Source organism: Natrix helvetica (genome assembly GCF_964273705.1).
Source record: "Natrix helvetica genome assembly, chromosome: 2".
NCBI classification, from domain to species: domain Eukaryota; kingdom Metazoa; phylum Chordata; class Lepidosauria; order Squamata; family Natricidae; genus Natrix; species Natrix helvetica.
The window spans coordinates 9,500,632-9,572,720 of record NC_138552.1 but is presented as its reverse complement, the minus strand read 5'-3'; the positions used below and the strand labels follow the sequence as shown (position 1 = coordinate 9,572,720).

At 45.5% G+C, this 72,089-nt stretch overlaps 1 protein-coding gene across 1 annotated transcript; it reads left to right on the top strand.

Moving 5' to 3' along the window:
- Nucleotides 1–27,579: 27,579 nt before the first annotated feature.
- SKOR2 (SKI family transcriptional corepressor 2) lies at nt 27,580–71,074 on the top strand (the record flags this gene model as incomplete). The annotated part of the gene is made up of 8 exons (XM_081942533.1): nt 27,580–29,910; nt 42,955–43,018; nt 44,821–44,892; nt 55,298–55,363; nt 55,797–55,895; nt 61,817–61,884; nt 67,567–67,632; nt 70,229–71,074. 7 exons carry the CDS (start codon nt 27,580–27,582, stop codon nt 67,627–67,629), a joined length of 2,763 nt encoding a protein of 920 aa, XP_081798659.1. The 3' UTR covers nt 67,630–67,632; nt 70,229–71,074.
- Between the last annotated feature and the right edge of the window lie 1,015 nt (nt 71,075–72,089).

Sequence of the window (72,089 nt, the reverse complement as noted above, 5' to 3'; positions counted from 1 at the left end):
TAAATAAATATATTTTCCATTTATATTTAGAGCAAACAAGATTAGTCAGGCACATCACTACATCATGAGGTAAATTTTTCACAGAAGAAGCATACGGAGCACACGGGGAAAAAATTAGGCGGGAAAAAAGGGAAACTCCCCCTTTATGCCCAGCAACCAATCCTCACGCAGAAGCCCACTCTCTCCAACCAATCAACCACAACTACATCTTCTGGCCCATTGTACCCTTTACTCTTCCAGTGATTAAATTAAATATCTTAATCCAGGGGTGTCCAAAGTTGAGGACTTTAGGACTTGTGGACTTCAACTCCCAGAATTCCCCAGCCAGCATGGCTGGTTGGGGAATTCTGGGAAGTTGAAGTCCACAAGTCTTAAAGTTCCCAAGTTTGGACACCCCTGTCTTAACCTTTCTGAACTGGATTTCATGAGACAGATTACAATTTACTGCAAGCACACACAGCATGGCCAGATAATTGAAAGGGGTGGAAAATGGAGTACAAAAGTTTCTGGAAGCACATCAGTTTGCGAGAGTTTTGAGAAATTGGAGGAAGCTAAACTGGGATGCGCAATACCCATATATGCCATTGCACATATGAGCGTTGACATCGTGGCGTAGTTGACATCATTCCCTCCTGGCGAATGTGCCTGTCCATTGTTTCTTTAGCTCCCAATGTCCATAGCCGAGGAGAATATTGTGAGTTGGTTGTGACACGTTCTGAGCTGATTGTGACATGCATTACTTTACTTGGAGTTGATAGCAGTTGTAATACTATCTTCAGTCTACTGCAGTCTTTTCTCCACCTGAACAACTTTAAAATGGTAGAGTTGTGGACTTGTGTGGACTTGTCCAGTTGTGCGGATTTCAACTCCTAGAATTCCCCGGACAGTCTTCTGGGTGAAGTCCATAGATCTAAATAGTAACTCAGGTTGAGAATGAATCAGTGGAGCCGAGCTTCAAGGAAACATGTCTCAATCAAGCTAGATTGTCCTTCCCTTGCTAAGGAAGATGTACACACTTTTATTTTATTTATTAAATGTATTTGCCACCCATCTCACTGATAAGGTGACTCTTTTCTAAAATGTGCCCATGTCCTGCATTTACACAACCCTCTAAGCCAGGGGTCTCCAACCTTGGCAATTTTAAGACTTGTGGACTTCCATTCTGGGAATTGAAGTCCACGAGTCTTAAAGTTGCCAAGGTTGGAGACCCCTGCTCTAAGCCATCTACTAACCAAAGAGGGTGGATCCATACAACAGGCTAATACGTGCACACATACACATAAAAAGAGGCAGGCTCAACCTTCTCCTAGCTTTGTATATCACAGGGAGGAATCCCGGGATGTCTATAGAGGATTCACTTTTAAAAAATCAAGATGGCAGCCACAGGATGGTGGCTTAGTGGTTTCTTACAGATCCAAGCCAGAGTATTTTGTGAAGAGAACCCTGTAGAACAACCCTGTTGACGAAATGAACTCGGTGGCATTGTGTCAGCCCAAGAATGACTGGAACAAATCAATTGGAGTTCAGTTCTTTATTTACTTACATACGGCAGACAGAATCTTGCCAGACTAAATAATTGTTGCAAGTAGCCCCCATCTTGCAACAGTTCATTAAGTGACTGAAGTTACAATGGCACTAAAAAAAAGTGACCTATGATTGTTTTTCATACTGCATCCCCATGGTCACGTGATCCAAATTCAGCCACTTTGGCAACTGATTCATGTTTATGACGGCTGCAGTGCCCCGGGGTCATGTGATCCCTTTTTGCAAAGCAAAGTCAATGGGGAAGCCAGATTCACTTAACAACCGTGTGACTAAACAGCTGCATTGATTCACTTAACAACTGTGGCAAGAAAGATCATAATATGGGAGAAAAGTAACTTAACTGTCTCACTTAGCAACAGAAATTCTGGGTTCAATTGTGGTCATAAATTGAGGACTCTCATTCTAAGAGTTATTACCTGGGAGATTGTAGGAAGCGGCTATCCAATGTTTCTTTTTGGGTCTCCTATCCAGCTCTGGGCTATGCTGCCCCTTGTCCCACTCCCCTTCCTAGAATGTGCTCCACCCAATATTCATATAGAACACTTGTGTGAAAGATGTAAAAACAAACTGAGCTTTGATCATACTGACACAGCTACCCCTTTGACTTATTTTATCATATGAACGAAGGTAAATAAATATATCTCCAAGGATAATATTGCAAGATCCAATGTGAGTCAGTCACTGGGACCAATCCTTTGTTCTTCTTTTGGGCTAGTCTTGGAGCCCATCATCATTTTATCACCTCATATCATTTTATTGTATTTTATCATACCATGTGGACTCCCTTACCAGCATGCATTCCAGTGGTGGGATTCCAATTTTTTTACTACTGATTCTGTGGGCGTGGCTTGGTGGGTGTGGCAGGGGAAGGATACTGCAAAATTCCCCACTCCTGGGAGAAGGTTATTGCAAAATCCCCATTCCCTCCCCACCCCACTAACCTGCTTTCCAGCTCTGTTCTCCTGTTCAGGGCAATAAAAGAAGATCAGCCGGGAGGCAGCAAGGGCGGGGCCAGCCTTTTTTCCCAGTTCTCTGAAGTACTCAAAATTTCTGCTACCGGTTCTCCAGAACCTGTCAGAACTGGCTGAATACTACCTCTGATGCATTCGTGCCACAGGTTGGATGCTCATGTACTTCCCTGCGTGGAAAAGTCAGAAATACCAAGCAGAAGGAAATATGTTTACTGAAAGATGGTTGAGTGCCCTGCTTTTTGACAAGAAAAACGAACAATAGGAAAGCAAATATTTTTATAGGATGCTAAGGGCTCCAAATGGGAAATCCTAGGTATCTGATTAGCCGGGCCAGTTTGGGGAAGCTAGGCAGGTCCTTGTCAATGGATCTGGTCTTAGTTCTGTTCTTATGCAAAAATGGTCCTTTCTGAAGGGGAACAGAGAATGTGAAAGCCCATTGGTAAAAGAGAAGGAATGTTGAGACAATGGGGGGAAAGGGGGCGTGTCCTTCATTGAGGATGGAATGTTGGTGTTTCTCACCTTGTTACTATGTTGCAATTTCTCTCCTTAGGGCCGTGCCTTGAGCTGTATTGTGAGCAGGTGATGGGGCTACTATTTACCTTAAATCGGATTGCAACAAATTTTGGCCTGGGTCAAAGAGGACTAATTTGGGTCTGAGGGGATTGGGCAAACTGGACTGAAACTGCCCACCTCCAAAAGACAGGAGGGAAAAGATGCCACCTTTCGTTTGTATTTGTAGATCTATTTTTCCCACCCACCTTAGACACCAAGTATCTTTCCTGGGCCCAAATGCTGAGCAGAGTCAGGCTGCTTATTACTTGGGATGGGAGACCACCAAGAGCCCCAGGGGAAGTAAGCCACACCCCAGAAAATGGCAAAGGCCATTTCCATACTGCTCCCAAGACAACCATATAAGCTCAGCAAAAAGGTGACTTCCCTTTATTGCGGTTTATTTATATATTTATATCTTATATCTATAGGAACGGTGGCCAGTGGCTAAGACGCTGAGCTTGTCAATTAGAAAGGTCGGCAGTTTGGTGGTTCGACTCCCTAGCGCCGCGTAACGGAATGAGCTACTTTTCCCAGCTTCTGCCAACCCAGCAGTTCCAAAGCATGTAAAAAACGCAAGTAGAAAAACAGGAACCGCCTTTGATGGGAAGATAACAGCGTTCCGTGCGCCTTCGGTGTTTAGTCATGCCAGCCACATGACCACAGAGAATTCTTCGCTGGCCCTTCGGCTTTGAAACGGAGATGAGCACCGCCCCCTAGAGTCGGGAACGACTAGCACATATGTACTAGGGGAACCTTTACCTTTACCTATATCTTCTCTTGCAAGCATTTCCCTACAACACAGAGAGGGCACCACGAGGTGATCCTTCCCTCTTGCTCTTTTGTTTTTTTTAATCATCACCACAATCTTCTGAAGTAGGCTGGACTGGGCTGGAAAAAAACCCGAAATAGCTACGGGTCAAGTGGGAACTCGGTTCTGGGCCTTTCTTTGGCCCTATCCCAGCATCGGCTCGATTTCTCCGATGAGCCCTCGCAGTCGGCTGGGCTCCCTTCTCGAACCACAAAAAAGCCGGTTGCCTCTTGAACGCGCTTCTCTCCCCGCCTGCCTTTTTACAACTCAAGCAAACGCCGAACTGAGGTGGATTCCCCACCCCACCCACCCACCCACCTCCGCGGGTAGATAAAGCAATTTAAATCAATTAACGGGGGAGAAAGAAGGAGAACCGCTCTGCGAAAGCCGTGTCCGCCTGGCTGGAAGCACCAGTGAAAAACGCCACGGCAACCAAAAGGAAATGAAAGCGCGCCTTTCTCGTTCACAGCAACCAGCGGTTCCTCGGTGTACGGGCGGGAGGCGAGATCCGTTAGCCATCGATCTATCGGATCCCTGGGACTGGAGGCTGCTTTAAGGAGAATCAAGAAGGAATTCATGCCTGTCATCAATTAATTGCTCCAAACTGGCTGATAAAGCTTTTTAAAAGTTGGTCGCAGGGAGGGAGATCCAAGTCCCAGTTAAGCCGGAGCTGTGCCAAGCGCCCAAGCAGCCTCGTTTTTCCTCAAACGCGGCTTCTTCGGGAGTTTGGCAGAAGGAGGCATTCGGCCTGAAGAGACGGCTTGGTGCGCCTTCCGGCTTCGCGCGATCCTCTTCCATCGTGAGCAAAGATGCCTCGGCCGTCGGCCACCGCAGTGCTTTCTACTTAGCTGAATTTGCACTCATTTTACCCGGCGGCGTTGGAGAAGGTCCCAGTTTTAGGGTCACCAGATCTGGGCTGTGACAATCCGGGGAGTCACCAAGCGGCAAGGAAAAGTGTCGCTTTCCCACGACAGCTTTACTCCCTCTTTTGGGACAAGGGGTGAAATCGCCGACTAACCAACAGGCTGGATTTCCGTAAAATACTATTTTAAACAGTATTCCAAGTTAGCACGAACCCCACTTAGCCTGTTGTGAGAATGCAGCCATTGAGCATACGTCTGCTCCTGCTGACTCGGCCAAGCTTGTTGTCTGGATGCTTCCTGGCTGGGCCCCTTCACCCGACGTCTTGCGGGATAAATAGCTTAAAAATAATATTTTTCCCCGCCTACAGAAGAGTTAAAAGTGAAGATGTAGACATGATTCTCCCGGAGAAAGTCCCAACAGACTGGGTTAGAATTTCAGTAGCGTCAGACTTTTTTTTTCTCTTAAGATAAAGGTTCCCCTCACACATATGTGCTAGTGGTTCCCGACTCTAGAGGGAACCCGATCTCCCTTTCAAAGCCGAAGAGCCAGCGCTGTCCGAAGATGTCTCCATTGTGATCATGTGGCGGGCATGACTCAACACAGAAGGCACACGGAACCTGTTACCTTCCCACGAAAGGTGATCCCTATTTTTCTACTTGCATTTTTACATGCTTTCGAACTGCTAGGTTGGCAGAAGCTGGGACAAGTAATAGGAACTCACTCCTTTAAGCGGCGCTAGGGATTCGAACCAGCGAACCAGCGACCTTTCTGATCGACAAGCTCAGCGTCTCAGCCATGGAGCCACCCCGTCCATTTTTTCTTCATACTGGTTAAATTCACACCGCAGTCCAACCAACCCTGCTTTAGCTTATTGTGGTTTGGGAATCAAGACCTTGTCGCCCAAAGTATGGTTTGGCCCCTTTGGGTAATTCAGAACGTGGGGTTAGCCGAGTAAGACCCGAATCCGGTTAAACATCGGAAACTGTACACGTGTCTTGCGAATGGAGCTCCGAGGTTTGGTGGCCGCAACCTCTAAGACAAAACAGGCCAACTCATTCTTTCGAAACTATTTTCTAAAAGCGAAGTACACATTTAGGGGCGTTTCTCGAGTCGTTGAAGGTTTTTGTTTCCATCGAAAACCTGCAGCTCTTTTTAAGAATCCCGCATTCCATCTCTTTAATAATATTCCTGATAAAATCACTCCTCTTGAGAAGAAACGGCTACTTTCAATAAAGTGGAAACAGGCGCGCTGTCGGAGGGACTAAAATCCCGCGTATAAGTGTCTTCTGAATCTGTGAAGGCAGAGACTTTTGTGCCGCAGTCCGGGGGCAGCGTCCCGTGAACCTCAAGGACTACGGGCTGTGACTCGCTTGTTCGCGCCCGGGCCTTCCCCACGTCCGGAAAGGGTTCCCTGTTGCCCAACGAAAGGAAGTGACCTTCGTGCAGCTCCTCGGCTTCAGACGAATTGTCCCGGCTTGTAATTGATTGTGAGGACCTGCCCAGTCGTGACCGCGCTTTAGCTTCTGCGGTTAATTGTTGGTGGAGAGCATAGACCTCAAGCGTTAACTCTCTGGCTTGATTGAATAAACTAGGATTAGGTCCCTTGGATTGCAAGGCGATCAAATCGGTCAATCCTAGAGGAGGTCAACCCTGACTGCTCTTTAGAAGGCCAGATCCTGAAGAGGAAACTCAAATCCTTTGGCCACCTAATGAGAAGGAAGGACTCCCTGGAGAAGAGCCTAATGCTGGGAAAGATTGAGCCCCCCAAAAAAGAATGGGGTGACAGAATGGGGTGACTGGATGGAGTCACGGAAGAGTAAATGGACTCCAGAGGATGGCAGAGGAGAGGAAGGCCTGGAGGAACGTTGTCCATGGGGTCCCGATGGGTCGCACACAACTTCGCAACTTACAAACAAAAGGATTGCTTTGCATTTGGGCGAAAGGCGGTGTCCCCCCGGAAGTTAGTCTGTGTAACAACTCCTTCACCTACACTCCGCTGGAAGAAAGCGAGCTCTAACCGGCGGTGGTGTTAACGCAATGCGTAGGGCTGAGACCAGTTAAAGATCTACCAGATTACAAGTGAGCAGGGGTGGGGGAGCGGGCTGAGGGACGGCTGTTTTTCTTCTGCAGCGTGAACCCACCTGGCTTGTCCGTTTGGTTCCGTGCGAATAAGAAGAGCGAATTAAGCGGGTTGTGTGAAGGTAGACTTCAGGGAACAGAGGACGGCTCACTTGTCCCAACTCCAGTTTAGCTACCTTTACTCAAAAGGAAGCCAGCTGCTTTCTCCTGGGTCGGGACCTCGTCTTCCCACGCACCCTTCCCCTCGTGAAGCGCCGATTTCCGCGGGACGTTCGCGGCGGCCAAAAATACTCATTTGTTTAAAGCAGCCGCAGCAGCCCTCGCCCAGCTGGATTCCTCCAGGGACGGAGTACTACATCTCCCATGCTCCACCACCAACACCAAGGAAACCGGAGGCGGTTTCAAAGCGGAGAAGAGGAAATCAGGAATTTCTCCAGAAAGGCATCCGCCCTTATTGGCCGGGAAATCGACCTCCCCCACCCCCACCCTTCGGATTGGCACCTTAGAAGCAGGGCAGCTGGAATCAGATCCAAGGGTCCCCCTTGGCCTTGGGTGGTTGGGTGCAAAAGTCAGGGAGGCCGCGGGGGAAACTTACCGGGTCCTCTTCCTTTGGAGAGGTGGGTTTATTTCTCCGCTGAAAATACGGCCAAGCTTTTGCCTTCCTTCTGCTCCGCGGGATTGGCAACGCTCGGTGCCTCTAAAAACCTGCAGTGTCCGTTTTCAGAGGTCTGATAAAGTTGCGCCCGATCCACAAGGTTTCCCCCGCGCGCCCGAAGATCGCATTCTGAGTTAATAAAGAGTAGATTACTTAAAAGGGAAGGGGGCGATTAAGTCGGGAACCAGACCCGCTCCGTCCTTGGCTGTGGTCGGTGTGATCTTGTCGATTTAAAAAAAATTAATTTTCAGCGCAGGGTTACTTTTCAGTTTAATTCCAACAGGCTCAAGATGCCTCCCTCACAGGATAGGTCGGAGGGCTTGCAGATGCTCAGATGCGCCAAGGAATCGCTTGCAAGGGCCGGGGCGTTCACACGACGTGCTAAGCCAGGATAAAACCCAGGTTGGATCATTCCGGGGTGCCTTGCGAACCTATTGTTGTGGCTTCTTGCCAGAATACCATCCACGTGTTTTGTGAATTTGGCTTTAGGGTTCTTTATGTCGTGTGCAACCACCAGTTTTGGGGTTTCGTGGAGAATCTGAAAGAAAGGCCATCCTGCCCAAGGATTCCAAGTTTTGAAGAAGGATTGAATTTTCCTGCACACTTTGCCTATGGAGATTCTCAGTCATCCAAAGTCGCGGTTTAACAGTAACAGAGTTGGAAGGGATCTTGGAGGTTATCTAATCCAACCCCCTGCTCACACAGGGGACCTGTACTAGGGACTCGAACCGCTAAACTGCCAACCTTTCTGATCGACAAGCTCAGTGTCTTAGCCACTGAGCCACCTAGTCAGATTTTAAAAGATTTAATTTTTTCTTTGAAGTCATTTCACTTCTCATCCCAGAAGCTTCTTCAGTTCTGACTTCAAATTCAGTCCGAACTGAAGAAGCTTCTCCGATGAGAAGTGAAACGTCTTCAAGGGGGGGGGGGGGGAGACAGTCAAGTTGCCTTCCGGAAAAGCACCTATACGGGACGTCCTGCACCCTTACTTCCCAATACTATCCGATCAGTCTGTAAATGCTTTCACTTATTTCCTCATCCATTGTAATTAAGGATTTTGCGTACTTTTTATATCCCGGGCACCCATCAGCCTCAGCTTCCAGGGCTGGTCCAACCGTACTGGAGGACACCAATGCACATGTTGCTCCTCTCCATGTTCCTAATCCCAGACTTATTTTCGCCAAAGCAGAAATCAAGACCCATTCATAATATTTCCATGCCAGACCTTCGGGAATCGGAGTGCCCGGCTCACCGTGTCGCTGTTTTACTTGTGAATCTTGCTTGTATGGGTATTTTACTGGAGGCTGGAAGTAAACTGGTCCTTGATCTATTTCGTCCTAAGTAAACCTTCTTCTGGATCCAATCTCTGCGATGTATCAGAAAACAAGCTTTGGGCGCCGTTTTCTGGACATTTCTTTGAAAGAAACTCGTGAGCCGCCGGTCTTCTTGGAAGGCAAAGTGGTGAGTTTCGGGAAAAAGTAACAGATTGTATGTGTGGGTCACGATTTCTGGGTTTAAAAAACACCGGGCTCTTCTTATTGACCGATTCTTGGGGAAAGGACTCCATTTGTCCGAATATTCAGATACTGTTCAAGCGAACAGCACCGGCTGCTCTGGTTTAAGTAAAAAAAAAACCACCTAAGGAGAAATGGGTCAGTTACTGAGTTTCTCAACCTTTGCAAATATAAGATAGGTGAGCTTCAACACCCGGAATTCTATGCTGGCTGGGGAATTCTGGGAGTTGAAGTCCACCTATTTTTACAGATTAACAGATTAATAGAGTTGGAAGGGACTTTATAGGTCATCTAGTCCAACACACAGACACACATACACATACCCCTCAAGCAGGAGACCCTACACCATTTCTGACAAATGGCAGTCCAGTCTCTTCTTGAAAGTCTCCAGTGATGAAGCCCCCACAACTTCCGAAGGCAACTTCTGTTCCATGGGTTGATTGTTCTCCCTATCAGAAAGTTCCTCCTTATTTCTAGGTTGAATCTCTCCTTGGCCAGTTTCCATCCATTATTCCTTGTCTGGCCTTCAGGGGCTTTGGAAAAATAGCTTGAACCCCCTCCTCTCTGTGGCAACCCCTCAAATATTGGAACACTGCTATCATGTCTTAAAGTTCACAATTGAGAAGGGCGCCCGGGTGTATTCTCGGATGGGAGACCATCAAAAAAACGCCAACAAGGCGTCTTGAAGGTGGCTTTTACTAGATCGAGAAAGAATCAGGCTTCTACCCTTCTAAGCAACTGAGATGGAATTCAGCCTTTCAACCCGGCAGAGCCAGGGGTTAAAGCGATGGGATGGTAACCCAGCCAAATTTGTGAATCTGAATAATTGCAATACTAAGTGATCAATTGAAATAAGGATAAAAATGGAAGCAGGAACGAAGTCCTTACAAACATTCTACATACTAAAATAAAATTGTTGTGGTTTATTGTTAGTCGTGTCTGAAACATCGACCCCATGGACAACGTTCCTCCAGGCCTTCCTCTCCTCTACCATCCTCTGGAGTCCATTTAAGATCACTGCTTCGGTGACTCCATCCAGCCACCTCATTCTCTGTCGTCCCCTTCTTCTCTTGCCCTCCATCTTTCCCAGCATTAGGCTCTTCTCCAGGGAGTCCTTCCTTCTTATTAGGTGGCCAAAGTCTTTGAGTTTCCTCTTCAGGATCTGGCTTTCTAAAGAGCAGTCTGGGTTGATCTCCTCTAGGACTGACTGGTTGGATCGCTTTGCAGTCCAGGGGACTCGCAGGAGTCCTTCTCCAGCACCAGAGTTTCAAAATAAAATAGACTTCGGGAAAACGGCGACTTGCTAGCCGCGTGCGTTGTACTGCGTGCATATATCGCTACGTGATAAATATACCAATTATATTTGCCACTAGATTTATTTATTTATTTTCCTTTTAATGTACAACCCATGACTCTCTTGCCGAACTGGAAGGGTGGGGGCGGCAGCGAGGGACTCGGAGAGCGAGAGAGAAAGTCAGTTTATACCTCCGTCCAACACGCATCTCCAGGTCACAGAAAGCTTAAGCGGTTTCGTTTCGCACGATACGCCATGCTGGGGTTAAAAGTTAACCTTGGTGAGTTTTGGGCTGCCTTGGCTTGGCGGGACTTTAGGGTTAGTTCCCCGTCCAACAATGGCTTAATTGGGTCAACCCCGAGTTCAGCGTGTTGTGTGAATGCAGTGCCAAGAAACAAAGCAGCCCAGCCGTACTTCGACTAGACCCCATGTGTTAGCCCTCTGGGAGACGCAACTCGCCCTGAAGGAGTCCCCCCCCCTCCCCGCCGCCTTCAGCCCTCACCCTGGATCCATTCTTTTGGGTTCGGGAAGGTTTCTCTTCCTTCGCGCAGGAAGGGCGAACGGGAGCCGGTGACGTCACCGCGGCCACGGGGTGTCGTCCTTTCGGTCCGCCTTAGAGGGGGAGAGAGAGAGAGAGAGAGAGAGAAGGAACGCAGAGCGTGGATATTCCGACTCCTCCCGGTGCAAGCGAGGCGGCGGGCGGGCGCGGCGGTAGCTCGCTTCCACCGGCTGCCAAACGGAGAAGGCCACGTCTGCTTCTGCTCCCTGGGCTCCGGATCCAAGCCTGTGCCGCCAGTTGCGCCCAAAGATCCAAGCGAGCGGGCTGGCGCTCCAAAGCGGTCCGGATGCGTCCTCCTCGGAGACTGACGGACGCCCCGGCGAGCAGCAGCCGAACATAGCAGGTAAAGCAGGTTCCGACCGTCCTTGGGGGTGGGGGGAGAGAGACGTTTCTCAGCCCAGGCCAAAGAACTGCTCAGGGGTCGTTGACTGGAGTTGAGTGGAGCTTCCACGTCTAAAGGCAGTTTATCGTCGAAACTGGACGTGGTGAAAGGAGGATCCATTTACAAAGAAAGGAGGATCCATTTACACCTTTCAAGCCGGTTTGGCAGCTCTCCTCCTTAGGGATCCGGACTCGCCTTCTACCTGGATTGATGGCAAACCTGGATTCAGTGCCTCTTGGTTCTTGTGAAGCCGTGTTTACCCCAGAAGGGAGAGGAAAAGAGCTGGGAAAACTGGGACGGGAAGCGAGTGAATCCTGGAAGGGGACAAACGGGGCCTTTCGGTTTGTCTGGCACAACCACCGCTTCTCTAATCCGCTCCCCTTCCTCTCCTCCCTCGCAATCTTTTAACTTCTCTCTTTTTCTTTCTTTCTTTCTTTCTTTCTTTCCTTCTTTCCTTCTTTCCTTCTTTCCTTCCTTCCTTCCTTCCTTCCTCCTCCTCCTCCTTTTTCCATGAATTCCCCTCCACCTAAACCCTCCAAAAACAACGCCGGGCTTCGGAGAAACGAGCGGAGAAGTGCAAACCTTTCCCGCACTTCGCTCTCTCGGGAGCCGCGCGTCCCATGGAGTCCAAAGGGCCTCCTTTCCCAACCAACCATCCGGCAGAATTCTTCGACTCCCCTGAAAAGAGCCATCGGAGAGTTCCCTCGCGGGGCGGGTGTCGCTTCTGAGACCTGGGATGGGGCGGTGGGCAAACCCGCCACACCGCAGTAAGGTGGAGGCGCGGGTATATGTGGTTTTTTCCCTTTGGGGAGAATATCTAAATGTTGTCCCCTGTTTGGGTGTCGAGCCTTCGAAGTCAGGTGAGTTTCAGGAAAACGCGTTCCGGAGCGATGAAGAGGAGAGGAAAGGGATGATCCGAGCGCCTTTCCTACCCAGCACCCCTCCGACTGAGACTTGGCGGGGGTGGGGGGGGTATTCCCCATCCCACCCACCCACCCCCACCCCCTTTGCCCCAATCCGACGGGGCTGCAAGGAAAAGTGCCAAGAACGGAGAATATTTGTAGCTCAGGATTGAAATGAAGGGTCCTCGCTTGTTTTCTTGCAAAAGTTTCTTGGCCCGAACTCGGCCAGCGCAAGTCACTAGCAGTGATGATGTTACCTAGTTTGGGTCATGAAACGTCAGGATGAGAAAAGGTCGGTCCCATCATCCCCACCTGCGGAGTTCGCTTCTTGCCATCGGTCCGCGATCTAGCATCCCTCAACGGCTTGGCGTTCCCTTCGTCCAATTTCTCTTTTGGAATCCTTTTGTTGCAACGTTCCTCCAGGCCTTCCTGTCCTCTACCGTCCCTCGGAGTCCATTTAAGCTCACGCCTACTGCTTCGGTGACTACATCCAGCCACCTCCTTCTCTGTCGTCCCCTTCTTCTCTTGCCCTCAATCTTTCCCAGCATGAGGCTCTTCTCCAGTGACTCCTTCCTTGTCATTAGGTGGCCAAAGGATTTGAGTTTCATCTTCAGGATCTGGCCTTCTAAAGAGCAGTCAGGGTTGATCTCCTCTAGGACTGACCGGTTGGATCGCCTTGCAGTCCAAGGGACTGGCAGGAGTTTTCTCCAGCACCAGAGTTCAAAATCTAGGCGCCGGCTACCTGGAGTCCGGGATCCGCCACCGCTGAGCCGGCTAAAACTCAACAGAATGCAACGTTTTCCAAGGTTTTCATTATGCCCAGACGGGTCCGGTTGCAGGACGTCTAAATTAAAAGCAAGCAAAAGGAAACAAAAAATTTAAAAAGAAGAAGGCAGTGCCAAAGCCAAAATACACCCCCTTCCCCCAAAAAATAACCTGAGCTGCGTCTTTGCCACTTGGAGCGAACCGCCCCCCCCCCCCGCCGCCCAGTTTAAAGCATCCTCAGTTAAATAGATTGTAATCTGGTGTGGCGAAAAGGCAACCTGCCCGCCCCCCCACAACCGGAGGGTATTTATTGACAAATAGCATTCATTAAATAAGTAAGAATCTTATCTTGGCTGGCTGATGAAACCCAGCGGGATATAGGCTTAAGTATTTGTGGACTGAGCTGCGGTTTCTTTTATTTGTCTGAATCTTGAAAGACTATTGTTATTTTAGACGCAACGGTGATACAATGGTGCAGTCTGCCGTGTGTGTGTGTGTGTGTGTGTGTGTGTGTGTGTGTGTTAGATTCTGTAGAATTACTGACACACTAGTTTGCCTTATTCTTGTGATATTTCTTCCAGTTCCTGCCCTGCCACATTATTCTGTCTTCTCCTCCAATGTTGGTACTTAGCTGTGTGTTTGTGTATTGGTGTTCTTTTCTGGAGAAAAAGTCAAGGTGGAAATCTCAAGCCACTCCATTGCTGGGGGGTTGGATTAGTTGCAAGAATGATCGTTTAGTAAATAATAATTAATAGTTCAGTTATAAAGTCATAAATAATCTGTCATCAATGTCCCAGAATTCTCTAGAATTAAACCCTGGCTATTTGGGGGTTCTTGTTGTCCAAATGATTTCTTCACATTTCCTTTGGAGCTTTGGCTCACTGAGATAAAAGGCACCCCTTAAAAAGGGTATTTTAATATATAATGTGTGGAGGGAGGGGTCGGTTAATGCTTACTGAGTAAACTGGAAAACCTTCCTGTTTTAGTTGCTTTCTTTAATGGGATGGCTGAAGGAGGGGGAAATAGGTATTTCACAAAAAAAGAAAGGAAAAATTCAAGAGCACAAGCAAGATAAGCTTATTTTCTTGGGCATTCTTTTCCCAGAGGAATCGTTTATCCTCACAACACACACACACACACACAACAGACACACACCTTCAGTTTATCAGAAATTTTGAGAGCCACAAATTAGGCAGCTGGAGAAAGATTTTGTGGAATGGCTCGGGGTTGTTGGGTTGTTGTTGTTTTTTGTTTGTTTGTTTGCAGCTTTCCAGTCCTGGATCTGCAATATAAGAGAAACTGGTTTGAACTCTGAAGGGTCCAACAGAACTGTGGGTTTTAGGTAGCTGAAGTGGGAAGGTTGTGTGAATGCAGTCCGGACTCCTGGCAAACGCGCTGGAATGAACTTGGAATCAAGCGGTAGAAGAAGTACAGACTGCAGAACCGAATGGGCAGCAATGCCCTTGATAAGATTGCAATGCCATCCAGACAATTATAGCTACCTGGGACCCTGATCAGCTCTTCCAAAGCACTGAAACCATCTTATATGTTCAGACTTAAGAGTCCATTCCACACCTGGGTCCTGGGGCCTTTAGCTGGGGTGGGAAAGAAATGCCTCGGGCTTTAAAAGATTCACACCCAGAAAGACAGAAAGACAGAGAGAGGAGAGAGAAGGAGAGAGAAGGAGAGAGAGAAGGAGGGAGGGAGATATGTGTGCCTTGTGAAAGAATAGGAAGGGTAGAGAGGAGAGAAAGGGAGGGAGAGGGAGAGGAGGGGGGAGAGGGAGAGGAGAGAAGGAGAGGGAGGAGCGAAGAGAGAGAGAATGAGAGAGGGAGGGAGGGAGAGGAAGAGGAGAGAGAGAGAGAGAGAGAGAGAGAGAGAGAGAGAGAATGTGTGCTTTGTGGAAGAATAGATTCGGGAGCTAAAACTGGCTCCTGAATCTATTCAATGAAATCTATGAAATCCTGCCTAAATAGGGGCCTAGAAGACAGTGATAGCTTATTCTCCTTTTTTCTGTGAGAATCTAAGATAAAATAGAATTTCTCTGAGAATTCTTGCAGGTAAGCTAACAGGAGCTGAGTGTTTGTGGATAAAGGGAGCTGGTGTCAGGAGGAGTATTGCAGGAAATAGAAAGTGCAGGCCTGTACCTATTTGAATAGGCACAATCTAATCTAGGCCAATAAACTAAGGGTTTTTCTTTTCTTTTCTTCCACAAAGACACCTTTTCGGATTGAATTGAATACTTTATTTGGCCAGCTGTCAATAGATATCCTGATACAATGCATTCCATTTGAAAAATGTTTTTTTCTTTGCCTTTTCTTTTCTTCCTTTGCTTGCTCCTTCCTTCCTTCCTTCCTTCCTTCCTTCCTTCCTTCCTTCCTTCCTTCCTTCCACCCTGCGTTCCTTCCTTTTTTTGATGTACTAAAAATGTAGCCGTTCAATTGATCTTACATAATTTCTATTCCCAACGAATGACAGGTTAACTTCCCTATTTCAATTTTCTCAGCCACCGGAGCAGTGAGTCGAGATGTTTAATTGAATTTGCAGAGGGTTTCCTCCCCCCCTTCCTTCTTATCTCCATCATTCTTGTTCTGTTCGTTTCTGGACTGGGATCTTGACAAAACAACAACAGCATAATTCCCATAAGAAAATGCAGTAGGCCTTGAAATGTTTCTTTGGTCCCGCTGTATTTGTTCACTGATTTACTAGAGAGAGAAAATAGTTTTTTGCTTCAAGCCGATACATCAGATTTTGCGAGATACTGAACTGTGGTTTGATTTAATTCTGAAAATGTTCCCTCTTTACAATTATATTGAAATTGCCACAATGTTAAACTTTCTGTCTAATATGCTTGAATTAAGGATCTTTCTTTCTTTTCTCTTTCTTTCTTTTCTCTTTCTTTCTTTTCTCTTTCTTTTTTTCCTTTCCTCTTTTTTCTCTTCTCTCTTTCTCCCTTTCTTCTTTACTCCTTCTTTCTTTCTTTCTTTCTTTTTCTTTCTTTCCTCTTTTTCTCTTTCTTCTCTTCCTTCCCTCTTTCTCCCTTCCTTCCTTTACTCACTCCTTCCTTCCTTTCTTTTTCTTTCTTTCTTTTTCTCTTCTCTTTCTCTCTTTCTGAATTCTCCCTCCCTCCTTCCTTCCTTTCTTTCTTCCTTTCTTCCTTTCCTTCCTTCTCTCTCTCTTTTTCCTTTCCTTTCTCCTTCCTCTCCTTCCTTCCTTCCTTCCTTCCTTCCTTCCATCTTTTTTTTATCTTCAAGTTGCCAATTTTAAGAAACACTAAATTAAAATATTATGATCCATTCTATCATTTCACATGCAGGAAGCCGTGGAAAAGTACATTCTTTACGGCTGACTCTGTTGGGTTGGGAGGTAGCGTCAGTGGGCCATATTAACTGCACTAATGAGCATAACGGGCTGTTATTGGTTGTTTCAGTTTGCCGTGGGAGGGGGGAAAGGGGAGGGTAGAACAGAGTTCCATCTTTCTGTCCTTTGGTTTCCCTTTATTTTCCTTTTATTTTATTTTCCTTTGAGCTAGTTTTGACTCCTGCTGATTGCCTGGATTAGATCCATGCATTTTTCTTGGCAAAGTTTTTGGAAGAGGTTCATCCTAACCAGGGGTGAAATCCAGCAGATTCTGACAGGTTTCAGAGAACCGGTAGCAAACATTTTGAGTAGTTCAGAGAACCGGCAAATGCCACCTCTGGCTGGCCCCAGAGTGGGGTAGATTTTGCAGTATCCTTCCCCTGGAGTGGGGAGGGAATGGGGATTTTGCAGTATCCTTCCCCTGGAGTGGGGAGGGAATGGAGATTTTGCAGTATCCTTCCCCTGGAGTGGGGTGGGAATGGAGATTTTGCAGTATCCTTCCCCTGGAGTGGGGTGGGAATGGAGATTTTACAGTATCCTTCCCCTGGAGTGGGGAGGGAATGGAGATTTTGCAGTATCCTTTCCCTGCCACGCCCACCAAGCCACGCCCTGCCCCCTCCTTTCCCTGCCACAGAACTGGTAGTAAAAAAAAATGAATTTCACCACTGATCCTAGCCTTCTTTGAAGGCCGGAGAGAGGGGGACTGGCTACCCAACTGATGTTGTGCCTAAGGCAGAATTAGAACTCATGGCCTCCTGGTTTTTAGCTCAGTGCTTTTAACTACTAGGCCATACAGATTTTCCTTATCTCCTGAGATTTCAACAAGCGAAGTGCTTTTATTGCCACAAATACGTAAGATTTTAAATGGTGGTCCTAGACCAGGGGTGTCCAAAGTTGGGAACTTTAAGACTTGTGGAATTCAACTCCCAGAATTCCCCAGCCAGCATGGCTGGCTGGGGAATTCTGGGAGTTGAATTCCACAAGTCTTAAAGTTCCCAACTTTGGACACCCCTGTCCTAGACCCAAACATTGTCTATCCCCCATAACAAAAACTGACTCTTTTAACACAACTCCCATGACTTTGACAACTCATTTGTTTATGATTTCATCTCAAGGTGACAAACATACCTAATAATTCCATAACTCCCTCCTCCTCCTATATCCCCCACTACAACAGTCCTATGAGGTGGATCCAACTGAGAGAGGAGGACTGGTCCAAGGTCACCCAGTCAACTTTCATGTCTAAGGTGGGACTAGAACTCACCATCTCCAGGTGATGGGCCCAAAATCACCCAGCTGGGTTTCATGCCTAACCTGGGACTAGAACTCACTGTCCCCTGGTTTCTAGGTGAGCACCTTAACCACTACACCAAAGTGGCTTTCCCCTTTATTTCACTTTCTAACATCCTACTGCATCTTAGGGAATTAGATATTGGGGGGGGGGATGACATTGGAAGCAGGTATTCCTGCTGTGTAGAATTCAGGAACATGATAATAAATATGACTTGTTTGTTTGTTGATTGCAACTGTGCACATACAGGACTAATTGGGGGATATATTTCTGGAGAAATGCATGCTTTTCTTACTTTCACATAAAGGAGGAATGAAGGATTCTCAGAAGAATTGCAAAGACAGAAGAACAGAAAGAGTTTTTTTGCTGGTGTGATTCACCATGAATATTTGGGGAAATAGAAATGTTCTGGTTATACCCCAAATAGAATAGAACAGAGTTGGAAGGGACCTTGGAGATCTTCTAGTCCTCCCTGCCACCACTTTAGACAAATAGTTAGCCAACATCTTCTTAAAAACCTCCAGTATTGAAGCATTCACAACTTCTGGAGGCAAGTTGTTCCACTGATTAATTGTTCTAACTGTCAGGAAAATTCTCCTTAGTTCTAGGTTGCTTCTCTCCTTGATTAGTTTCCACCCATTGCTTCTTGTTCTACCCTCAGGTGTCTTGGAGAATAGTTTGACTCCCTCTTCTTTGTGACAACCCCTGAGATGTTGGAACACTGCTATCATGTCTCCCCTAGTCTTTCTTTCTCTTAAGCTAAACATACCCAGTTCCTGCAACCGTTCTTCATATGTTTTAGTCTCCAGTCCCCTAATCATCTTTGTTGCTCTTCTCTGCACTCTTTCTAGAGTCTCCACATCTTTTCTATATCGTGGTGACCAAAACTGAATGCAGTATTCCAAGTGTGGCCTTACCAAGGCCTTATAAAATGGTATTAACACTTCACGTGATCTTGATTCTATCCCTCTGTTTATGCAGCCTAGAACTGTGTTGGCTTAAACTACTACTGAGTGGGGAGTTCACTATTGAATCAGCATCAACTATATTTTTTTACTGCTGTTGACTTAACAATTTATGCCTTGGAACTGTTGAATTTGGGAATAGGATAGGGTAAAGTAGAGTAGAGTAGAGTAGAGTAGAGTAGAGTAGAGTAAAGTAGAATAGAATAGAATAGAATAGAATAGAATAGAATAGAATAGAATAGATGCAATGGAATGGAATGGAATGGAATGGAATGGAACGGAACGGAACAGAATTCTTTATTGTCCAAGTATGATTGGACACACAAGGAATTTGTCTTTGGTGCATATGCGCTCAGTGTACATGAAGAAAAATAAAATAGAATACATTCATCATCTGTTTATGCAGCCTAGAACTGTGTTGGCTTAAATTACTACTGAGTGGGGAGTTCACTATTGAATCAGCATCAACTATATTTTTTTTACTGCTGTTGACTTAACAATTTATGCCTTGGAACTGCTGAATTTGGGAATAGGATAGAGTAGAGTAGAGTAGAGTAGAGTAGAGTAGAGTAGAGTAGAGTAGAGTGGAATGATGATGAACGTATTCTATTAAATGGAATGGAATGGAACGGAACGGAACGGAACAGAATTCTTTATTGTCCAAGTATGATTGGACACACAAACAATTTGTCTTTGGTGCATATGCGCTCAGTGTACATAAAGAAAAATAAAATAGAATATGGTACATTCATCAAGAATCATAAGATACAACACTTATTGATAGTCATAAGTTACTAACAAGCAATCAAATTATACTAGGGAACAAATGAAACAATATAAATTGTAAACATATAAGCAACATATTATAGTCATAAGTGGGAAGAGATAGTTACTAGGAAGGAAGAGAAGAATAATAGTAATACAGTCTTAGTAGTAACATGACAGTGTTGTAGGAATTAGTTGTTTAGCAGAGTGATTTAGCATTAGTGTTTAGCATTCGGGGGGAAACTGTCCTTGTGTCTAGTTGTTCTGGTGTGCAGTGCCTTACAGCGTCATTTTGAGGGTAGAAGTTGAAACAATTTATGTACAGGATGTGAGGGGTCTGTAGTTATTTTCACAGCCCTCTTTTTGATTCGTACAGTATACAGGTCTTCGATGGAAGGCAGGTTGGTAGCAAATGTTTTTTCTGCAGTCCTAACTATCCGTTGTGTCTTTCTGTGTCTTTCTTGTTTGGTTGCCGAGTCAAACCAGACAGTTATAGAGGTGCAGAAGACAGACTCAATAATTCTTCTATAGAACAGAATCAGCAGCTCTTTAGGATGTGGATGGTGTTATATCTGCACAGATATGAATTTTGATGAGGGAGCTTGGCTGGTGACATTCAAAATATCAACGTTCAGTTTCCTGAAAATTAACAGCCTGTTTGGTATAGTGGTTAAGGTTCTGATCTAAAACCCAGGAGACTGTGAGTTCTAGTCCCACCTTAGGCATAAAGCCAGACTGGTGGCTTTGGGCCAATCACTAGGAGACTGTGAATTCTAGTCCTACCTTAGGCACAAAAGTTGGCTGGGTGACTTTGGGCCAATCACCAGAAAATGGTGAGTTGTAGTCCCGCCGTAGATACAAAAATCAGCTGGGTGATTTTGGGCCAGTCCCCTTCTATCTCTCAATCCAAGCCACCTCACAGGGTTGCTGTTCTGGGGGAAATGGGAGGAGGAAGATGCATTTGGGTATGTTCAACATTATTTATAAAGTAATAAAGGCAGGACAAAAATCTAATCTGAATAGAATAAATAAATGTATGAACAAGTTTGATTGAATATCTAATATCTCCTATCAGACATATCAAGCCAGTCAGGTGTTCCCGGTTTCCCTGCAAATAAGACCTCCCCAATTTTTGAGCGCATGCACTAAAATAAGCCCTCCCCCCCAAAAATAAGCCCTCCCTGAAAATATTGCAACAAAGCAGCAGCCATGAGGTGACCATGCTCGCTGCCTCCTGCACCTTAGAAATAATAAGACCTCCCCGAAAATAAGGCCAAGTGCTTATTTCGGGGGTCAAAAGAAAATAAGACCCTGTCTTATTTTTGGGGAAACGCGGGTAGCAATAAGCGCATTAAGCTTACCGTATTTTTCAGAGTATAAGATGCACCGGAGTATAAGATGCACCAAGATTTTGAAGAGGCAAATTTTTAAAAAGTTTTTACACTCTGCAAACCTCCCCAAAATAGCCTGTTTTTTGCAAAAGCGGGTCTGTTTTTTGTTTTAAAAAATGGCATGCAGAGCCTTTAGGAGGCTTATAGAGTGCTCCTGGGGAGATGGGGGGGGCAAAAACAAGCAAAAAATGGCCCGTTGTTCATTCATTTTTGCCCTCCCCAGCCCCCCAGGAGCACTCTGGAAGCCTCCTAAAGGCTATGAACGGCCATTTTGGTGAAGGGGGGCGAGGTTTCCGGAGGACAAAAATGCTGCATTCAGTGTATAAGACGCACCCAGATTTTCACCCTCTTTTTTGAGGGAAAAAGATGCTTCTTATACTCCAAAAAAAATGGTAAGTCCAATGTATAAATCCTTATTTGACCACGAATTTGAGTTGAATTTGAACTAGTCACCATCTTTAATAATCAACCAGCAAAGGCCGTAGGTGGATGCTGTATTCAGAACCTTGGACAGAGCACACCAAAAGAGAGAATTTCTATTTCACCAAAATGTAGACTTTCTCTAAGTTAACTTTGGTCCTCTTCTACATCCTTCTTCTTTTATATCCCTAAAGAGCTGTTGCACACTTCCCTCCCATCACTTGTTAAGGTAGAGAATGGGGGGCTGTTCCAAGCATAAGGAGTCAGCAAAGGAACTTCCTTGAGCCTCAAAGATTTCCTGGTTGCTCAAAATTGCAATCGGATGGAAGAGAACAGTTGTAACTCAAGAGTTGAATTGTGGGGTCTTATGACCAGTTTTACACACTTACAACCAGTGCAGCATCCCCATGGTCATGTGATCAAAATCTAGATTTGGCTCATCAGAACTGGCTCATATTTATGACAGCTGCAGTGTCCTGGGTTCATGTGATCACCTTTTGCAGCCTTCTGAGAAGACAAGTCAATTTATGGAAGGCAGATTCACTTAGCTTCTGTGTTACTAACTTAATAACAATGGTGATTCACTTAACAACAGTGGCAAGAAAGGTTGAAAGCGGGGCAAAACTCTTCTAACGCCTGTCTCGCTTAGCGATATAAATGTTGGGCTCAACTGTGGTCATAAGTCGAGGATTATCTGCATTGGTCTGATTCAGGACAGCAATGATTATGTGAGATTTCCTTATGGCAGCATTCAAAGCAAGGGGAATATTTCCCCAACTGGGAACAGACTGCTAGGCTAACTTTAATTCCACAGTCTTCAGTGAAGAAGAAGAAAAAAAAGATACTTGATTAGAAAACTTCAAAGAATTGGGGAACCAGTAGCTGTCACATTTGACAGTACTTAATTAAAGTAGAAGACACTTTCCCAGCTTCCAATCAAGAATGACTAGCTTGGATTTCAATCTGCCCTTCCCATCAAACTGACATTCTCTAGACTCGTGGCTGCACTGAATCTTAATCACTAAGCTGCTAAGAAAGTCCTTCACAAGTTCACGGAGAATTGAGATAGTGGGGGAATGCCCACTGATATTGGGATGTGGTGGCATGGGGTGAGGCTTTGGTTAAGTCCTGTTGCTAATTCATTTTTGGTTAAATTCCTGTTGCTAATTTTCAAAAAGAGGGATATTTTTATGCATGTACCATGTTTTCAGGGAGGTCTTATTATTGTTGAGGTGCAGGAGGCGGTGAGCATGGTCACCTCATGGCTGCTGCTATTTTGCAATATTTTGGGGCAGGGCTTATTTTCGGGGGAAGGCTCATTTTAGCGCATGCACTCAAAAGCCCGATTGGACTTATTATCTGGGGAGGTCTTATTTTCAGGGAAACAGAGTAAATCTCATCATTTGCTTGCTTCCTTGTTAGTATGCATCCTCTTTAGCCATGCTATGGCTGTGCCCTTGTGCAATTTCTGCCAGACAATCTCTCTCCAAAGTTGTTTTAACGTTACTAAAGAGGCTTCTGTTTTTCAACTTTATTCTCAATGCACTTTAACAGTTTTCTTATGGCGGGAGAAGAGGCAACTGATGGGGCTGTTGGTGTTAACTCTGGCAATAAAGCCAAATGGGGCAAAACTCACTTTACAACTGTCTTACTTAGCGACAAACATTACAAGCTCAATTGTGGTCATAAATCAAGGACTACCTGTAGAAGAGAAGAAGAGTCCTGTTAGCCTACAGTGGCCAAAATAATGGCTCTGGCCATTACAGTTGGAAGGGACCTTGCACCATTTTAGCTAAATGGTGGTGGTTAGAATGCAGTATTGCAGGCTAATTCTACTGACTGCCAACAGTTCGATCCTGACCAGCTCAAGGTTGACTCAGTCTTCCATCCTTCCGAAGTCGGTAAAATGAGGCCCCAGATTGTTGGAGGCAATGTGCTGATGTTGTAAACTGCTTAGGGAGGGCTGTAAAAGCACTATGAAGAGGTATCTAAGTCTTAAGTGCTATTGCTATTAAAACGCTAAAGCAGTGGTGGTGAACCTTTTTTGGCTCCCGTTGCCAAAAGCGGAGGGAGCACAGAGGGTTTGTGCATGGGCGTGCCACACCCATAATGTTATGCGCCCCCCCCCCTCCACTTTTGGTATTTTTTTTCACCCTCCCCAGGCTCCAGAGGCTTTCTAGGAGCCTGGGGAGGGCGAAAGCAGCCTCCCCCTCCGGATGCCCTCCAGATGCCTCAGGAGCTTTCCTGAAGCCTCCAGGGGGCGAAAAATGGATCAGGGAAACCAGAAGTTCGGGAATGGTGACTTTCGACCTCCGCTGATTTTCGACCTCCGGAGCCTTCTGGAGGCTTCCCTCTTCTGGTTTGCTCATAGGGCTGGCTTTTGCCCTCCAGAGTGTTTAGGGAAGCCTCCTGAAGGCCCCTGAAGGCTCTGGAGGGCGAAAAACAGACCTACAGGAAACCTGGAAGTCCGTTCCTGAACTTCCGGTTTGCCCATAGGGCCGGTTTTTCACGCTCCGGAGGCTTCAAAAGAAGGCCAAAGTCAACTGGCAGCACGCGCATGTGCGCTGTCCAGCTGACAGGGCAACGCATCGCATGCCCTAAAAAATGGCTCTGCGTGCCACCTGTGGCACGCATGCCATAGGTTTGCCATCACGGGACTAAAGCTTTCATGGGCTGCAGTTCCCTTCATTGTCCCAAATATGCTTCTTTAAAAAGGCAGCTGGGTTTTATTTCTTCTTGAAGGCCTTTTCCTTCTCATCCTGAAGAACTGAAGAAGCTTCTTGGATGAGAAGCGGAATTGTCTTCAGGCCAAAACAAAGTCCAGCTGTCTTTTGAAGAAGCATATTTGGGATAACCGTGACCTGGAAGACTGAGAATCTCCATAGATACCCTGTTTCCCCCAAAATAAGACCGATAATAAGATAATAAGCCCACTCCGTTTTTTGAGCACATGCACTAAAATAAGCTCTCCCCTAAAATATTTAAATGCATGCACAGCCAGTTCCCGCCAGTTCCTGGGGGGGAGGGGGAAACATGCCCCACACACTCCACATGCCCCTGCCATTCATGTGGAACAGCCTCCCGGAGGCCCCTCCCACAAACCCTATCTACCACACCCCTTCTCTTAGTGGCGGCCGCAAAAAGAGCGGCAGACCCAGTGATGCTAGGACTGGCAAGAGTGTGCCAGAAACAGAGGCAGAACTTCCGGGCCCTCTCTGGATCAGCTGATCTGCGGGACGTGGGCCCAGGTTAAGGGGCCTCCTGCACCTCAACAATAATAAGACCTCCCCGAAAATAAGGCCAAGCGCTTATTTCAGGGGTCAAAAGAAAATGAACCTATTTTCGGGCAAAGATGGTAGCGCCCTTCATCAGATTCATATTATTGCCTGTCGTTGCAGCTGGTCAATTCTTTTCACAATGCCCAATCTGGATATAGGCACGAGTCCATAAGGTGTTGAAGAATTAGAATTTCTCTGAAGTACGCCAGGCCAGGAACACCCACCAAGCAGGATAGGGAGGTCAAAAAAAGTAATTTTGACTCCTGACTTTCCCCCACCGTGGGGTGAAATGCTGCTACCAGTTTGCTAGAACCAGTAGCAAACAAATGCTAAGGTTTGCCCAAACCAGTATAAAAAAAGCTTTAAAAAGTGGGGGAAAAGGTTCTGTGACATTCAACTGTGCCGCGCAATCGTCAGAACCTTTCCCCCTGCCCACTTTTTAAAGCATTTTTTTACTGCTGGTTCTGACAAATAGATAGTAAAAAAAATGCTTTTAAATGGGGGGGGGGAAGGTTCCCACAATCACACAGCACAGCTGATTGTCAGGGAACCTTCCCCCCCCCTCTTTTTAAAGCATTTAAAATGGGACCTTGGAGGTCTTCTAGTCCAACGCCCTGCCTAGGCAGGAAACCGTATACCATTTCAGACAAATGGCTATCCAACATCTTCTTAAAGACTTCCAGTGTTGGGGCATTCACAACTTCTGGAGGCAACTTCTGTTCCACTGATTAATTGTTCTCACTTAATTTTCTCCTCAGTTCTAAGTTGCTTCTCTCCTTGATTAGTTTCCACCCATTGCTTCTTGTTCTACCCTCAGGTGCTTTGGAGAATAGTTTGACTCCCTCTTCTTTGTGGCAACCCCTGAGATATTGAAACACTGCTATCATGTCTCCCCTAGTCCTTCTTTCTCTTAAGCTAACCATACCCAGTTCCTGCAACCATTCTTCACATGTTTTAGCCTCCAGTCCCCTAATCCTCTTTGTTGCTCTTCTCTGCACTCTTTCTAGAGTCTCCACATCTTTTCCACATTGTGGCAACCAGAACTGAATGCAGTATTCCAAGTGTGGCCTTACCAAGGCATTATAAAGTGGTATTAACACTTCACGTGATCTTGATTCTACCCCTCTGTTTATGCAGCCTAGAACTGTGTTGGCTTTTTTGGCAGCTGCTGCACACGGCTGGCTTATATTTAAATGGTTGTCCACTAGGATCCCAAGATCCCTCTCACAGTTGACAATTGTGTGGCTCACAGCTGATCCATGCAATCGTTGGAACCTCTTTTTTTCACTTTTTAAAGCATTTTTTCCTACCTATTTGCCTGAATGGGCAGGCAAAAATGCTTTAAAACGTGAAAAAAAGTTGCCCCCAGTCACATGACCCGCCACCACCAAGCCACACCCACAGAACCAGTTGCAAAAAATTTAGATTTCACCACTGCCCCCACTCTTCTCTAAGCAAATTGGTGAGTTTAGAATAGCTGGCTGTGCATTCAAAGTTACTATGGCCCTGAAGACAGTGACTTACAAGTTTGGTCCTCCACTTAACAACCCATCACAGCAAGCTATGGTCATGTGATCAAAATTCAAGCCCTTTGCAAAGCTGCACGTACTTATAGCAATAGCACTTAGACTTATATGCCGCTTCATAGTTCTTTTACATCCCTCTCTAAGCGGTTTACAGAGTCAGCCTATTGCCCCCAACAATCTGTGGGTCCTCATTTAACCCACCTCGGAAGGATGGAAGGCTGAGTCAACCTTGAGCCAGTGAGATTTGAACTGGCAAATTGCAGGCAGCCGCCAGTCTGCAGAAGTAGCCTGCAGTACTGCACTCTAACCACTCTGCCACCTCAGCTCTTCATTTCAGCATCCCAGGGTGTCATAATTGTCTTTGGTGACCCTCCCAGACAGCTTCTGACAATGGGGGACCCTGGATTCCCTAAACAACCACAAATCCATCTAATTGCAATGAGTCTCTTTACAACTGGGGGGATGTGGTAAAATCAGGTGTAACTCACTCGACAATCGCAATGGAAATTCTGGTCCCAAATTGTGGTCGTAAATTTGAGGACCACCTGTAAAAAGCAATAATATGAACAAATGTGTGCCTCTACAGATGTACAACATATCCAAGCGAATAACCCCATTTAGATTTTACCCAACTAGTCACTTCTAAATAAACAGTCCAGTTTTAATGCAGTAAGATCAGCTTTTAAATAGAAAAGAGCAGGTTGGAAGGTGTTTGAGGCTGGTAGCCACCCGTGAAATAAGAATTTTGGTCTCCTAGTTAAGAGAAAAGTCTATCGATGTTTGTTGAGTGTGTTGTTTTTTTTAAAAAAATAGTTTCTTTTAGTTGTCTCTCCAGCCTCTCTTCCAGAACTTCAAGGAAGGCATTCAGTCTCCAATTTTGTCTTTGTAATGACAAGGTTGCAGAGGCTGTGACAGAGAGACCATAAGGGATCCATGGTTATGGATAAAAGGATCCGGGCTTTCTTTGGTCTTAATCCGGGATCCAGCAGTTAAGTGAACTGATATACATGACTGGGCTGTTAGAATAGAATAGAATAAAATAGAATAGAATAGAATGGAATGGAATGGAATAGGAATAGGAATAGGAATAGGAATAGGAATAGGAATAGGAATAGGAATAGGAATAGGAAAAGGAAAAGGACAGAATAGAATAGAATAGAATAGAGAATAGGAATAGGGAAAGGAAAAGGAAAAGGAAAAGGAAAAGGAAAAGGAAAAGGAAAGAATAGAATAGGAAAAGGAAAAGGAAAAGGAAAAGGAAAGAATAGAATAGAATAGAATAGAATAGAGAATAGGAATAGGGAAAGGGAAAGGAAAAGGAAAGAATAGAGTAGAGTAGAGTAGAGTAGAGTAGAGTAGAGTAGAGTAGAGTAGAGTAGAATAGAATAGAATAGAATAGAATAGAATAGAATAGAATAGAATAGAATTCTTTATTGGCCAAGTGTGATTGGACACACAAGGAATTTGTCTTTGGTGCAGATGCTCTCAGTGTACATAAAAAGACAAGATACATTCGTCAAGAATCATAAGGTGCAGCACTTAATAATAGTCATAGGGTACAAATTGCTCAGCACTGGCAGATTTAGGGAGCCGCTAATGAACGAACTCAGCCTTTCAATGGCGCTAGTCCTCATGCAGCCCTCTCTTTCTCTCTCCCCAGCACTCAGCAAGGAACCCCAAAGGGGCCACGACCATGGCCAGCAGTCCTTTGCCGGCCCCCACCGAACTGCTTCTGACGGCCCCGCCCAACGCCTTCCCGCCAGAGCCGCTGACTCAGCCCCCTCCCGCCTCCCGCGGCTCCTCGGTCCCCTCGGCTGGCGCCATGAAGCCTAACCAGGTGGGCCAAGTGATCCTGTACGGCATCCCCATCGTCTCGCTGGTGATCGACGGGCAGGAGCGCCTGTGCCTGGCTCAGATCTCCAACACGCTGCTCAAGAACTTCAGCTACAACGAGATCCACAACCGTCGGGTGGCGCTGGGCATCACCTGCGTGCAGTGCACGCCCGTCCAGCTGGAGATCCTGCGCAGGGCCGGGGCCATGCCCATCTCCTCGCGCCGCTGCGGCATGATCACCAAGCGGGAGGCCGAGCGACTCTGCAAGTCCTTCCTGGGCGAGAACCGGCCGCCGAAGCTGCCCGATAACTTCGCCTTCGACGTGTCGCACGAGTGCGCCTGGGGCTGCCGGGGCAGCTTCATCCCGGCCCGTTACAACAGCTCCCGGGCCAAGTGCATCAAGTGCAGCTACTGCAGCCTCTACTTCTCGCCCAACAAGTTCATCTTCCACTCGCACCGCACCCCCGACGCCAAGTACCTGCAGCCCGACGCCGCCAACTTCAACTCCTGGCGCCGCCACCTCAAGCTGACCGACAAAACCCCGCAGGACGAGCTGGTCTTCGCCTGGGAGGACGTCAAAGCCATGTTCAACGGCGGCAGCCGCAAGCGAGCCTTGCCCTCCTCGGCCGCCCCGTCCAGCCACCCGCGGCCGCCGCAGCCCCCGCCGCCTTGCCACCCTCTGGCTTCGGTCAGGACCGGCGGGGTGGGGCTGGCCGGCGGCGGGGCGAGCGGCGGAGGCGGCCTGCTGAGCCCGCACCTCCTCGCCGGACCCCCGCCGCCTCCCCCGCCGCCGGACCTGACCCAGAAGCGGCCCCGCTTTGACGACGAGAGCGACCTCCAAGAAGCGGTAGCGGCGGCGGCGGCGGCGGCGGCCGCAGCGATGGCCCACGGCAAAGCCCCGCGGAACTACCCGGTCATCCCGGTGCCCAGCAAGGGAGCCTCCTTCGGGGGCGTCCTGCAGAAGTTCCCCGGCTGCGGGGGTCTCTTCCCGCACCCTTACGGCTTCCCGGCCGCCGCGGCTGCCGCCTTCAGCCTCTGCCACAAGAAGGAGGAAGGCGACGGGCTGGGCGTCGCGGGTCAAGGGGGATCGGGGGCTCCCAAAACGGCTTCGGGGGCCCCGTCGGCTGGAGCGGGCCTCTCCGGTCTCTTTTGGCCCGGGAGTCGCAAAGACGCGGCTGCGGCCGCCGCCGCCGCCGCTTTCTACCCGCCTTTCTGCATGTTTTGGCCGCCCCGCGCTCCCGGGGGGCTGCCGGGACTGCCCACCTACCTGCAGCCCCCGCCGCCGCCCCCGCCGCAACCGCCGGGCTGCTCGGCCCTGGGCGGGGAGAGTTCCAGCCTGCTCCGCCAAGCTTTCCTAGACCTGGCCGCCGAGCCCAGCGGCGAGGGGGCGGCCGCGGGGTTGGGGGCGCCTCCCACCGCCGCCCCGCAGGCTGGCGGCGCTGCGGGCGGGGGCAGCAGCCGGGAGCCGCGCGCTTTCGAAGGAGGCGGCGGCGAGGGCGGCGGATCCCCCACCTCCGAGGGTGCGGTGCCCGCTGCCCACCTGCTGGACGGCCAAGCGAGGCCCAAGGGCGGCTCTGCCTACCACCACTCCAGCGCTTTCCGTCCGGTGGGCGGCAAGGACGATTCGGAGAGTCTGGCCAAGCTCCATCAGCACCATCAGCCGACGGGCCGGCCTTCCTCGCCGCCGCCGCCGCTTCTGCTCCTGCCGGCCGATCGCGAGCCTGCCCTCCAGCCGGCCGGGCCCCGCCTTCTCTCGCCTGGCGGGACAAGTTGCAGCTTCCCCAGCGAAGACAGCAGCGAGGAGGAAGAAGAAGAGGAAGAGGAGGAGGAGGAAGAGCCGGAGGTGGACGTGGAGAGCCATCGGCAGCCCGGGGAGGAAGAGGAGGAGGAGGAAGTGCGGAGGAAGGAGGAGGAGGGAGGAGAAGGAAGGGAGGCCCGGTCGGTGGATCCCATGGGCCACTTCCAGCAAGGCCGGGGACTGACGGACAAAGGGGGCTGCCGGGAGAGATCGAACTCGTCCAGCGGTGCCCCGACGGGGCCTTTCGCTGGCCAGGTGAGCCCAGCTGTCCCGGAGGCCGAACAGCTGCCACCACCGCCGCTGCCCCCCTCTGCTCCACCCTGCCTCCCCAAAGGGCCCAGCAGCCCCACCGTCCACACAGCTCAAGAGATCCCAACAACACCCTATAAAGATGTAAATATCCACACTGCAATCTATAAGTGTTGGTATGGGGGGATTGGGGTGGGTGGGAGGTTTGCTGTGAGCTGGGATTTCCTTGCTGAGTATTTTTTTTGTATGTGTTCAAAATTTTTATGGGTTTATCAAAATATAATATAAAAACAGAAGAAAAAAAGAAAACAATAGGAAAAGAAAAGTGTTTCCCAACCTTTTGCAACTGGAAGAAATCTGGACTTCAACTCCCAGAATTCCCCAGCCAGCGAATGCTGGCTGGGGAATTCTGGGAGTTGAAGTCCAGACCTCTTCCAGTTGCCAAGGTTGGAAACACAGTGAGCCAGAGAGAAAAAGAAAGGGGAAAAAAAGCATCGACTTCCAACTCCTTTTAGCGCAGTAGTATAAGTTGAGTAAGATAATAGAATCAAACCTCCACTTTTTATGTTTGTGTACTCGTATAAACTAGCCATTTCTATAACAGCAAAACCTGTCTAATCAGCAAAACCCAAAATCAAAGTTTCATTCCCCCCCACCACCTCGAGCACAAAGTCCAGCAGTGGTTTCCAAGCACAGGTAGTCCTCGGCTTAGGACCACAACTGAGCCCAACAGTTAAATGAGACATTTGTTAAGTGAGTTTTGCCCCATTTTACGACCTTGCTTGCCACCGTTGTTAAGTGACCCCCTGCAGTTGATAAGCTAGTCACCTTGTTGTTAAGGTAATCTGGATTCCCCACTGACTTTGCTAGTCGGAATGTTGCAGAAGGACAGTGGTGGGTTGCAGGCGGTACACCCCAGTAGGGGCGTACCGGAGCCTGCCTGGAGCACTGGGTACCGTTCTGGTACTGTGCTCCGGAGGGCCCATCCACCCACCCAAGCTCCTTACCTGTCCTTTGAGCCTTTGGCGCTTCTGCCACGCGCATGGCACGTACGGCACCTGCGCGACGCTCCGCCGAGCAGCTGGAGTGTCACGGAGGCTTGCGGAAGCATCGCAGGCAAGTACGATGCATGCGCGCGCCAATGTGGGTGAAGGGGCAGAAGGGGGACCTTGGGACACAGCAACGATCCTAAATATGAACCAGTTGCCAATCATTTGAATTTTGATCATGTGACCAAGGGGATGTTGCCAAGGCGTAACTCTGAAAAACGGTCGTCAGTCGCGTTTTTCAGTGCTGTTGTAACTTTGAACGGCCACTAAATGAAGTCGAGGACTGCCTGTAGAAACAAAAGTAAAAGCTCAGCTTTGACTAGCTACTCTCGCCTGAGAAATCGGGTGGGGGGCGGGAGGGGGAGGAACAACTGTGACTTTAGAAAATCCTCACATACTTTGGGAGCAGAGGTGGTATTCAGCCAGTTCTGACAGGTTCTGGAGAACCGGTAGTGGAAATTTTGAGTAGTGTGGAGAACCGGTAAATAGGTTGGCCGCGCCCCTGCTGCCTCCCAGCCTCCCAGCTGATCTTCTTTTGTTGCCCTGAACAGGAGAACGGAGCTGGAAAGCAGGTTAGTGGGGTGGGGAGGGAATGGCATGGGGATTTTGCAGTATCCTTCCCCTGCCACGCCCACCAAGCTACGCCACGCCCACCAAGCCATGCCCACAGAACCAGTAGTAAACCTTTTTTGAATCCCACCATTGATTGGGAGGGCCCCAATCTGAGATGGAGCCACTAGTTACTTTGCTTCCGAACCTGGATAGATTTGCACAACCTGCTAAGCTTAATCCCAGTGAGGTAGGAGTTATGGAAGCCAGTTGTGTAAACCACGTCTTCAGGAGAAGCAGTCCACTTTATTCCTTGGGGAGACGCAGGTTAAGAAGCAGAGGGTCGCTTAATGTGGGCATCCGCTTCATTTGTGGTGTGATATGAACCCAGCCAGGCAGATGCTTCTCATTTAAATCGATTAATTCTTAAATTATCGGGTTTTGTTTTTCCTCCTAATACATATAGCCCTACACTTACAACCGCTCTTGAGCCCCAAATTCCTGCTGCTAAGTGAAACAGTCGCTAAGTGAGTTTTGCCCCGTTTTATGAACCTTTCTGGCTGAAATTGTGAAGGGAATCGCTGCAGTCGGTTAAGTTCGTCACACGGCAGTGAAATGAATCTGGCTTCTCCATTGACTTTGCTTGCCAGAAGATCACAAAACCCTGGGATGCTGCAACTGGAAGTTGCTTGCTCCCGGATCGGCCTGGGTCGGGTGAACCGGTAGTGGCAGGAGAGGGAGGCTCCGCCCACCCTCCCGGACGCTTCTTTGATCATGTGACCACAGGAATGCTGCTCAAAGAACAGCCATAAGTCATTTTTCCTCTAGTTTCCTTGTAACGTTGAACAGTCACTAAACAAATTGTAAGTTGAGGGCCACCTATAATCATTTTATTTCTGTTGCCTGCAAAATGCTACCTTCCTTTCCAAATCATATCATCCCCCCCCCCCCAAAGTAACTGAAAAGCTGTTTCCCCCTCCCTCACCCCGTCAAACCTACGAGACTAAATTTGGGAGAAAAATCCAATCCAACTGTGTAATCCACAAAAAAAAATCAACTTAACCCGGGTTACCAGTGGAAAGTTCTTGTTTTAATATCCCTGACCTTCCAAACTGACACAACGAATAGCCATTTGAACGTTAGCCTTCAGTTCAGAATACGTTTAAGTCAGGGGTGTCCAAACTTGGGAACTTTAAGACTTGTGGACTTCAACTCCCAGAATTCCTCAGCCAGCTGGCTGAGGAATTCTGGAAGTTGAAGTCCACAAGTCTTAAAGTTCCCAAGTTTGGACATCCTTGATTTAAGTGGCAAAGCTGATTAGGAATGAAGTCCAACTCCTGAAGTCCCCCTCAATGTATTGATGTTGTTTTTGGGGGAAGGAACATAGACAAGAATATTTGTAGCTCAGGGTTGAGCTGGAGTGCATAGTGCAGAGTTTGGTCATTTCTTGCAGATGTTTCATTACCTAACTGAGTAACATCATCAGTGCTGGTGAGTGTGGGTTTGCTCATCGATGCAGGTAGCTTGTTCTTGCAGTACAGGTAGTCCTCGACCTACGACCATAACTGAGGCCAAAATTGATGTTGCTAAGTGAGAAATTTGTTAAGGGAGTTTTGCCCCATTTTATGACTTTTCTTGCCACATTTGTGGCAAGAATCACTGCAGTTGTTTAATCAGCAACACCGCTGTTAAGTGACTTTGTTTGCAAAAAAAGATTACCTTAAAAGGGATCATATGACCTCGGGATACTGCATTAAATATATATATCTGAAAACGAACCAGTTCTCAATAACCCAAATGTAAACAACACTGCAACACTCGTAAGTCTGAAAAATAGTCATAGGTCACTTGTTTCAGTGCCGCTGTAATTTTGAACGGACACTAAATGAACTGTTATAAGTTGAGGTAGTTTATTCTGGTAATCTTGAGCGAATCCCATACTCAATAGCACTGATGATGTTACCTAATTGGGTAATGAAATGTCTGCAAGAAAACAACCAAGGAAGACAGCATCAAGGACCTCCTAAGCAACATAGAAGTAGTTTTACTATTACGTTCTTTGCAATTTAGTCCATCCAGCGATGCCTTAATAGTTTTCCATCCAATTCCTAATCAGGCTCAATTCTGTTCTGCGCTCCAAACAGAGCTAAAATCTGCAAAATTGTGGCCCCTCTTGAAAGTGATAGAATAGAATTCTTTATTGGCCAAGTGTAATTGGACACATCAGGAATTTGCCTTTGGTGCAGATGCTCTCAGTGTACATAAAAAGACAAGATACATTCGTCAAGAATCCTAAGGTACAGCACTTAATGATAGCCATAGGGTACAAATAAGCAATCAGGAAACAATATCAATATAAATCGTAAGGGTACAAGCAACAAAGTTAAGAGTCCTGCAGTCATAAGTGGGAGGAGATGGGTGATAGGAACTAATAGTAGACTAATAGTAATAGTAATACAGCCTTGGTGAATAGTTTGAGTGGTGAGGGAATTCTTTGTATAGCAGAGGGATGATGTTCAGGGGGGAAAACTGTTCTTATGTCTAGTTGTCTTGGTGTACAGTTCTCTAGTAGGAGTTGAAACAATTTATGTCCAGGATGCGAGGGGTCTGTAACTATTTTCACAAGTCTGACTTGTGGTCACATTCAGGTGCGGATGTCTGCAGAATATGATAAAAAGATTCAAGTTGTTGGCAGCCACACCCTGCAAATAAGCATATTTAGAAATGTCTCACTAGACTACTGTAGAAAGTAAGATAAACCCTGGAGGTCATAGAGGGAATTTATAGTAGCTTTTCTGCTGATATCCTAAAGTCAAGAGGTACGAATCCCATTGCGGAAACATTGCATCAAACCAGAACGATACTCAAAGCCAGCACAATCTAAAAATGAGCGTTACAGTTCTCCTGCAAATATATTCTTTTCTCTTTAGCTTAGTTGGCCATCATTCCCATTAATGTTTGGACACAGAGTGCACCGTTTCTGGCTTGCAGGGTTAATAATCACAAAGATTATAATTTCAACAATATGGAAGAAAAACCAAAACAATTATGGTTATGTTAGGGATGAAGTCCCAGGACTTCCCCAAATATGTGAGTGTTGTAGTCCTAATTCATCTGCAGGGCAAACCTCCTTGAAGCTACAATTATCTTCCTTTTTTGTGAACTAACAACCACAAGAATTTGATTGCATGTGAACAGGGCTCTCCAAACTTCGTCAACTTTAAGACTTGTGGACTGGCTGCAGAATTCTGGGAGATGCTCGAAAAGTCTTAAAGTTGCTATGTTTGGAGATCCCTGCATTAGAGCAGAGTAGATTAGAGTAGATTAGAGCAGAGCAGAGTAGAACAGAACAGAATAGAATAGAATAGAATAGAATAGAATAGAATAACAGAGTTGGAAGGGGCCTTGGAGGTCTTCTAGTCCAAGTCCCTGCTTGGGCAGGAAACCCTACACCACTTCAAACAAAGGGTTATCCAACATCTTCTTAAAAACTTCCAGTCTTGGAGCATTCACAACTTCTGGAGGCAAGCTGTTCCACTGGTTAATTGTTCTCACTATCAGGAAATTTCTCCTCAGTTCTAGGTTGCTTCTCTCCTTGGTTAGTTTCCACCCATTGCTTCTTGTCCTACCCTCAGGTGCCTTGGAGAATAGCTTGACTCCCTCTTCTTTGTGGCAGCCCCTGAGATATTGGAACACTGCTATCATGTCTCCCCTAGTCCTTCTTTTCAGTGAACTAGACATACGCATTAGAATCAGAAAGATCCCATCAAAGGATCAGCAAAGGGCGTTGGGGTGCTAGGGCAGATTGGGGGGGAGGCAGGGAAGTATCACATTTAAAAGATTGGAATAGCTGCCTTATAAAGATGACAATTCTGATTTGAAGAAAGGAATTGATTAGAACCCCCACAAATCTTTACAATCCATGTACATTGTCAAGAAATACATTTTTCCTCCCTCTTAATATTAATAAAAATAAACATTAAGATTTCAAGTCTTCCAAGGATGCTAAATGGAAGATTTAAGAAGTCAGGGGGGGGGGAAGAGCCACCTTGACAAATTGGCCCTTGGGACTCTCTGCTCCATGATGTAGCATTCTGTATGAGGAAGAAGAGCTCTAATAGCAGGAGGATTGTTAATGTTAATATTAATGAAAAGGCCTATATAAGATTCAGATGCGAGTGGTTTTCTTTCCACTTCTGAATGTCTTGGATTGGTCCAATCTTTGTCTGTTAAACCAGAGAATATTCACCTTGCCTTTGGAAAGCAAGGACACAGAGGCCAACCAATTTGTGACTGTTGTACTACAATGGAAGTTGCAGGGATTTGTAAGGGGGCATCCTTGCTAGGAAAGGTCTTATCTCCCTAGTTATTGTTGTTAGTTGCAAAATCATGTCCGACCAATGGACAACGTTCCTCCAGGTCTTCCTGTACTCTACTCCTCTGGAGTCCATTCAAGCTCACGCCGACTGCTTCAGTGACTCCATCCAGCCACCTCCTTCTCTGTCTTCCCCTTCTTCTTTTGCCCTCCATCTTTCCCAGCATGAGGCTCTTCTCCAGGGAGTCCTTCCTTCTCATTAGGTGGCCAAAGGATTTGAGTTTCCTCTTCAGGATCTGGCCTTCTAAAGAGCAGTCAGGGTTGACCTCCTCTAGGACTGACCGGTTGGATGGCCTTTCAGTCCAAGGGACTCGCAGGAGTCTTCTCCAGCATCATGGTTCAAAGGCCTCGATTCTTTGGCACTCAGCCTTTCTTATGGTCCAACCTTCACAGCCATCCATTGCAACTGGGAAAACCATAGCCTTGACTGTAGGCACTTTTGATGGCAGGTTGATGTCCCTAAGTTATCCTCCTTAGCCATTCCCAAAAGAGGGCTACAAAATTGAACCTTCAGTGCTGTTCCCACTGAAGTCAGAGGGACATCTTTTGAAAAAGCCATTTGTCCAGAATGGAACCGGGTCCTTTCTTGAGTAAGGGGATTGGACTAGAAGCTCTCCAAGGCCTCTTCAAACCCTATTGTTCTAAAAAGACCCATTTTGGCTCTTCTAGTTCAGTGAATTGAGATGGACAAGTTTTGAATGAAGCTCTTCTAAGATGTTTTCTGCAGTAGATCTTTTACTATTAAAAACACCACCTGTTTTCCATCAGGGGTACCACAGACGGTACCACTGGTACCTTCCTCATGTTCTGGACTACAGCTCCCATAATCCTCAAGAAATAATAACAGTGTCCAAGGGAAGGGCTATCAAAGTCCTAGGCCAGGGGTCGGCCACCTGTGGCTCCGGAGCCGCATGTGGTTCTTTCAACCCTCTGCTGTTGCCAGTCGGTGCCACAATTTTGAGAGGAGCTTCCTGTTGGGAGGAAGGAAAGCACAGCACTCCAGGAGGAGACTCTATGGCAAGGGGCAGGTTTTCCAGTCAGCTCCACAATTGATAGGGCTTTCAGTTAGGACAGGTAGACAAAAAAGGATGCAGTGCTAGGAGGAGACTCTATGGTGGGGGAACCAGACTTCCAGTTGGCAGAGAAAAAAAGGATACCGTGCTATGAGGAGACTCTATGGTGGGGAAGCTGGAGTTCCGGTTGGCTCCAGAATTGAATGGAGGGTTTCTGGTTAGGACCTTTGTGGCTCTTTGAGTGTTTAAGGTTGCCGACCCCTGGCCTAGGCTGAAACATAGAGAGGACACCAGATAAACTTTCCTGCAGATAAAGCAGGGAAAGAAACTAGATCCCCTTCCTAGGATCTGTGTCTTTTAGTTATGGATCTGATTGTTCACTTAATACCAAGGTGTTTCTCCACCTTGGTCATTTTAAGATGTGTGGACCTGGGGAATTCTGGGGGATGAAGTCCACATTTCGTAAAATGACCAAGATTGAGAAACATTGACTTAATCCTGACTTGATTCCCCATAGTTAAATCCTACTTATCTTCCCAATAAGCTTCATCTACAGGACATCAGCCCACCCCACCCCCACCCCTTTTGAATCGGTACACTGGCAATTTGCGTAAGATGTAGCGGGCACATTCACAAAACGGCTGATGCAAAAGACTTGCCTCTTCACAATATGCCTGTCGTGCTAAGCCTGGACATTTGGAAGACACCCACAGCAGGAGTGGGTTACAGCAGTCACTACTGCCAGTTCCCTCGTCGTGGCTTCATGGGTGTGCATGCACTTGATGCATGCTGCGCACGCATGCGCATGCGCAATAAGAATTGTTCTGTGCATGCGCAGAAGCAAAAAACAAGAGAACCGGTTTAAGGGGGTGGCAGGCCTGGGTCACTGCCAGTTCCAGGAACCCAGGTCACCAAACTACTACTGGTTCGGCCGAACCAGTCTGAACCGGTTGGATCCCACCACTGACCCAGGTTCATTTTTGCAAATAAATGGGATGTTAGAAGGAGATACTTTGCATTGCATTCTTTTTATTCAAATAAGCCTAGGGTTGAAGTGTCCACCCTTGCCAACTTTAAGATCTGTGAATTTCAACTCCCCGAATTCCTCAGCCAGCCATGCCGGCTGGGGTTATTTTGGGAGTTGAAGTCCGTAAGTCTTAAAGTTCCCATGTTTGGACATCCCTGGCTTAGGGGAACAAGTCAGAGGTGGTATTCAGTAGGTTCTGACCAGCAAAATAAAACCAGAAAAGTTAATAGAGGAGGTTATATATATTTTTTAAAGTCTTATTTCCTTAAAAGCCAAATGGTTATTATTTATTTGTTTAGCGTGTGATGAGAACATGACAAAAGTAAACATATACCCACAATCAGAGGTGGTATTCGGCAGGTTCTGACCAACAACCTCCCTCCAGAAGTTGTGAATGCCCCAACACTGGAAGTCTTTAAGAAGATGTTGGATAGCTATTTGTCTGAAACGGTATAGGGTTTCCTGCCTAGGCAGGGGGTTGGACTAGAAGACCTCCAAGGTCCCTACCAACTCTGTTATTCTATTCTATTCAGTTCTGGAGAACCGTTAACGGAAATTTTGAGTAGTTCAGAGAACCGGTAAATACCACCTCTGACTGACCCCACCCCCATGGGGATTTTGCAGTATCCTTCCCCTGCCACACCCACCAAGACACACCACGCCCACCGAGCCATACTGGTAGTAAAAAAAAATTGAATCCCACCAATGGGCAGGTTATGTTCTGCAAGAACATTTAATGTCTGGTGAATCAATCGAATTACCATCACACACAAATACCGGACTGGATCTCAGCCATCATTTTAAGTAGAGCCTTAAATACCATTGATTTTGGTGGGTCTCCTTTAGTTATGTCTGGAGCCAACGGTCTATTTCTAGATTGCCCAAAATAACTTTATAATCGACAGAAGGTGTCAACAGCTGGATTGGCTGATTTCAAACAAGCTAAGTAGCGTGAGATATGGATTGGGCTTAGATGGAAGAGTGCCAGGGCAATTCAGAGAAGAAAAATTAGATGGAGAAGTTGAAAAAATGTAGTTAGTCCTCGCTTGGCGAATATTTGCAGTCATGGTGGGGATGGAAAAAGTAACTTCACAACCAATTCTTACCTTTACGACTTTCACACATCTGTAAAGCAAAGGAAAGCCAAAGGAAGATCAGAAGCACAGTGGCCGTTTCATTTAGCGAATGCTTTGCTTAATAACCGAGTTGCCAGTCACCATTATGGTCACTAAAGAAAGACTAGCTGTAACTTGGAAGGAAGAAATAACGGCTATTTCTATACAGTTGCTAGAAAAATTACCTGTAAGTGCATTGATTATCAGAGGTGGGTTCCAACTGCTCATTTGCTCGTGTGCGTGCTTGAGAGTGCCAGTGCAATTAAAATTGTTCTGTGCACGCACAGAACTGAAAAACAAGATGGCGGCACCAACGGTGGCGACCGGATAAGGGTTCAGGGGCGTGGCAGACCTGGGTCACAGCCAGTTCCAGCAACCAAGGCCGCCAAATCACCAGTTCAGTCGAACCGATCCGAACCGGTAGGAACCCACCACTGATTGATATCGAAAACATATGAATCTACGAAAACATAGATTCGACATATAAACTCTACTGCAATTCATCCCCCCCAAAGCTGGTACCCAAATCCTACAAAGGATCCATTGGCAATGCTGCTAGGTTGATTAACCAGGACCCTCAAATCCAAGAGAAGTTGCAACTTTCTCCAAATGGAGGTGATACCCTTCCATCAACTCTGGCCACAGCAGAAGTTGGACTCGAGCAATTTCTAAGGAACGTCAGATTTCCCCTACTGTGGTCAGTCTTCTAAAATGCAATGACCTTCCCCAGTGATGAAATGCAAAAAAAATTAACGACCGGTTCTGTGGGTGTGGCTTGGTGGGCGTGGCAGGGGAAGGATACTGCAAAATCTCCATTCCCACCACACTCCAGGGGAAGGATATTGCAAAATCCCCTTTCCCTCCCACTCCGGGGAAAGGATACTGCAAAATCCCTATTCCCTCCCCACTCCAGGAGAAAGATGCTGCAAAAGCTCCATTCCCTCCCACTCCAGGGGAAGGATACTGCAAAATCCCCATTCCCTCCCCACTCCAGGGGAAGGATACTGCAAAATCTCCATTCCCTCCCCACTCCAGGGGAAGGATACTGCAAAATCTCCATTCCCACTCCACTGCAGGGGAAGGATACTGCAAAATCTCCATTCCCTCCCTCTCCAGGGGAAGGATACTGCAAAATCTCCATTCCCACTCCACTCCAGGGGAAGGATACTGCAAAATCTCCATTCCCTCCCCACTCCAGGGGAAGGATACTGCAAAATCTCCATTCCCTCCCCACTCCAGGGGAAGGATACTGCAAAAACTCCATTCCCACTCCACTCCAGGGGAAGGATACTGCAAAATCTCCATTCCCTCCCTCTCCAGGGGAAGGATACTGCAAAATCTCCATTCCCACTCCACTCCAGGGGAAGGATACTGCAAAATCTCCATTCCCTCCCCACTCCAGGGGAAGGATATTGCAAAATCCCCATTCCCTCCCCACTCCAGGGGAAGGATACTGCAAAATCTCCATTCCCACCACACTCCAGGGGAAGGATACTGCAAAATCTCCATTCCCTCCCCACTCCAGGGGAAGGATACTGCAAAATCTCCATTTCCTCCCTCTCCAGGGGAAGGATACTGCAAAATCTCCATTCCCTCCCCACTCCAGGGGAAGGATACTGTAAAATCCCCATTCCCTCCCCACTCCAGGGGAAGGATACTGCAAAATCCCCATTCCCTCCCCACTCCAGGGGAAGGATACTGCAAAATCCCCATTCCCTCCCCACTCCAGGGGAAGGATACTGCAAAATCTCCATTCCCTCCCTCTCCAGGGGAAGGATACTGTAAAATCTCCATTCCCTCCCCACTCCAGGGGAAGGATACTGTAAAATCCCCATTCCCTCCCCACTCCAGGGGAAGGATACTGCAAAATCCCCATTCCCTCCCCACTCCAGGGGAAGGATACTGTAAAATCCCCATTCCCTCCCCACTCCAGGGGAAGGATACTGCAAAATCTCCATTCCCTCCCCACTCCAGGGGAAGGATACTGTAAAATCCCCATTTCCTCCCCACTCCAGGGGAAGGATACTGCAAAATCTCCATTCCCACCCCACTCCAGGGGAAGGATACTGCAAAATCTCCATTCCCTCCCCACTCCAGGGGAAGGATATTGCAAAATCCCCATTCCCTCCCCACTCCAGGGGAAGGATACTGTAAAATCCCCATTCCCTCCCAACTCCAGGGAAAGGATACTGTAAAATCCCCATTTCCTCCCCACTCCAGGGGAAGGATACTGCAAAATCTCCATTCCCACCCCACTCCAGGGGAAGGATACTGCAAAATCTCCATTCCCTCCCCACTCCAGGGGAAGGATATTGCAAAATCCCCATTCCCTCCCACTCCGGGGGAAGGTTATTGCAAAATCCCTATTCCCTCCCCAGTCCAGGGGAAGGATACCGCAAAATCTCCATTCCCACCCCACATGGGGGCCAGCCAGAAGTGATATTTTAAGTGAAGGTTCTCCGAATTACTCAAAATTTCCGCTACCGTCTTCTCCAGAACTTGTCAGAACCAGCTGGATTTCACCCCTGCCTTCCCCTCTTTTGTTCTCAGCATCTCTGAATTCAGCAGAGCCAATAGACTTGGTCTGCAGGCATCCACACAACCTCCCGATGCCAGCAAAGGCAAACAACAGCCATCTCTTTGCTGCCATCTGGTGGTGATCTGGAAGTTGGTGGACCACATTCTGGTAACCTTAAGGATCACCAGGTAAATAGACTACTAGGCAGAAAGGTGACCAGGTGAACTAATAATTCTATTGTATTGTAAGGCTACATTAAAGGAATCTTGTAAGGCTAAAGGTGGAAATCTCCTGCCATTTCCTTTACAGACTGATAAGTTAGAGAGAGAATTCTCTTGCTCTGCCTGTTGTGCAGTTGTAGGCTGCGTCTCCTCTTATCTGATTATCCCCGTACCTTCCCCTCCTACACAGTTTCCCAAGTCCCGGAGTTGCTTTTTCAAGAGGCAACTTTTATTTTCAGCTCTTGAAGCTTCAGAGCTCCTTGAATGAGAAGCGAAATGTCTTCAAAGAAAAACCAGGAAGTCCAGTTGCCTCTTGAAAAAAAAACAAAAGCACCTTTGGGACAGCCATGACCTGGATAACCGAGAATCTCCCAAGGTCATTCTCACACCCCTTTACAACACAAAACCTAGTACGTTGGTGGTGGTGGTAGTGGTGAATCTCTGAAGTGGATCTTTTTCCGTTCAAAAAAAAGGTCCCCACATTAGTGAGATTTATATATTCCGCTCAAAACCACAATTGGGATCCAATCCATTGTCACCCTTCATAGCTGTCGATTTGTAAGCTAGGTTACAAATTGAGTATATGTTGACTTGTAACTTATCAATTTTCTTAAGTAAGCAAGTAACTAAGTAAATACGGTACCCTGTTTCCCTGAGAATAATACCTCCTGGATAACAAGCCCAATTGGGCTTTTGAGCGCATGCCCTAAAATAAGCCTTCCCCCCAAAATAAGCCCTCCCCGGAAATATTGCAACACAGCAGCAGCCATGAGGTGACCATGCTAGCTGCCTCCTGCACCTCAAAAATAATAAGACCTCCCCCAAAATAAGGCCAAGCGCTAATTTTGGGGGTCAAAAGAAAAAAACACCCTGTCTTATTTTCGAGAAAACACAGTAAATCAATCAATCAATCAATCCTAGCTGATGCTAAGAAATGACCCTATCTCCAGTGATGGGATTCAAATAATTTAACAACAGGTTCTCTGCCCTAATGATTTCTTCCAACAACCACTTCTCCAAACTGCTCAGAAACTTAACAACTGGTTCTCCCAAAGTGGTGTGAACTGGGTGAATCCCATCACTGCCTATCTCCCAATGAAAGCAACCACAATTCTTGATCCGAGGTTCAGCCTGGATGTGTTATTCTCCTTCCCTCCCTCCCTCTCTCTTTCTCCCTCTCTCTCTCTCTCTCACCCACCACTAATGTTCTTTCACTGTTACTAATTGATCGACTGAATTGGGGGTGGGAGTTTCCTTCCTTCCTTCCTTCCTTCTTTCTTTCTAATTTTTGCTTGTTGTTTATTTCTTTCCATGCTGGCAGATTCCGAAGAACAAGGAAGCCCTCCCTGTCAGCCTCTCTTCTTCCAAGGAAGATAATTTCTCAGGCAAGGCAATGCAACGGATTCCTATTGTGTTTCCGCCCCGGAGGGAGCAAAATGGACTTATATCCCCTAAAACAGACCTCAAACTGTTTCGCTCCTGAAAAGCCTCAGTCTCAAGACTCTGAACCTTAAACAACACGTGCTTGTGTGTCTTTGTATTTGTGTATATGTGTGTGTATGTGGGATGGGGATGATGGATATTAAGAGGAAAGACATATTCCTCCATTTGTATCCATTTTAACATTTATTTCTTACAGCTAGATAAATGTGTTGTCTCCATCTCTTTTTTTTTATTGATAGCTAGCTTCTCTCTTTATCTCTTTTATGGATAAATAGAGCTGTTCTGTCTTGATCTAATTTATATTTAATGAGAAAATGTGAAAGGAGGAGGAAGAGAAATTCAGTATCATAATAGTTGCCTTCACAAGATGCCTAACCAGATCACTGAATTAACCCATTTTCTGGGTTCGTGCGATATGAGCCACTCATTGACCAAACAATCTTCATTTGTGGCACATTCTGTCGTATACCAGTAGTCCTCGAGTTACGACCACAACTGAGCCCAAAATGTAGGTTGCTAAGTGAAATATTTGTTAAATGAGTTCTGCCCCATTTTACGCCCTTTCTTGCCACAGCTGTTAAGTGAATCATTATATTTCTTAAGTTAGTCAACTGGCTTGTTGTGGGAGCTCCTTCAGTGATGGCACTGCCACAACAACCGGACCAAAGATGAGGATTCTAGCGGTGCTTTGATTGTACCGTCACAGCCGCCATTTTCACTTTCCTGTCTCTGCTCTTGTGGATAGCCCTGTTCATCCTTGCTGTGTCAATATAACCCCTAGATTTCTAACTGATGTGGGTAACTGATGTCATATGAACATGGTTAGTATGTGAAGAATAAGAGACCAGCAATGGAATACAGGTAGTTTTAGATTTACGACCACAATCAAGGCCAAAATTTTCATTGCTAAGCAAAGCGGTTTTCAAGCGGGTTTTGCCTCATTTTATGATATTTGTTGTCACAATTTTTAAGTGAATCACTGCAGGGGTTGCATTAGCAACACGGTTCTTAAATGAATCTGGCTTCCCTATTCTGACTTTGCTTGTCAGAAAATCGCCAAAGAGAAACATATGACCCCAGGACGCTGCAACTGTCATAAATACCAGCCAGTTGCCAAGCATTTGAATTTTGATTACGTGTCCACGGGGATGCTGCAACAGTCGTAAGTGTGAAAAACTGTTTCAGCGCCGCTGTAACTTCAAATGCTCACGAAACGGACTGCTGTAAGTCAAGGACTACCTGTATAACACCTCACTCATTCTGAGTAGCTCTTCTTCCAGTTTCAACAGAAGCCTTAAGGTGATTTCTCTGTTTTGGGCAATGCAAGCAACGACCACAATTGAGCCCAAAATTCATGATGCTAAGTGAGAAATGGGTGAAGTGAGTTTTGCCCCATGTTACAACTTTCCTTGCCGAGGTTGTTAAGCGAGTCACTGCGGTTGTTAAATTAGTAACACGGTTGTTAAGTGAATCTGGCTTCCCCATTGACTCGGCTTGTAAAAAAGTCGCAAAAGGGGACCACGTGACCACGGGAGACTGCAAACCGTCATAAATATGAGTCAGTTGTCAAGCATCCGAATTTAAATCCCGTTACTGGATGCTGCAATGGTCAGAAGTGTGAAAAATGGTTTTTAAGTCGCTTTTTTTCCAGCGTCGTCGTAACTTTGAGGTGTCACGAAGTGAACTGCTGTAAATCAAGGACTTCCCGCACTGACGTTTTGTTCCTCGTTTCCTTTGTGTTTAGATAAGAACAAGGAACACAGTTTTTTCATCACAGACACTGAGCATCCAGGGGACCTTTGGAGAAACATAGCAGGTGGGTGTTGAAAGGAGCAGGAATCAAACCCAGAACTCCCCTCGACGTGTTTACTTCAAAGTAAGCCTACTGATTTCCACTGTGTCTGTTCCCTACTTGGCATGCACAGAATCTCCTCTTGAAAATTCTTAATCAAACGACTGAACATTTCGTAGGATTTTTTTTCCCTCCCTCCCTCCACCCCCCCCAAAAAATAAAAATAGAACAACTCTTAATAGATGGAATAACTAAGAGCAAAATACAAATAAGCAGAGGTGGCATCGTGTTAATAGCAATAAGAATATTAATTGCGGGTCATATTTTAGCAAGAAATTTCCGAAATATATCAGGTTGCACAATGGAGCAGGCTGGGAAGTGGGGGGGGGGGGGGGAAACCGGCATAAAATGACAATAATTGAAATGTTCTCTTTGAAACCTTCCATTAAAAAGGATCACAGCTTATTGCTTTTAATATCTGTCAGAGAGACATTAAAGGTGTTTTATGAGATCTAAGGCAACATTTATATTATCTCCGTGATAATGATCTCTACACAAAATGTATAATACATTGACAAAAATTACATTATACAAATTAAATGGAACCACCTTTTACTGATTGCTAAATGTCTCCAAGGGTTTTGGGGAGGGGAGGGAGAGGGAGGGAGAGAGAAAAAAACGTGATTAGAAGTTTTGATACTAAGTTGGGTATTGCCAGGGAGGGTTGTAAGGAAAGAGAGGTTTTGTTTCAGGGGAGACAGAAAAGACGGGAGGGGGGGAGGGGGGGAATGTAATTTTCCATTTATGTAATGCAAACTGTCTCGGCTTTGACTATTCACGGTTAATTGACTGTCAAACGAGGTTGTTATCCTCGGGCTACGTCTGCAAATTTGCCTGTCAAATGAGACAGAGAAAGCAAGCCAGAGAGAGAGAGAGAGGGAGAGAGAAAGAGAAAGAGAGAGGGAGAGAGAGATGGGATAGAATGGAAAGCAGTTGCAAAAATTGGGTCTCAAATCTTGTGCATAAAAGCAGGAGGGAAACATTTGCAAAACTCCGAATTAAAAACACCAAGCAAGCCTTCCTCCAGCCTGTAGAGACCTGGGTTTGGCTGGCCAAGGAGTTCATTGTAGGAAAGATTTCTTCTGATGCTTTTAGTTTTTTTTTTAAGTCTGAAAGAAGAAAGGGAAAGAGGAAAGGATAGACTTTTAAAGAAAGTGAAATGGACATTAGAATGGGGTGAAGGAGAATGGAATGGAATTAGAATAGAAATAGAATAGGAATAAGAATAGGAATAGGAATAGGAATAGGAATAGGAATAGGAATAGGAATAGGAATAGAAATAGAAATAGAAATAGAAATAGAAATAGAAATAATAGAAATAGAAATAGAAGTAGAAATAGAATAGAATAGAATAGAATAGAATAGAATCAAACAGAACAGAATTCTTTATTGGCCAAGTGTGATTGGACCCACAAGGAATTTGTTTCCAGTATAGAAGCTCTCAGTGTACATACAAGTGATAAATCACAAGATGCAAACATGTTATGTATAAAAATATTACATACAAATACACAAATATCAAAAATATTACGGAGGGGGTTATTAAGGAGATTGGAGGTGTTGCTTAATTTCTTGCGTGGCATGTTATGATAAGTTAAAGACTGAGTAAAAATCAGAGACAAGGGGTCCTTGGTGCTTTCTGAGCTTGGTGGTTTTTCTTGCAGACAGTTCATTAGCCAAACTAGGCCTAGCACTGATGACGTTACCTAGTTTGGGTGATGAAACGTCTGCAAGGAAGAAAAAAAAAACAAGCTCAGAGAGCTCCAAGGACCTCATGGTTCAATCCTGAGCTATGAACATCAGAATAGAATAGAATAGAATAGAATAGAATAGAATAGAATAGAATACAATACAATACAATACAATACAATACAATACAATACAATACAATACAATAGCAGAGTTGGAAGGGACCTTGGAGGTCTTCTAGTCCAACCCCCTGCCTAGGCAGGAAATCCTATACCGTTTCAGACAAATGGCTATCCAACATCTTCTTAAAGACTTCCAGTGTTGGGGCATTCACAACTTCTGGAGGCAACTTCTGTTCCACTGATTAATTGTTCTAACTGTCAGGAAATTTCTCCTTAGTTCTAAGTTGTTTCTCTCCTTGATTAGTTTCCACCCATTGCTTCTTGTCCTGCCTTCAGGTGCTTTGGAGAATAGCTTGACTCCCTCTTCTTTGTGGCAACCCCTGAGATATTGGAACACTGCTATTCTCCTTTATTGAAATCAGAAATACTATTCTGGATATTTATCATCTATCTGTCTGCCCTGTTTATCTGAGATGGGTTACGTCGAGTCATAAAGAAATATATCTGAGAGTTTGCAAAATCTTTAATTCCGCTTAGATAGTAGTAAGCATTTAAGGACCAGGGACTACAACAAGAGACATAACTGATGCTTTCAAAAGCTTAGGGAGTCATAACATATTCCCCATCTCTCTCTTTTTCTGTTTGTCTAATCATCATCCCATTTTATTTCAAAGGTGTTTTTTTCTTCTTCTGTTTTTTCCCCCTTTGAGGTAGAAGAAGAAGAAAATATTTTGCTTCTCATCCAAGAAGCTTCATCAGTTCATCTGCTAAACATTTTCTTCTTCCTTGTTGCTCCAGCTTCTGCCAACCTAGCAGTTCGACAGCACCTAAAAATGCAAGTAGACAAACAGGAACCACCTTTGGTGGGAAGGTAACAGCATTCTGTGCGCCTTTGGCGTTTAGTCATGCTGGCCACATGACCACGGAGACGTCTTCGGACAGCGCTGGCTCTTCGGCTTTGAAATGGAGATGAGCAGTGCCCCCTACAGCTGGGAACTACTAGCACATATGTGCAAGGGGACCTTTACCTTTATCTAGATTGAGATAGTCATTTGCTCTTTGGAAACTGAATGCATATTCTACCTCTTATCTGATTCCTGTTCTCCAACTCCATAATAATGTTAGCTTGTAAATATTTTGGTAGCACATGAACAGCTACTGCATTTACTATGACATGATGAACTCTTGTAAGCTAAAATCCATTGTGAGTTGCAAAACCAGAATGCCATGGGGGCGGGGGTTGCCCAGAGCTGCCTCAAACTGTGAGACCGACAGCATCTAAATTTACTAAGTAATAATAAATAATAACAGTAATATTCAAAGGCAACATAGAAAGAGACATATAGTAGCCCTCAACTTACAACAGTTCATCTAGTGATAGTTCAAAGTTACAACAGCACTGAAAAAAGTGACTTATGACCATTTTTCACACTTACGACTATTGCGGCATCCCTGTGGTACATGATCAAAATTTGGACGTTTGGCAGTTGGCTCATATTTATGACGGTTGCAGTGTCCCAGGGCCATGTGATCACCTTTTACAACCTTCTAGGAAGCAAAATCAATTACCTGTCTCTGCAAAATATAACATACCTAGAGACTTTCCCAAATCATCTTGCTGGCCAAAGGACTAGAAAACCCCCTGACCTGCCCAGAAGATTCATCTCAGATGTAAAATTATTTTACACCAATATTGTTAACTTTCTGAATGTCTAGTAACACTTTGATTCTCAGGTGTCCACGGTATGGTACAGCAATAGCATTTAGACTTATATAGTGCTTTGCAGTCCTCTCTAAGCGGTTTACACAGTCAGCCTATTGCCCCCAACAATCTGGCTCCTCATTTTACCCACCTGGGAAGGACGGAAGGCTGAGTCAACCTTGAGCCTGGTGAGATTCAAACTGCCAAATTACAGTCAGCTGGCAGTCAGCAGAAGTAGCCTGCAGTACTGCACTCTAACCACTGGGCGCGCCATATCAAACTATTTCTCCTTCCATCTCACTCCTAAAGCACAGTGGTTTCTTTCTGTGCCATCTCTATTATCTCCTAAACCAAACTTCTTCAGGTTGATATCTTCCAGATCAGGGGTGGGTTGCTGCCGGTTTTACTACTGGTTTGCAACCCGCATGCACGTGCGCTGTTCAATGTAAATTGTTCTTCACGCATGCGCAGCACAATTTACAGTGAAGTGCGCACACGCAGTCACTAAAAGCCAAAATGGCAGCAGCTCAGCAGAGGCGAGGGAACTGGTTCAGGGGCGTGGCAGGCCTGGGTCGCTGCCAGTTCTCCTATCCAGGCCTGAATTCCACTACCGGTTCGACTGAACCGGGCCAAACCGGGAACAACCCACCTCTGTTCCAGCTGTATTGAAACAGCAGTTCCTAGTATTAGCCAACTGGTTTGGCTGTACAAGTTGTTGCCTGCACTTAAACCTCTAAACAGAAGCGATCCTTGGCTCCATTTATTGAGAAAGGTATAATTTTATTAAAAGTCAAATCTACTGCAGTAAAGCATAGCCAGAACTGAGAATCGCACGCCAAAAGCTTTAAATTCAGCTTTTCCCTCCTTTAACTGCCTCCCATGGCTGACCTCCCCATGACCAATCAGGTTCAAGCAAAATATTTTTAAAAGAACAGATACTTCAAACGGTTGCTATGCAGCGGCCTTCTTTTCCCAGCTGGACGATCTTGAAGCAGCGTCTTGTTAAGATATAGAGGTTACTTTCGCTTTCCCCCAAGCATCCTTCCTTCCACTTTTTTTCAGTGCTGTTTTAACTTCAAACAGTCCCTAAATAAATGGTTGTAAGTTGAGGCCTACCTATGTTGGTTTAGAAGACTGGGAAGTGGTCGCTCCAAATTATTGCAAAGGCACCAAGTTGTGATTAATTCTTTCAAACTCTCTTCTAGAGTCTTCCTTCCCCAAATATCGAAACCTGTGCCTTTTGCTCTACTAATTTATTTGTCTTCAGCTTTCTAAACTGCAAGTGGGCAACCTGGAGTACTAAAATCACAAGGTTCTGCATGAAACATTGTCTGTAAACATCTATTTAGAGAGAGCCAGTGTTGTGGTCTGCCAGTGGTCAGCAGAGCTGGCAGCAGATTCGGACAGTGAGGAGGTTGGGGAGAAACCTGGGCCAGTCCTGGAGTCTGGGGAAGGCTCTGATGAGGGCTCTGTGTCAGAGGCAGAGAGGGGGCCAGAGCCGTATGCCAGTGATCAGCTGCCTTCAGAGTAAGACATCAGTGAGGCGGCTGGAGCCTGTTCCCAGTGTGTGCATGTGCAGAGTTGCCAGAGGAAGGGAACAGCTAAAGAGTAGAGGTTGACTTGGGAGTAAGGCCACAGGTGGACTATGAATGGCCCCTCCCAGAGGAAATAAAAGAGGAACGAAAGAGGAATGGAGTTTGCAGGAGACAATTAGTTCGCTTAATCGGTTCGTGACTCTCCGAGACTCCTTGCCAAGTTTTGCAGATATCGGCCTGGCAGCTCTCCAAGCCAGATAAGGTCTGTGACTGTAAATCCTCCGTCGAAAGACTTTGCTGGAAGTGAATGAGCAGAATTCACAGTCAATTAATAAAAGGGTTTTTTATCGGGACAAAGAGTTTGTTTCATGCTCTTGGGAAGCTTCGGTCAGAACAGCCAGTTGGTATAGTAGATAAGTCATCACTCTAGAAAATGGGAGTCTGAATTCTAGTTCCACCTTGGGCACAAAGCCACTTGGGTGACCTTGGTCCAATCACTTTCTCTCAGACGTAGGGAGGAGACAACAGCAAACTATTTCCAAAAAACCTCAAACTCAAGAAGGGTGAAGAGCATACTGGTGGCCAAAAGGTGTGTTGTCAGAGATGGGAGAATTCCAATAGCATACAATTTTCCTTGCCAGCTTCCCCATTGACTTTATTTGTGTATAGGTGGCAGGGAAGATTTCAAATCAATCGATCAATCAGAATGGAACTGGGAGGGACCTTGGAGGTCTTCTAGTCCAACCAAAAAATAATTGGAATTTGGAATCAGTCCCACTCAGTCTTTCTTAACTTTGGCAACTTTCAGACGAGTGGACTTTAACTCCCAGAATTCCATGGCTGGCTGAGGAATTCTGGGAGTTGAAGTCCATTCGTCTTAAACTTGCCAAGATTGAGAGACACTGGTCCCTGGGCTGGTAGGACCTGGTTGAGAACTTCTAGTACCGAGGTGGGTTCTTAGCGGTTTGGCCCGGTTTGGCCGAACCAGTAGTAACTTGTCGGCCTGAGTCACTGAAACTGGCAACGACCCAGGCCTGCCATGCCCCCAAACCAGTTATCCTATGGCAGTGCCATCTTGATTTTCGGTTCTGCGCAGAAGAATTTTCACTGCAGAAATGTAATTTCTTTTTTCCTTGGCGTGTGCGCAAGTGAATCGAGAGCGCACACGCAAATAATTTTGTGTGCCGAGCCAGCAGTAATGCTGGTAGCAACCCATCCCTGGTCTAGTAGTAGCCATAACAACACAGTTTTTCTATTAGACTACAATACAGGTATATGTCCTCGACCTATAACCACAATTGAGCCCAAAATTTATGTTGCTAAGCAAGACAGTTGATCAGTTAGTTTTGCCCCATTTTACGACCTTTCTTGGCACCATTGTTAAGTGAATCATTGCAGTTTTAAGATAGTAACACGGTTGGTAAGTGAATCTGGCTTTCCCAGAAGGTCACAGAAGGTGATCACGTAACCTTGGGACCTTGCAACCATCATATATATGAGCCACTTGCCAAGCGCCTGAATTTTTATCACCTTACCATGGGGATGCTGTAAAGGGGATTTGAGAAATGGTCGTAAGACACTTTTTTCATTGCCATTATAACTTTTAACGGTCACTGAACCAATGCTTGCATGTTGAGAAGTAACTTTAAGGTAAAGGTAAAGGTTCCCCTGGCACATATGTGCTACTCGTTCCCGACTCTAGGGGGCGGTGCTCATCTCCGTTTCAAAGCCGAAGAGCCAGCGCTGTCCAAAGACGTCTCCGTGGTCATGTGGCCAGCATGACTAAATGCCGAAGGCGCACAGAACGCTGTTCCTTTCCCACCAAAGGTGGTTCCTATTTTTCTACTTGCATTTTTACGTGCTTTCGAATTGCTAGGTTGGCAGAAGCTGAGACAAGTAATGGGAGCTTACTCTGTTATGTGGCACTAGGGATTCGAACCGCTGAACTGCCGACCTTTCTGATTGACAAGCTCAGCATCTTAGTCACTGAGCATCCCTTGAAGTAACTTTATATTCAACCAAAGGCAAATTTTTGGAGAAGGTACCTCAGGCCAATTATTGTTTGGTGTGATCGACAGTTCCTTGCTACTTCAAAAATTAGATAGTCGCATTTTTCTCCACAGTTATCCTTTGACGTGTGGCTCTTCTAACCCCTTGTGAATCTTTTCCACCTGAAAGAACGAAGATGTTAATTGAGGCTCTGGGAGACAGGAAGGAAATTTCATATCTTTCGTATTCATTGAAATATGAGCTGCCAACCCATTAACAACTTCCAGTTGATTAAGCATCTTCCTTTTAATTACTCCATCAATTATCATTTAAATATATATTACCCAACTTCAAGAGGAATGCCATTTCGTACCATTGAAGTGATGGAAATGTAAGATAATTTTAGAATTTAATAAACAAAACAGGCATGCGTTACTAAAGAAAAAAGAGCAATCCAGAGTAATTGTTGATCATTTCCTTTTGTTTATAATAGTAACACATTAGAGATAGCTTCTCGTGATGAGCCAAAATATGACTCACAGCAACAGTAACCAACATTGGCTTTCCTCAGTTATTCAGACTCTAATGGATTAATCCGCTAATTTAATTAATTTAAAAAAAACCTCTAGCATGAATAGTAGCATATGATTGTCAACTCCTAAAGTTGCCTTGGTGAGGAAAGGGGAAGGAGTGCATTCCACGCATACTTTCGGCTAGAGTCGGATCTCAGATTACTGCAGCAGGCTTGGGAGGGGTGTACCTCACTGGGGAATGTGATTTATGACACAGACTGAGGGGAGGGAAGGAACAGGGGTAAAGTTCAGCTATAATTTAAACAAAGCTCAGATCTGACTGCAATGAGGCCTTGCCTAATGGTGCTCCTAATAAATGATTAGTTTTGCTTTGAATCTTGGCTTGAGACTCATGAATCAATTGGGGCATTTTTAGGAAACTTGACATAGTATGGTATTAAACAGTCTGCTTACATCTACCAAAGTCCTTACCTTACAATCATTCATTCAGTGATTGTTCAAAGTTACAACAGCACTGAAAAAGGGCTTAGAACCAGTCCTCATCCTTATGACCATCCCAACATACCTCAAAATTTGGCTGCTTGGCAACTGGCAAGTATTTGCAACGGTTACAGCAAACCAGGGTAAATGATTGCAATTTCTGACTTTCCCAGCCAACATCCGATAAGCAAAGTCAATAGCCAGATACGCTTAACGACCACATTATTCACTTAATAACTGCAGGGATTTGCTTAAGAACTATGGCAAAAAGATGTTAAATTGGCTGAATCTCACTTAACAACCACTTTCCTTAGCAACAGAAATTCTGGTTGCAATTCTGGTCATAAATTAAGGACTATCTGTTGTGTACTCAATAGGGTACAATATTATAATATTAGAAAGAAGAAACTGCTGCAAATTATATCAAACTAGGTTTCAGTCTTGAGCTGATTGTTTAGAAAGAAGTCTCTATTGCATAATAGACAGACAAACGGATGGACGGATGGATGGATGGATGGATGGATGGATGGATGGATGGATGGATGGATGATAGGAGAGAGATGATAAATAATAGAGGTAGTGATAGATAGATGATAGATGATAGATAGATAGGTAGATAGATAGGTAGGTAGGTAGGTAGGTAGGTAGGTAGGTAGGTAGGTAGGTAGATGATAGATAGATAGATAGATAGATAGATAGATAGATAGATAGATAGATAGATAGATAGACAGACAATCTATTTTTCTATCTATCTATCTATCTATCTCTCTATCTATTTATCTATCTCAACCTATCTATAATCTCTTAATAAAACGGGAAAAATAGCTAAACAAATAATATTTAGCAAAAATTAAAATACCCAAAATAGCTACAAAGGAAAAAAAGAAAAGGAATTATTTGGTTTCTAACATAATTTGCACAACTAATAATTTGCCCTATTTGAGACATTGAAGCCTAACTATTAGATTAGTCTTGGGATTGTATTTGCCCTGCTGTGTGATGTTATTATATAGTGAGTAACTATTCTTGCCTACATTTTAAGTTAAAATTTCTATTGTGCAGTTAAACCGTTAGTTTTTGCATTGTTGTCTGATCTTCAAGTTTAGGCTCCCAGTCAGATATTAATAAAATCTTTCTTCTGATGTTGAGCAAAGTTTATTTTTGCTGCTACAAGAATAGTTTTCATTGAATTGTTATATTTCTTGTTGATTTTTTTCCCTGAGATTTCATCTAAGAATACTTTGGTTTCTCTTTGGAGGGTGTAAATCATTTGCCTTTCCTGGCTGCCATCGTGGTCATTTTGAAATCCCCCTGTAGATATCTTTGCCACTTAAGGAGGATTCCGCAAAAAAATGCATGATTGACATGTTGCCCTCCGGAGTCATACAGAGTTGGCGTAAACAGGAACATTTCTGAGCATGTTTTGCTATTTCGCAAGGATGCAATATGATATATTGGGAGAAAAATGCCAGAAAATTTAAGTTGATCATCACAATTATATGATCAAAATTTAGCCACTGTCTTAATTGTTTTAAACTCTTTCCAAAGACATTACTATGGTATAAACACTTTACTTGATCAAATGTAGCCTAGTGGATGGTGCAAATCAATAAGAATGACATGACATGGCATGGCATAGAATAGCATAGAATAGCATAGAATAGCATAGAGTAGAGTAGAGTAGAATAGAATAGAATAGAATAGAATAGAATAGAATAGAATAGAATTCTTTATTGGCCAAGAGTGATTGGAGACACAAGGAATTTGTCTCTGGCGCACAAGCTCTTAGTGTACACACAAACAATAAAGTGATAGCTCATATAGATCATAGCTACAATAAATCATAAGGTACAACAAGTGATAAATCGTAAGATACCAGTAGGAGAAGGTAGCAGGAAAGATGAGAAGATGAGAAGGATAAGAGCCTACTACATAGATAAATATCTTTAGGCCTGTGGGAATTACCGTAGGTGTTCAACAGAATAATGGCATTGGGGCGGGGGAATTATCTTTGGGTCTAATTTTTATGGCATAGAATGCCCTACAGCAGCATCCTGAGAGTAGGAGTTGAAACAATTTATGTCCAGGATATGAGGGGGTCTGTAGATATTTTCTCAGCCCTTTTTCGGGTTCGTGCCGTGTACAGATCCTCAATGTTTGCAGGCTGTTTGTAATTGTTGTTGTTTTTTCTGCAGTTCTAACGCTCAATTAAAGTCAGTGTCTGTCCTGTTTGGTTGCTGCACCAAACCAAACAGTTATTAGAAGTGCAAATTGCAAACTCAATCTTTCCTTTATAGTAATAATTCTCTTTTCATCCAGGTGACCCCATCCAGGAACCCAGCGTACCCCATTCTCTGAAAAAGGACATGGAAAACATGGGAAAAGGTAAAAAAAAAGCTGGGGGATTTTTATAAAGATAAATAGATGCAAATCCCTTAGTGAGGCTGACTTTTGTTTTAGCGGAATATCAAGACAATTATGGGTTATATATGTTTTTTACTCCCAACCATATTTTAAGCTTGACAAGCAACATATGAATAATATATGGACCTTTTGTGTGGCTATAATTGAGATTAATGCATATGTATCAATCAATACACGACACTGGGCTATAATACTTTAAAATAATATATTGCATTGATTTGTATTCATGGATTTCTGCATAAAATCTATCCAAAGCTGCTCACGGCATGCTGCAGCCACCCTTAAGCTGCCAAAAATATTTTACCTTTTGTAATTGTGGGCGTTAGGTCTTAAGAGTCCGTATGCTGACAAAATACCTTCCCCCACCTCTTTTTCTTTTTCCTCTTTGGTCTAGAAGAGCTTCAGAAGGTCTTGTTTGAACAGATCGATTGGCGCAGGAGGCTTGAACAGGAATTCCAAGTGCTCAAAGGAACCCCCTCATTCCCAGTTTTCAGTAAGGGTTTGTCTTTTTAATTCGCTTAACTTGAGATAATGCACTGAACTACAACACCCAGAAGCCCCAGTCAATGAGACCAATAAAGGGGTGATAAGACGTAGATCTTACATCGTCAGACATAGATCTACACTAACCATTTGGAGTACTGCAGGTCCCCATTTCTAGAAGCATTGGCACACCTCGCGTGAAATCGCGTGAAACACTAATACTGTTTTATAAAATCTTAGTAAGACCACACCTGGAATACTACATTCAGTTTTGGTCACCACATTGCAAAAAAGGATGTTGAGACTTTGGGAAAAGTGCAAAGAAGAGCAACTAAAAGGATTAAAGGTCTGAAGGCTAAAATATAGGAAGAACAGTTGCAGGAATTGGGTATGGCTAGTCTAGAGAAAAGAAGGACTAGGGGTGACATGATAGCAGCGTTCCAGTATTTGAGGGTCTATCACAAAAAAGAAGGGGTCAACTTGTTTTCTAAAGTACCAGAAGGCAAACAAGAAACAATGGATGGTGTTAGATACTTGTTCATACTACAGTGGTTTCCACCAAGGTCCTCTGTTCCGGCGGGAACAGAGGTTTAATTCTATTGGTCGAAGGGTCTGACAGCTCCCTATAAAAGGGCTGCTGTCAGACTCAATCTTCACTGGATTGTTCTCACTTACTGTACTTAATAAAGAGCTGTTGTTACCGTTAAACCTGTGTGTGCCCATCCATTACCCAATCTAACACTGGCGACGAAGGTGGGATTGGAAGGCAACTAGACGAACCAAAAAGAGCGTAGTAATCCAGCAAGTAATCCAGCTCAGCGCGGCTTCGAGCAGCCATTTTGAGCAGCAAACTCAAAACGCCCTCTGAACACAAAATGGCCCTGCACGCCCCACTGACTCCGTATGACCCAGTCACCGAGTACCGGGACTCATACATCCTACAATTTGACTGCTTCCTCGAAGCAAACGACCTCATGGGCCTTTCTGAAGGCCGCAAGAAGAACATGTTCCTCGGATACTGTGGCAGGGAAGTGTTCAAGACAGCGAAAGACCTCTCTAAGCCGACACCGCTACAATCAGTCGCCTGGTCCGTGCTTCAGCAGATGCTGAGGAGCCACTATGCGCCCAAGCCGTCCAAGCACGTTCGCCACCATGAGTTTAAGATCAGAAACCAGAAGGAGGGCGAGTCAATTAACGAGTATGTTGCGGCGCTCCGCAAGGCCGCAGCGTACTGTGAATTCCAAGACCTGGACGAGGCGCAACTTTTAAAACGTGTACGAACAGTTTTGGCTCGAATTAGAGACAAAGGCCTCCGTCTCAAAAAAGAGAAATGCCAAATTAACATGCCAAGGATTGAATTCTTCGGGTACCTAATCGATGGCTCTGGGATTCACCTGACCACACAAAAAATCAAAGCAATTCAGGACACCCCACACACCTCGCAATCAAACCGAGCTGCAGGCGTTCCTCGGACTCCTTAATTTCTACAGCATCTTTCTTAAACAGAAAGCCACCATTGCTGAGCCCTTACACCGTCTCCTGGCTAAGAACGCGAAGTGGTCCTGGGGCAGAGCCGAGGCTGTTGCATTTGCCACAGTAAAACGACTCCTGTCGGTGGACTCCTTCCTGGTACAATACAGCCAGACACTGCCGCTGGTGCTGACCTGTGATGCCTCCCCGTTTGGCGTCGGCACCATCCTCAGCCACCACATGCCCAATGGAACCGAAGCCCCTATTGCATTTTACTCCAGGACCTTGTCTGCCGCAGAACGGAACTACAGCCAGCTGGACCATGAGGCTTTGGCTGCAGTGGCTGGAGTAAAGAGGTTCCATGAGTATCTATACGGCTGGGACTTCGAACTGGTTACGGACCACAAGCCGTTGTTGGGCTTACTGGCTGGGGATCGACCTACCCCAGTGTCATTATCACCCCGCATGACCAGATGGACCATCTTCCTAGCTGCCTACTCCTACCGTTGGTTGCTCTTAACTGCACTCTTTCCAGAGTCTCAACATCTTTTTGGAAGAGTTTCTTTTCCATATTCTTGTTTTGTTGTTGATTAGAAGCATCTTCTCTCTAGCTTAAGTGAAGCACAACAGAAACTCTATTCCCCACTACACTGTCATAAAAGTCAAGGCACTCAATCTCTGCCAAGGTAAGAGAAATCCAACCAAGATATCCCACTGGTTAATCTGGAAGAGCTAAGCAGATACAAAACACCTCCCGAAGCTTTTCCGTTGTTGTCGAGGGAGGAAACATTTATTATCAGAGACCCAAGGACGCAAAGAAAGCAGAGGACAATGGATCATCTGAAAAAAAGCCAAGGAACTAATTTATAGGCTCCCATTTGCTGAGTCAAGAGCCTTAAAGAGACAGTGCACCACACAGGTCAACCCAAAGAGACATTTTTTTAAAAAAAGGCAAGATACACAAGGTTGTTGTAAAGGTTAGGACGAGTAATGCATATTAACCACTTTGACCACAATATATCAGAACTTTATAGAGATGGTTGTGTATGCATACGTCCCGTCATACGGTCTCCTTCCAGGGAATAGAATGTGATGCAGAGTGCAGAAAAGAAGAGAAAGTCAAAGAAAGATAAGATACGAAAAAGAAAATAAAACTGTTTTCACCCGCCAAACAAGAGCATTCATTGTATTTCTCCATAGCTTTCTATTCTTGCAAACCATCCTAGCTCTAGATCAGTGTTTCTCAAACTTGGCAACTTTAAGTCCTGTGGACTTCAACTCCCAGAATCCCCCAGCCAGCATAGCTGGCTGGGGAATTCTGGGAGTTGAAGTCCACAGGACTTAAAGTCGCCAAGTTTGAGAAACACTGCTCTAGATTCATCTACCACAGTGGTGTCCAGCCTTGGCAACTTTAAGACATGTGAACTTCAATTCCCAGAATTCCTGTCAGCATGGCTGGCTGGGGAATTCTGGGAGTTGAAGTCCACAAGGCTTTAAGAGGCCAAAGTTGGACGCCCTGATCTACCACTTCATGCATTGCTTTTTGTCCTTCAACCTTCTCATCTTTCCGTTTCTGAGGATCTCCTCAACCTCATCTTGGCGTGATTTTTCTCCGTCTTCCTCTCAACTCTTTCACTCTTCCTCCGTGTAATGGTGCTGTAATTCAATCCTCCTTCTCCCTATATGAGCCAAAATACATCAGCCTGTTGATTTCATCCTGGGAACTCATTTTTATATTCAGTCCATATTCATGCTGAACTCATTCATCCTTGGTCCTGCCTCTTCTTGTATTATCACACACACTTCTTAAGACCAGATATTCCTTGAGTTACAACCACAATTCAATCAGAACTTTCTTTGCTCAACTTGTTGATTGCTTTTTCTCCTTTTTTCTTTTATATGTGTGAGCGCGCGCGCGCGCACACACACACACACACACAAACACACACACACACACACACACACATACTGTATAAGCCATACCCTTACTGGGATATATTCAAATCCCAGTAGGGGTATGGCTAGCTGATGAGAGCTAAATAGCTTGAAATAGATCTATACTAGTCTCTCTTTATTTATTTATCAGCACAAATACAACACAAACATAGCAAAGGCAACATTAAAAATAAAAATATGGTTTTCTGCCTGGATGGTCTTCTGTAATGAGCCGAAGGACTGAAAGGGGGAGTAGTGAGCTCCCTCCCATATTTGGGCATACCAGGGGTTGTAACACAAATACACAAATACATACATACATACAAACAGCAGCGGTGGGTTGCAGGTGGTACGCCTCTGTATAGGCGTACCGGACCCAGCCCGTTCCAGCCCGTCCCAGCCCACCTGCCCCCCCGCACTCCTTACTGGTGTTTAAAGGCTTCTGCGCTTCCACGCAGGTGCATTGTGCGTACAGCGCCTGCACAATGCTCCCCGGAGCAACTGTAGCATCACAGAGCGTCGCAGAAGTGCTAGGACACATGTGCTGCGTGCATCCATGAGGACATCGCCGGCTCCGTTCCAACCAGTACAATTTGCAACACACCACTGATTTATACACACACACACACACATACACACACATACACACACACAAGGGGAAGAGAATTAATTGCTTTTTCTCTTCTTCCAGCACTCAGCCAGGGTGGATCCTACATGTTAGATGTTAAATTTACCACTTTTTCCTCCTTTTTTGTACACTATTTGTTGTCATTGTTAGGGATGAATGTATGGGGTTTTTTTGCTTTATTTTGTTTGTTTGTTTTACTGTTCTGTATTTTATTCTCTATGATAGAACAATACATTTATATATATATAAAAAGAACTTCCTTTGCTAAGCATGGAGGTTATTACCTGAGGTAGGCCTGATTTTACAACTTTTTCCCCCTCCAGGGTTATTAAGTGAATCACTGCAGTTGTTAAGTGAATCAGATGGTCGTTAAACGAATCTGGCTTCTCCCTATTGACTTGGCTTGTCAGAAGCTCCCTAGGAAGGTTGCAAATGACAATCCCAAAACCCTGGGTTGCTGTAACCATTGTAAATTGTTAAGATTTTTAAATCTAAATTTGAACATTGTACAACTCCACAGTTGGAGCTGTGGGGTTGTACAATGATCCAGAACACACAGTTCAGTGGTGGGTTCCAGATCCCGGTGCAACTGGTACGGTGCAACATGGCTGGGCATCCACCACATGCATACCTACCGCCCCGACGCTCCAGCTGCTCGGCAGAGCGTCGGGCAGGTGCTGTATGCTCCATGCGTGTGTGCGGAATCCCCGATCGGCTCAAATACCAGTAAGGAGGATGGGCGGCCAGGTGGGCCCTCCAGAGCACCGTACCGGAACGGTACCTGGTGCTCCCAGCAGGCACCGGTACGCCCGTACCAGGGCGTACCAGTCGTATCCCACCACTGACACAGTTATAGTTGATTGACTGGAGAGGGCTGGCTCCTGCGTGAGGTAATCTACGCTGTGATTGGTTGCTATGGGTGTGGAGGGGGAGGTTCCCTTTTTTCCCGCCTTTTTCTTCTACATCCTCTGTGGGCTCTGAGATTTACCTCATGATGCTCCTGATGTTGGCTTGATTATTCTAGTTTGATGTAAAATATATTTCTTTATATAAAGCTCCAAGTCTCCAAATGAAAACATTCTAATACATCTTTTTCTTTGACTTCTTAATGCTTCTTCAGCTTTAAACTTCAGTATTATGTCTAGATCCCTGCCTCCAAACTGTCCTTATAGAATAATATATATATATTCTTTTATAAACATTCTTTTTAACACAGAGAGTTTTTCTTTAAACTGGTACAAGTTCTTTAACTTTCTTTTAATACATGTACTGCCAAATACATTTTCAATATATTTTGCCTACTTTAAGAATTACTTCAGCAGTGTGTGTGTGTGTGTGTGTGTGTGTAATATTTACATTTTCAAATTTTGGTTTAAACCTTTCTTTCAGTTGATTTTTAAATTTAGTAGCTGGGACTTCCAACTTCCTGCCGGCTTCCCCAGTGACTTCGCTTGTTAAAAGCTGGCAGAAAGTTGCAAGGAGGGCCTTTGTTTAAGGCACTATGATTTTCGCTTAATGACGGCCATGGAGAGAGCTTAGATTGCCACTGCTAAGGAATGCAGTCATGTGACATCATGCTTTACGGCCATATTGCTTAGTGATAGAAATTCCATTCCCAATTACCTGTCATTAACTGAGGACCATCTATATACAGACTGAGGATAATTGCTTAAATATTTCATTTCATTTAAGGTAACAGAGCTCCTATGATCTAACACTAGATCTGCTCTTTTTTCAGTAACCAATTTTTTTTTTCAGTACAAAATTCCCAGAGAGTAACAAACGGCGGCTTTTAGTGGGGGGGGGGGGGGGAATTGAATTGGCAGTGTCTACCAAGAAAATTATTCATGTACTTTTTCTCTCTTTTTTTGTCCTTTTCTCTTTTTCTTTTTGCACAGATAATTTTCAAGATCAGATGAAGCGGGAGCTGGCCTACAGAGAAGAAATGGTTCAACAATTACAAATTGTAAGATTCTCCTCTGCTGAGGGGCTTTGGATTAAAAATGCACTCGTCTGATAGCTTAGCACAGATGTCTATGAGTATTTGCCCTGGTTGGAACAAAGGAATTTCGGATCGTATTTTCATGCCTAGCATTAGAGCTTCTTTAATTATTTTCCGCCTTGGAGACCGCCTTGACTGTCGGCAACTGCCTGCAATTTTCCTTGGCCACCTTATCAGAAGTGGTTTGCCATTGCCTGCTTTTTAGGGTTGAAAAAGAAGGATTGTGTTAGATTCGGGCAACGAGAGAACAGACTCCAGACGATAGTGACAACAACAGCTCTTTATTTAGTAGTAGTAGTGATCCAGCTTGCTATGGGGTCGAGTAGCTCCCCTTTTATAGGGATCTGGCAGACCTCCCGTCCAATCAGAACAACCCCTTGTTCCCGCCCTAGTGGCGGACCTGAGTGGAGACTTACAGCGGTTTATGCTAATATCTAACAGATTGGCCTAAGGCCGTGATGGCTAACCTGTGGCATGCAGAGCCCTCTCTGCGAGCACGCCAGCCGTCGCCCCAGCCCAGCCCCACCACGCATGCGCGCACACCTCTCACTGGCTAGGTGGTATTTGGGTCTCTGCCATGCATGCACAGACGGCGGGGTGCATGCAAGAGATGCATGCATGCATGAACAGGAGCAGGGGACATGCACAGGGGTGCAGGCATTGCATTGTGGGGCTCGCGCAGCGCCCCTGTGCTCCATTTTGGCTTCCAGGTTGGTGCAGGAGGCCTTCCGGGCCCAAAATGGGACGCTGGGGGGATGCAAATATGCAGGGGTGCGTGCATACACAGGGGTGAACACATGCGTGGGGGGCACACATGCATGGGGTGGGGTACACACGGGAGAATACCATTGGGGTGGGCGGGCACATGCGCTGGGTGCGCTTGCGCTTTTGGCACCCAACGACAAAAAGGTTAGCATTGCTGAGTTAAGGTCATCCAGCTGGCTTCAGGCATAAAGTGGGACTAGGACTCACTGTCTCCCAATTTCTACCCTGGTGCTGTAACCACTATATCTGACCTTAATGCGGTCCACAGTTTCCACCGTATGTCATGGTGACTCACTTAACCGATCCAATTTTATGACCTTTCTTTTTTGTGGTGGTCATTAAGCAAATGAGGCAGTTGTAAAGCGAACACGGCAATCACAAAGCGAGTCCATTCATTCCTATGGAGATTTTTTTTTTTTTTTTTTTTGCAGAAACGGGCCCCAAATCCTGGGAACTGGTAAAACTATTCCATCGCTCTTCCTTTCGTGAATCAAGGTAGAGCTAGTTTGGTCTAGTGATTAAAGCAGCAGGCTAAAAACCCCGGAGACTGTGAGTTCTAGTCCCACCTTAGTCATGAAAAGCACCTGAGTGACTTTGGGCCAATCACCAGGAGACTGTGAGTTCTAGTCCCACTTTAGGCATGAAAAGCACCTGAGTGACTTTGGGCCAATCACCAGGAGACTGTGAGTTCTAGTCCCACTTTAGGCATGAAAAGCACCTGAGTGACTTTGTGCCAATCACCAGGAGACTGTGAGTTCTAGTCCCACTTTAGGCATGAAAAGCACCTGAGTGACTTTGGGCCAATCCCCAGGAGACTGTGAGTTCTAGTCCAACCTTAGTCATGAAAGCTGGCTGGGCGACTTTGGCCCAGTCCTTCTCCCTCAGACCAGCCCACCTCACAGGGTTGTTGTTGTGGACAAAATAGGAGAAGGAAAGAGTATTAGGTATGTTCTCCACCTTGAGTTACCTATACAATTAATTACGGTAGGATAAAAAAAAAATCCAAGATGAATAAATGTTACGGCAAGAGTTTCGACTGATGGTTTGGCCAGCTTACTGTCAAAGATCCCAAAAGCAGCTGGGCTTTCCCTTAGACATCAGACATATAAGCAGTAGATCCGTTTGGCCAATTATGGGAGATGCCTCCTGCCCCACCCAAGGGAGCTAGGCAAATGTATGTGCTACTTAGATGTATTCTGAAGCACTCTTATCACAACTGTACAAATGCAGGATTTAGTTTGTCTATACCAGGGGTGTCCAAACTTGGGAACTTTAAGACTTGTGGACTTCAACTCCCAGAATTCTGGGGAATTCTGGGAGTTGAAGTCCACAAGTCTTAAAGTTCCCAAGTTTGGACACCCCTGGTCTATACCCTTTACCACAGACAATTATGTTGTACGTAATGCAATGCCTCCTGCCCCACCGACTTTCTTCAGCTTCTGTGAAATTCTGTGAGTGCCCACAAAAACTAACGAGACAAAATTGCCTTTAAGAGGAGCTGGATTGCACACCCACATGTCCCTGTGCTTTTCTTGCCAAGGTGATGGAAAGATTTCCAGCTAGAATATGCTTTTTTAAGGCAACCCAGTCTCCCAGTGCCCTCTGCTGCTTGCTTTTATTACTGCACTCTCCAGCAGCTCAACCGGGAAAGCCATTAGTACCTGCAATTACAATACACCTCAGTCAGGAGGGGTCCTTTTCAGTTTTTCTCCCTTGGAGGGTTTGCAAAGAATCTTGTTGTTGTTGTCTGGTGGATTGACCTCCTTGGTTTGATTTTTATCCCGCCTTTATTATTTTATAAATAACTCAAGGCAGCAAATATGCATACTACTCTTTCCTCCTTCGATTTGCCCCACAGGAACAACACCCCTGTTAGGTGGGTTGGGCTGAGAGAGAGAGTGACTGGCCCAAAGTCACCCAGTTGATGTTTATGCCTAAGGCGGGACTAGAACTCACAGTCTCCTGGTGATTGGCCCAAAGACATCTTGTCAATTTTCATGCCTAAGGTGGGACTAGAACTCACAGTCTCCTGGTGATTGGCCCAAAGTCATCTTGTCAATTTTCATGCCTAAGGTGGGACTAGAACTCACGGTCTCCTGGTGATTGACCCAAAATCACCTTGCCAACTTTCATGCCTAAGGTTTGACTAGAACTCACAGTCTCCTGGTGATTGACCCAAAGTCACCTTGCCAACTTTCATGCCTAAGGTTTGACTAGAACTCACAGTCTCCTGGTGATTGACCCAAAGTCACCTTGCCAACTTTCATGCCTAAGGCAGGACTACAACTCACAGTCTCCTGGTGATTGGCCCAAAGTCACCTTGCAAACTTTCATGCCTAAGGTGGGACTAGAACTCACTGTCTCCTGGTGATTGGCCCAAAGTCATCTTGTCAATTTTCATGCCTAAGGTGGGACTAGAACTCACGGTCTCCTGGTGATTGGCCCAAAGTCACCCAGCCTGTTTTCCTGCCAAGATGGGACTAGAACTCCCACTCTTCTAGTTTCTAGCTTGCTGCACTAATCACTAGACCAAACTGGCTCTCATTGATATCCCTAAACATTGACCTTTTGCAGATCAATGGGAATGGGTCACAGGAGTGGTAGGATTCAGCCAGTTCGCACCACCTCTGGAGAACGGGTAGTTAAATTATTTGAATCCCACCACTGGTCCCAGGGCCATTCTCCTTGACTGCTCTTCCCTTGCCAACAGAGATCCAGCACCTATGAGCTGGGCCTGCAAAGAATGAAGTGAGCACAGGTTGTGAGAAAGCAGATCAATAGAAGGTCTTCTTGCCCACTGCTTTATGTTATCCGTTCACCATCTCCACTGAGAGCATTATGTTTTATTCCTGCTGTCTGCGTAGGTTGCAGTATCTCTAGGAGTTCAAGCTAGCACAGACGGGGCTTGTCATGTTTTTATCCTCACAACAAAGGGTTGCCATGTTGAAGCGATGCTTTGTGCAATGACCCTTTGTAGTCATTGCGCATATATTTGCTTTTTCAAGGAAGGGAGCTGGGAACAGAACCTGGCCATCTCCGTGACATTCCCACCGGTTAAGTCAACTTAACCCCCGTGCATGACTGATCCTGTTTGGGGCTGAGTGCAACATCATCCTGAGACTTAATTGATTGAGCCAGCTGGTCCTATCAGGGTTCTCCCAGCACATTAACCCCTTCATTAAACTAGTTGGGCAGATTGTGGGGACAAAGTCAATTGGTTGTAAAAAGCTGGAAGACTGATTGCAATTTATTTCCTCTCGGATCTGGTGGAAAGTGTCACCATTGGGATGCCGAAATCCAAACATTACAGTAGAGGGCAACAAAAATTGGGAACTCAGATGCGCTGCTGCCATCTAGTGGCTATGCAGAGTCTTGCAGCCTAGATTTCATTGCTGTGGTGCGTGTGATCAAAACCATTAAAAAGCAAAAGTTAGAACATCTCAGACATTGTCTAAAGGGTTAGGGGTGCAAGGGTCTTCTAACTTGACAGCTTTAAGACTTGCACACTTCAATGCCAGAGTTCCTGAGCCAACATGACTGGAGGAGGAATTCTGGGAGTTGAAGTCCACAAGCCTTAAAGCTGTCAAGTTTGAACACCCCTGGGTTTTTTTTCTAAAGGGTTAGGATGCAAGGATCTTGTAACCTGACAGCTTTAAGATTTGCGTGCTTCAAATGCCAGAGTTCCTGAGCTAACATTTTGTTGCTAAGCAAGAGCGTTGCTAACTGAGTTTTACCACATTTTACAAGTTGGCCATGCCCACCCAGTCACATGGCTGACAAACCACTCCCACCCAGTCACATGGCCGGCAAGCCACTCCCACAAGCAGGCCACACCTACAGAAGAGGTTCTAAAAAAATTGTAAAGCCCACCACTGAGGATACGGCACAAGACAGAGGTGGATTCCGGCAGTCACTACTGCCAGTTTGCTCATGGGTGTGTGCGCATGCGCAGAGCAATAGAAATTGCTCTGCACATGTGCAGAAGCAAAAAACGGAGAACTGGTTCGGGGGCGTGGCAGGCCTGGGTCACTGCCGGTTCCAGCAACCCAGGCCATCAAGCTACTATTGGTTCAGCTGAACTGATCTGAACGGGTAGGAATCCATCACTGCACAAGAGGAAGAAGAAGTGTGGAGTGAGATAGTATTTGTAGTTTTTATGATGTGGACTTCAACTCTCAGATATGAACTTCAACGGCCAGAATTCCCCAGCCAGCTGACTGGGGAATTCTGGAAGTTTAAGTCCACACTCCTCAAACTCACTAAGGTGGAGAAACTGGTATAGTGTGTTATCTGAACTTTGAGGTTGGCAGAAGAGAAGAGAAGCATAAGTCATCTTTAACCTGATTTGTGAGGCGTGGGGAGACAAAACATGTTGGTGTGAAAAGGTTCTTGATACTCTCCAAAATCATCTAAAAATTAAAACTAGATGGAAGTATTATATTATACTACAGGGGTGAGCATCTATGGCTCCTTTACGTCCTGTGGACTTTAACTCCCAGAATTCCTGAGACACCATGGTACTCCACATAACTGGTTCAGGAATTCTCGGAGTTGAAGCCCACAGGGCGTAAAGCTGCCCACCCTGTAGTACAATATAGTAACCCAGGCATTCAACGGCATTTTGTCCCCTGCAGTTTTTACTTTAACAGAGGATCATTTTCTACAGGAGCATCCCTTTTGTTCAATTATATATTTACTCATTTCAAATGAAATATGTGCACATTATTCTTATCTACATCTGTCTTATGGTCTGCATAATGGATACGATTGCCTTCCTACAGGACTTTTAGATTTTTGGGTTTTAATGTGCCTTCTTTGATATCTCTTCTTTCTTCACTAACCCGTTGCTGTTGAGTGAGGCATTTCTCTGTTTTCTTTCAGATTCCCTATGCAGCAAGCTTGATTAGGAAAGAAAAACTTGGCACACATCTCAGCAAAAGCTAAAAGGTAAGTTCACACGAATAGGGGATGGGCCCCAAATATTTTTTGCCAGTGTGGCTATTAAATTTTTGCTATATGTCCCTCTCTGAGAATTTTGCAATCCTGCTGCACCATAATAAAACCTAGACTTAAAATGTTAAGAAGCATAAGTACAGGTAGTCCTCGACTTAGTTCATTTAGTGACTTTGAAGTTACAACACCACTGAAAAAAAAGTGACTTATGACCAATGTTCATACTTGCGGCATCTTTTGGGCTCAATTGTGGTTGTAAAACTGAAATATATTTCAGGGAGAACCCCCTGATGTTATTGTGGCAAGAGTTAGTACATTCCAATGACTCTCTGACTCTCTGCCTAATTTTTTTTTTATTTTGACTGATGAAGGTAACTTGGATGAGTAATGAAACGTCTCAGATTAACAAACTTTGATTTAACCTTTTTAATTACTTTTGCCTTGAATGCTAAAGTATGTCTTCATTGGCATACTGCAACATTTGTTTTAAGCAGAGTCAAGAAAAAAAGTGGCTTCAAATGTTGACATGACTGAATTCCCCTCTTATTGCCTGCAGTTTAGGACAGTGAGGAATTAGGTGAATAAATTCACTGTTTTGAGCGGCAGTGCTGAACAATGACGATGAAGTCCATCGCTCTTCTGCCCGAGAAGCTGAAATTAAAGGCACTGTCACAATGTTGAGATTTTCAACCTTCAATCTCTCCGGGAACATTTGAATTTGACCCGAAGTCACTTTTTGTTTCGCTGACTCAGAAATGCTGAGAACAAATAGCAAAGAAAGCCATTCACTCACTGTTCTGTCTCTGGAGGGTTTTTTTTATTTTTGTTTTTAAAAAGCCCTTCACTAGCTGGACCAAACAAGGTCAGGTCAGACCTGACTCTTGATGACGTACCTTGGACATATCCATGAATCTTTCATTGCTATAATATGGAATTAGGTTGCCATTGCCACCTTCTCAAGTTTTACTTAAGCCCCCCTCCCCCCTAATGTATGGCCTTGGGATTTTCTAGTGGCCTCATGTCTAAGTACTATCTTGATATAACCCCACTTGGTGTATAATCCCACTTAGAATACTGCATCCAGTTTTTATCACCGTGATATAAAAAAGATGTTTGAGACTCTAGAAAGAGTGCAGAGAATAGCAACAAAGATGATTAGGGGACTGGAGGCTAAAACAGATGAAGAACATTGGAGGAAGTGTTCGTAGTCTAACAATGAGAATAGTAATAGCATCTAGCTTTATATACCGCTTTACAGTGCTTTACAGCCTTCTCTAAGTGGTTTACAGAGTCAGCTTATTACCGCCATCAATCTGGGTCCTCATTTTACTGACCTTGGAAGGATGGAAGGCTGAATCAACCTTGAGCTGTGTGAGAATCGAACTGTCGAACTGCAGTCAGTCAGCAGTACCACGTTCTATTGACTAGGGGTGACATGATAGCAGTCTTCCAGTATATGAGGGGCTGCCACAAAGAAGAGGGCCCATCCTGCTCTTCATAGCACCTAAAGGCAGAACAAGAAGCCATGGATGGAAACTAATCAAGGAGAGAATCAAGCTAGAAGTAAAGATACATTTCCTGACAGCGAGAACATTACCATATTTTTCGGAGTATAAGATGCACTGGAGTATAAGACGCACCAAGATTTTGAAGAGGCAAATTAAAAAAAAAATTTTTTTGCATTCTGCAGACCTCCCAAAAACAGCCCATTTTTCACAAAAACGAGCTCGTTTTTTTTTTCAAAAAGGGGCATGAATAGTGTTTAGGAGAGTCCCTTCGGGGAGAGGGGGCGGTTTATAAATTTAATAAACTAAAACTAAACTAAACTGTGGGGGGGGGATGAGTAAAAAATGGCCTGTTTTTCACAAAAATGGGCCCATTTTTTGTCAACCAAAAGGACATGCATAGCCTTTAGGAGGCTTATAGTGTGCTCCTGGGTGGGTGGGGGCAAAATTGAGCAAAGAATTGTCCGTTTTTTTGCTCATTTCTGTCCTCCCCAGCCCCTAGGATCACTCTATAAGCCTCCTAAAGGCTATGCACGGCCATTTTGGTGAAGGGGGCGGGGTTTCAGGAGGCAAAAAAAATGCTGTAGTCAGTGTATAAGACGCCCCCAGATTTTCAGCCTCTTTTTTGAAGGAAAAAGGTGCATCTTATACTCTGAAAAATACGGTAACTAATGGAACATCTTGCTCCAGAAGTTGTGGACCATCCAACACTGCAGGTGTTCAGGTGTTGGACAGGTATTTGTCCAGAATGGCATAGAGCAGGGGTGTCCAAACTTGGGAACTTTAAGACTTGTGGACTTCAACTCCCAGAATTCCCCAGCCAGCCATGCTGGCTGGGGAATTCTGAGAGTTGAAGTCCACAAGTCTTAAAGTTCCCAAGTTTGGACACCCCTGGCATAGAGTCTCCTTCTTGAGCATGGGATAAAACCAAAAGGCCTGCAAGGTCTCTTCCAACTCTGTTATCCTGCATTCAGTTTTGAAGACCAACTAAGGTTGGCTACCCCAGCTGGACTTTAGCTGTATAGTGAGATCCATTCAACGGCCTCAAACCTTTTTCTGACATTTCCTTTTCTCTGTCTTTCTAGCCGGACCACAAGACCCTCATGTAAGATACTACTCATCACTCTTGAGTTTGGATGTATCCAACGCTTGAAAATGGAAGGACTCTGGGCATTTCAGAAAAAACAATAAGGAAGAAATAAAAACGGCTCTTCTAATGACAAGTGGCCTCAAAGCTTTATGCACCACCATAGACATTAGAAAGTAGCAGCCATTTATTCATTTAAGAACCAAAAGGGATTTTTTTAATTAAAAAAAAACTGGAAACACATCTTGGATATTTTTTTTGATGGTACCAAAGGTTGGTTCGGTGATTTTTAGAAGGACTCCAGAATGGGATAGGAACTGTGGAAACCAAGGCTGTGGGCATCCAGACTGACCCATGGGCATAGGATCTCACAGTGCTTCCGATCCCAAGGCTGTGAAACATATTTGGGATGTTATCTCTTCTCCTTTGGCAGAACGTCTACAGAATGAGGTCTAAACAGACGTGGTGGGGAGAGTCATCCCTGGACGTATTGATGGAAATTGCATTAGCCATATCCGGCTCTTTCTGAAGGGAGACCGCATCACACAAGATCGCTCACAACTTCCTTCTTTTTCCAAGTTCTCCCCTGGTACTTTGCTTGCTGTACAAATGAAGATGATAATCCTTCCGGAAATATTTTACGATGTGTAATTTAAAAAAAAAAAAAATTATAACCACTCAGACTAAAAAAAAAAACAAAAAACCAAACGAAGGTATTTAACTCTGTTGTAGTTTCTTTAACATTCATGTGGATTAAAACAAAGTCTATAATAAAAACTGAAAACTATAGGAGGTGACGGTTTGTCCTTTCTCGCACTTCAGTTCCTGCCTTGTCTGATGAGCTTCTTACTGTCCTGTGCATCACAACTGGGGGAGAATTCTGTTGGTTACAATACTGAATACGTTAGAAATATGGGAAATTAGTTCTGCCTCAATCTTGGTAACTGGATGACCTTTGAACTGGATACAGGGAGTTCTGGACTTGCAACAGTTCATTTAGTGACTGTCCAAAGTCATAAAGGTACTGAAAATGTGGAATGACCATTTTTCACACTTACAACCGCAGGATCCCTGTGGCCCCGTGTGTTGTGGCCTTCTGGCAGTCAGAGAAGCTGGCAACAGAGTCAGACAGTGAGGAGGTTAGGAAGGAACATGGGCCAGTCCTGGGGGGTTGAGAAAGCTCAGACGAGGGCTCTGCGTCGGAGGCAGAGAGGGAGCTAGACAGAAGCGAGGCAGAGGAACAGCTGGAGTCTGTTCCCAGTGGGCGCATGCGCAGAGCTGTCAGACGACAAGAACAACTAAGAAAGCAGGGTCGACTTAGGAGTAAAGCCACACCTTGGAGGTGATTGGCCCCTTCCACAGGAAACAAAAGAGAAGCGAATGGGGAGTGGGCTTTTGCAGGAAACATTTCGTTCACTCGGTCGTTTCAAGATTGGAAAGTTCTGTTTGTGAGTATGAGACTCTGTGCTAAGTTGGGTTGTGAGGTAGTGTTGTGTTTTTCTGCTTAAAATGTCTTTGTGGCTATTTAAGCTAGTGGAGAACTCTCTCTCTCTCTCTACCTCTCTTTCTCAGTCTCTCTGTCTCTCTCTGTCTCTCTTTCTGTTTCTCTCTGTCTCTGTCTCTCTCTCTCTCTCTCTCTCAGTCTCCCTGTCTCTTTCTCTGTCTCACTCTCTGTCGCACTCTCTGTGTGTGTCCCCTCCCTCTCTTTCTCTCTCTCTCTACCTCGCTTTCTCAGTCTCTCTGTCTCTCTTTCTGTCTCTCTCTGTCGCTCTCTCTCTCTCAGTCTCTCAGTCTCTTTCTGTCTCTCTCTGTGTCGCTCTCTCTCTCTGTCTCTCAGTCTCCCTGTCTCTTTCTCTGCC